General features: G+C 39.3%; 1 protein-coding gene across 4 annotated transcripts; it reads right to left on the reverse strand.

Annotated features, from left to right (window-relative positions):
• Positions 1-10,556: 10,556 nt before the first annotated feature.
• Positions 10,557-53,122, reverse strand: STX7 (syntaxin 7). Of its 4 annotated transcripts, none has more exons than XM_049654386.1 (10): positions 53,035-53,122; positions 46,255-46,389; positions 25,816-25,885; positions 23,559-23,652; positions 22,727-22,864; positions 21,896-21,948; positions 21,015-21,111; positions 19,780-19,852; positions 15,306-15,388; positions 10,557-12,676 (listed from the first exon to the last, which is right to left on the reverse strand). In XM_049654386.1, exons 2-10 carry the CDS (start codon positions 46,337-46,339, stop codon positions 12,584-12,586), a joined length of 786 nt encoding a protein of 261 aa, XP_049510343.1. In that variant the 5' UTR covers positions 46,340-46,389; positions 53,035-53,122; the 3' UTR covers positions 10,557-12,583. The 4 variants fall into 4 exon arrangements, with proteins under 4 accessions (XP_049510343.1, XP_049510345.1, XP_049510346.1 ...); XM_049654389.1 differs by lacking the exon at positions 10,557-12,676 and adding an exon at positions 12,685-13,329; XM_049654388.1 differs by lacking the exon at positions 53,035-53,122 and having other exon boundaries at positions 46,255-47,783.
• Positions 53,123-72,089: the final 18,967 nt, after the last annotated feature.

Consider the following 72,089-nt stretch of genomic DNA (forward strand, 5'->3'; position numbering starts at 1 on the left):
CATCCTACTTTACAAATCATCAGTAGCTTTGGAAATTAGGAAAGAGTAGACCTTTAAGCATCCTTCATTATTCAGTCAAAAATGAATGGCTAGACTTTATAGGTGTCTGAGGCACATTACTACCCAGTCTTAGAAAAGCAAGTCAGAAAACGCCTGACCCATGAATCTCAGTGACCCATATACATGTAACTGTCTCTCCCAATCATGTTTAATATAAGCCAAACGTTGTGTGGTACCAAGCTAAGATCTGCTTTGTTTTTCTGAAACCCACGTTACCTTGTCATTATGTAATATATAGTTGGGATTAAATGTTCCTTATTAGAACTATTCACGAAGAAAGTATGTCTGAAGGATCCATATCAAAGAATACCCTTTGCTGTGAATGACCAAATCCCTCTCTGATATAACATTCCTCCCTTCCATCTATATTTTAGAAATGACAGAAAGATTAATAGAGTTGTAATGTAATCAATGCTGAATTATTACCCAACAGGTTAAGGTAAGTGCTTAGGATACGAGCAAAGCAGACAGGTCAGAAATGCGTAAGAAAAGCTTAACTGTGATGAATTTATACAGCCCTTCAAAGTAAGAAAATCTAGAAGAAAATAACTTTAATTTCAGTATTTCTGTGAGTTTTTATGACCTTATGAAAAAATTAATTTTCTTTCCGATTACCTATGGGGTTGTCATCACAAATTTTTCAGTGTTTGGACTTCTAAAATTCTCTATCCAGCTCTGGATACAAAAACTCTAAACACAGAGGGTTAAGGCATCAAAGATGAAAGCTAGCACACTTACAACTATTTATATTGCAAAAGCTTTGCCCTTCTTCAAGAACATGCAGTTTCCCAAACACTAACCTCTCTTTACAAGGTTATGCTTATTAGCTGGGATTTGTAGCTCAATGGCAACACTGTTCATCCTTGGTTCAATTCAGATTGTAATTTCTTTTTAAACTACCTGACCCTTATAATCATATGGTGAGTAGGTCTGATCATTCATCTTCCCGAGGCCAAGTTTTTGGTCTGAACACAGAGTCACTTGTGTTTCTGAAGCCTCTCAGCATTATGATGATTGGGGTAAAAACTGTCAATTGAGAAAAGTATGAAAGAAACCTTTCATACAATGTTTTCATTGTCTTGTTCTTTTTCTGGAACTAAAATTCCTGATCAAAAAAACAAAAGTCTTCCTAGATACAAGGATGAAGTTTTAAGAGACGATCTTTGTTTCTAATTAAGTGTGGAAGTTATCAACTATTTCATCATCCCCAGTGCCAGAATGTGCTGAATAAGATTTTGCTTTTTCTCAGGGCCCAGCATTTATTAAGCACTCAGCAAATTGTTATTGAACGAATGAATGTACTAAACGCATGTCTTTATCCCGACATCCCTCATAGTATTAAAGCTGAATCATCCCTCAAAGTATTAAAATATTGCATGAGTGTCTGGCTTCCCATCCAGAGTACCACATTCCTGGTGTTGCTTAAATTGGATTATAGGCTGAAGGAGATTTAGTCCTGAGCTAAGTGCTTAGACTGGGTTTTTGCCCATCCCTGAACCATTCACTGAAAACAAAAGGAATGGAATCAGGCTGACTGATTTATGTAAAGTAGAGCCCACCATCTCTGGAGTCAGGATGGAGTCAATTCCACCCAAAGCACATGGCTGTTACCCAACAGAGGAGGAGAGAATATTCCAGAGTATGGGGCCATTAAGAACTGACAAGGGAAGCATGGATGCTGGAATGGTGACCAAGAAATACTGAACATGTCATTTCTATTTTTAATGTGACTCAATGAAAAACTGATGAGAATAACTTGTTAGAAATAATTGCTTATCTTTCAAGATTTAAAGAAAATCTCCTTTAAATTGGTTTAAAAAATGAAAAGATTTTTAGTTACTCTGCACACCATGCTCTTGTAGGAAGAGACCGCTTAGATAGGATGCCACCTATTGTGCCGTGGAGTTTGAGTCTGACTAGACATTGATTAGCTGATTGGCTTTGAGTGTTTCTTAAGTAGTTAATAATGCTATTTCCAGAGAGGTTTTAAATTAAAAGTGCTTGACTTTATGTAGATTATGGCTAATATCTCTTGCATATTTTCCAAGAAATATTTCACTAGAGGTCATACAAACATTCTTTTAACGTTTTTCCTCTAAATCTTGTATGCATGCTTGAGGAAAGTGTGCATTCTCTAGTTTTGGGGTGCATGATTTTTTATGTATTAATGAAACAATTTTGTTTAATGTGTTGTTCTAAATATTTATTTTTTTGCTGCTCAAGCTAAAAAATTAAAAGAGGTATATTAAATATAATAGGTTTCTCTATTTTTTCTCTATAGTTCCATTAATTTTGGATTTTCCTACTTTGTTTAGAACTACCCCATTAATTAAAGCTTTTATTATTTTTAGAGACTTTTTTATCCCTATTAGGGCTTTTCACCTTAGTATTTATAAGGGCTGATATTGATACAGCTACTCTAATGTGGTATATTTGCTTGTTATATAATTTTTCTTAATCCTACTTTTTGTCTTTATCTTGTGTTTTCTGTCTTTTGTAAACTGCATATATTGGGCAATGTAGCCTATTTTTATCTGACGGAGTAGGCCATTAATATTTATTGCGAATATTGAACTACTATGCTTTCCGTTTCTTTGCTTTTTTGAATATTTATCCTTTCTTTAAAGTTTATTATTTATTTTGAGAGAGAGAGAAAGAGAGAAGGGGAGGCTCAGAGAGAGAGAGAGGGAGAGAGATAATCCCAAGCAGGGTCTGCACCATCCAAGCAGAGCCTGACACAGGCATCGAACCCACAAACCATGAGATTATGACCTAAGCTGAAATCAAGAGTCAGATGTTTAACGGACTGAGTCACCCAGGTGCCCTGTATATGTTATCCTATTCTCTCCTGGCCTGAAAAGTTTCTGTGGAGAAATCCACCAACAGTCTTATGGGAGTTCCCTTGTATGTGACTTCTTTCTTTTCTCTTGGTGCCCTTAAAATTATTTTTCTGTCTTTGAACTTTGACAATTTAATTATAAGGTGTAGCCGTACTCAGGCTCAAGCTGTTGGGGTTCTTTGGGCCTTATGGATCTAGATGTTCATTACTTTCCATAGGTTTGGGAAGTTTTCAGCCATATTGCTTTAAATATATTTTTTGTCCCTTTCTTTTTTTTTCCTTCTGGAATTCCCATAATGAGAATATTTCTTTTTCTTTTTTTTTTTTTTTAGTGTTTATTTTTGAGAAAGAGAGAGACAGAGAGAGAGAGAGAGAGAGAGAGAGAGAGAGAGACCATGAGCAGGGGAGGGGCAGAGAGAGAGGGAGACGCAGAGTCTGAAGCAGGCTCCAGGCTCTGGGCTGTCAGCACAGAGCCCAATGCGGGGCCCAAACTCAGGAACCGTGAGATCATGACCTGAGCCAAAGTCAGCTGCTTAACCTGAGCCACCCAAGAACCCCGAGAATATTATTTCTATTCCTTATATTCCCTAATTCCCATAGGCTTTCTTCATGCTTTTTCACTGTTATTCTTTTTGCTCCTCTGGGTAATTTCCAATATCCTATCCTCCAGGGTGTTGATTCCTTCTCCTGCATAGCCGAGTCCACTTTGGAAACTCTATTGAATTCCTCAGTTCAGTTATTGTATTCTCAACTCTGGGATTTGTTTGGGTTTTTTTGCTCTTTGAGACTCCAGTTAGACATATGTCAGATATCTCAGTCTTTCAGTTTTCATAATCTATCGTTTATATTTTGTCTCTCCTCATCTGTCTTTGGTACGATATGTGTTATTTCCTCAGTTAATTAGTGATTCCTTTAGCTATAACTAATATGTTACTAAACTATTCATTGAGTTATGTATTTCAATAATGATATTTCATTATCTGTTTGGCTCTTTTTATTGTCTGCCTTTTCTTTTTACATATTTCTTATTACATATCACTTTAATTCACAGTTATTTAAGTATTTCATGGCATCCCATTCCTGCTAATTCTCATATCTAAATTGCTTTAGTATATAAATCTGTTTCTCAATCAAAATGGCTTATTTCCCTGTGTGCTTGATTAATTAATCCAGAAGCATTAATTAGAAAGGCTTTTCTTCAGAGATGATTTTCATTCACTTCTTAGAGTAACCATCAGAATTTACTGACCTGGAACTACTTTCACACATTAAAAGATTTCTGGTTTTATGTAGGAGCCTTCAGCTTCTTTACTTTATTTACCTGTAATCCATAACTTAGTCTCAGAATCATAGTCTTTTCCTGTTTCCCAACTACTCTGGGTTTAACTCACTTTCATTTGTATTATGATTACCTTGCTTCCTAATGAGCCAAAAAATGAACTACCTAGTATGTGTTTTATTTTATCCAATAACTTATTTTAACAGAGGGATCATTGAGCGTATCTCACCAACCATACTGCCAGAAGCAGAAATCATCTACTTCTGTTAGAAGTAGTCAATTTTGGTAATTTGCATTTTTCATATAAATTATTCATTTTATCTTTTTTGTAGCATATTGGTATAAAGTTGTTTATGGTACCCTCTTATTTTTTAAATCTCTCCTGTGTTTATTTCTTGATCTCTATTTTCATTCCTAACACATATATATTTTAAAGTTTATTTATTTTGAGAGAGTGCATGAGCAGAAGGACAGAGAGAGCGAGGGAGAGAGAATCCCAAGCAGGCTCCACACTGTCAGTGCAGAGCCTGATGTGAGGCTCAAACTCAGGAACTGTGAGATCATAACTTGAGCTAGAGTCGGACGCTTAACCAAGTAAGCCACCCAAGTGGCCCTCATTCCTAATATTTTTATGTCTCTGTTTTTTCTTCATCAGTTTCACCAGTTAATATATGTGTGTGTGTGTGTGTGTGTGTGTGTGTATGCTGAAAACTACACAATACTGACTAAACAAATCAAAGAAGATCTAAATAAATGAAGAGACATCTTGTGATCATGGACTGGAAGCCTCAGCATAGTAAAATGTCAAATTTCCCCAAATTGATATACAAATTTAACATAATTCTTATCAAAATCCCAGTAAGATATTGTGTGTGTATGTATTTTTAAGAAACTAACTTTTAGCTAAGTTTCACTGGACCCTCTCTATTATATCAGTTTTATTTTCCAGAGGTCAGCATGCGTTTTTTCTGGCAAAGGCCAGAAATTCTAGAACCATGACCAAGTGGGGTTTACTTCAGGGATGCAAGGCTAGTTCAACATTCAAAACTCAAATGTATCTACCATATTTACAGGCTAAAGGGAAAAAATCACTTTATCATATCAACTGATGCAGAAAAAAAAATCTGACAAAATTTAACACTAATTCATGAAAAGAAAAACTCTCAGAAAAACAGGAATAAAAGGGCACTTCCTCAACTTGATTAAGAGCACCTACAAGAAACGTACAGCTAACGTTATATTTAATAGTGAAACACTAAATCCTTTCCCGAGATTGGGAATAGGGCAACGATATCTCTCTTATTCAAAAATAGTGCTGGAAGTTCTAGGCACTGCATTAGGCAAAGAAAGGAAATAAAAGGCATACAGTTCAGAAAGAAGGAAATGAAACTATCACTATTTGCAGATGACATGACTGTCTATGTAAAATATCCCAAAGAATCTACAAAATCCTCCTCAAACTAATAAGCGAATTCAGCACAGTCTCGGGATACAAGATAAACATACAAAAATCAATTGTATATATACTTGCAATAAACATGTTAATATGGGGATCAAAAACACAGTAACACTTACAATCTCTCAAACAAATAAAATGCTTAGGTGTAAACCTAATAAAAGCATATATAGAATTGAATATGCTGAAAACTACACAATACTGACTAAAGAAATCAAAGAAGATCTAAATAAATGGACAGACATCTTGTGATCATGGATTGGAAAACAGCATAGTGAAATGTCAAATTTCCTAAATTGAAACACAGGTTTAACTTAATTCTTATCAAAATCCCAGTAAGATATTGTGGAGACATAGATAAGGTTATCCTACATTTTTATGGAAAGACAATAAAGTATCTAGACCAATTTTGAAAAAGAAAACTAAAGTAGAAGCAAGCTGTCTATTTGGTTTCAAGCCTTTTTAAGTAGAATAATCAATCCTGTCTGGCATTGGAGGTATAGACACATAGATTAATAGAATATAATATACAACCCAGATATAGACCCACACAAAATATGCCCATCTGATTTCTGTCCAGTTTGGTTTTGATAGAGCAAAAGCCATTCAGTGGAGGAAACACAGCCTTTACAACAAATATGGTGTTGGAATAACTGAATATCCAAAGGCAAAAAAAAAAAAAAAAAAGTCCTAAATGTTTCACATTTCATGCAAAATTAATTCTACATGGATCATGGACTTAAAAGTAAAATGTAAGACTACAGAACTTTTAGAGAAGAACACAAAAGAGAAAATCTTTGGGATCTAGGGCTAGAGTTCGTGATAACAAAAACATGATCCATAAAGAAAAAACTGATAAACTAGACTTCATCAAAATTAAAAACCTTTGCTCTGTGAAAGACCCCATTAAGAGGAAGACAAGCTGTAGAGTGAGAGGAAATATTTGCAAACCAATTTAGGTATTGGACAAAGGACTAGTATCTAGAATATATCTAAAAAAAATTTTTTAATGTTTATTTATTTTTGAGACAGAGAGAGAGACAGAGCATGAACGGGGGAAGGTCAACGAGAGAGGGAGACACAGAATCTGAAACAGGCTCTCAGCTGTCAGCACAGAGCCCGACGCAGGGCTCGAACTCACAGACCACGAGATCATGACCTGAGCCGAAGTCGGACGTCCAACCGACTGAGCCACCCAGGCGCCCCTAGAATATATTTTTAAAGAAAAACAGGGGCCCAGGGTGGCTTAGCTGGTTGAGTGCCCAACTCTTGATTTCGGCTCAAGTCATGATCCCAGGGTTGTGGGATCCAGCCCTACGCTGGGCTCTGTGCTAAGCATGGAGCCTGCTTAAAATTCTCTCTCCCTCTCTCTCCGCCCCTCTCCGCTCACTCTCTCTCAAAATAAATAAATAAACTTTAAAAAAAAGTATTAAAAAAACACTCAAAACTCAACAGTAAAAACAAAAAAATAACCCAATTAGAAAAAGAGTGAAGAAACACATCGCTGAAGAAGAAATACAGGCACCAAGGAGCACATGAAAAGATGTTCAATATGATCAGCCTTTGGTGAAGTATAAAATAAAACCACCAGATCACCACACACCTATCAGAATAGCTAAAATAAAAATTAGTGACATCACCAAATGCCCATGAGGAAGTGAGGAAACTGGGTCATTCAAACATTGCTGGTGGGAATGTAAACTGGTTACAGCCACTCTGGCAAACAGTTTGATAATTTCTTAAATACTAAACATTCAATTACCATATATGACTCAGCGATTTCACTGCTGGGCATTTATCCTAGGAAAATGAAGACTATGTTTATACAAAAACCTGTATACAAATGAACATAGCAACTTTATTCGTAACAGCTCAAACTGACCAGAGATCCTTCAGCTGGTAAACGGCTAAACACACCGTGATACATCCATACCATGGAACACTACTCAATACCAAAATAGGAAGGAACTATCAGATGCACTTGACCCACAAAATAAGCAGTGTGAATCTCCAAGAGAATTATGCTGAGTGAAAAAAGCTAATCCCAAAGTGTTACATACTGTAATATTCCAATTATATAATATTATTGAAATAACAGAATTATAAAGGTAGAGAACAGATTATGGTTGGAAGGAGCGGGTGGGGGCGGGAGCAAAGTAGGTGTGGCTGTAAAAGGGCAACAGGAGGCGTCTTTGTGTTTGAATGTTGTAAATGGAAATTTTCTACACATTGACTTTATCGATGCCATTATCCTGGGTGTGATAGTATAGTTTTGCACAGTTACCACGGGGTAAACTGGGTGGAGGGTACATGAGAGGGATCTCTGTACTGTTTTTTTTTTTCTTTTTTTTACAACTAGTTATCTCAAAACGAAAGCATGCTAATAAAATAGTAGCATTAAACATGTTTTACATTGTATAGAATGGCCTCTTCATTTTCAACGTCCATGCCATTCCAAAGCAACGTATTGGTCAGTTGCCTCCATTCCAGGCTTGAGGAGTTTAATGGAACATAGAAAACTTCTCAATTACTAAGAGCTATATTTGATCATAGATCAGGAAAAGACACAACTGGGAAGTCCAAATTTAGAATAAATGCTATCTTACTGCATCCAAGATAGAACGAATTTAAATGATATATGATGGTTACCTTATTGAATTGTGGCATCCTTCCCACCACAAAGTAGTAATTAAATCTTAAAAGGTTATGGTAACCTTTGGGGAGCTTATAACATTAAGTCTGGCACTGAAAATAGGTCAGATGTGGTCTGGTACACTGAGAACGCCTTTAAATGAATTTAAAATGACCACAGCACCTGGGTTTGGAAGAATGAAATAAAATACAATATTCTCCACTACATTAGACTTTGGCTGTTTATTTCTGGAATCTGCTTTGATTCGAAAGCTTTTCATGATCAGTGGTCTTCGGCTATGCAAGTTACTAAAAGCTTGTATCTTTGTCTTGGGTTAAATCTCTCATTTCTAGAGATGTAAACTTGGTTCTCTTTACCTGCTCTGGCTTCGGTATGTCAGACCTGCCATTACACAGTGGTATGCAACTTTCAGAAGGTGTCAGAAACTGAAACTCGTACCAGTAAATCCTCACTGAGGATAACCAGCTGCATTTCTAAGTTTTCCACTGATGCTAACAGGTTTTGGAGTTAGCTACTGTTTAGCAGTACTTACCGTAAACACTTAAAAATCTGTACTTTGGGTTTGCCAGAGTGGGAATTAGTGCCCTTTCAAGTTTATTTAAAGACTCAGTTCAGTTCTAGCAGACTCCCTCTCAAACAAGTAGGGGTGTTATGCACGTAACGACTGCACAGGAAATCTGGTTTTGCCTTCCACCACTTACATTTGAAGGAGAAATGCCATCGCTACACAAAACCTACAGGAATCCCACTCTGAGTAATTAAGTGACCAACCTCTTAAAAATCTGCCAGAAGCAGCGGTGTCTATAAAAATCTATCTAGTGGGTCAGTTATTTAGTTCTATTTCTGCACTTAAAATGAGGATTATTTGGAGAAAAAGATATCATGTAATTTTCTGTTAACTAAGTAAGTGCCAAAACGTAGGATTAAAATGGCCATTTTGATGCATTTGAATTATGAGAAAATGGGTTAACAGGAGAAAATATCGTTGCATTCTGTCAAAGAAGTGGTAGTGTAGCTCTTTTCGGGCTCCTGCTGGTGAAAATTTTGCTAAGTGTTTCCTTGCTTGAGACATTCAGGCTGTTCAAACCTTATGGTGGACGGAAGAGGTCTGGGATCCACAGGGCAGGGTTTCATTTTCTTTAGTGAATCATGAAAATACACAAACGATTTTTTTTTTTTTTTTTTTTCTGGGAAAGGAGGCTGCCTGATAATGTTCTTTACTGGTAATGAGAATTTTTCATTATCTTTAAACGAACCAAAAATGTCATTTAACTCATAACTTGCCCAAACAACTAAATCCCATTTTAATTTATTTTTTATTTTTTTGCAGCAACCTGGTAATGTATAAACAGTAGTCGTTTCTGACTTAAAAAAAAAAAAAAAAAGTAAATCCTGAATACATTGCCCTTGTAAATTGTTCTTTACTATTAAGGTGGACAAGGACTTTTTTCTTTATACAGGTTTTATCTTTTATTGTGTTCTTTTTTCTACATGAAGAAACAAAACATTACAGCAACTAGAAATATTATTCCACACTTTTCTTGCTAAACCACAGACTGATTTTGTGGAACAAAAGGTCTTCAAAAATCACGTTTCATTATAAATTTGTCCAAAAAGGTTGATATTCAAAATGCTGCTTTTGTGTGTACAAAATTCTACATTAAAAAAAAAAAAAAAAAAAAGCAGCAAAGACCGGGAAGGATCCAGGGGCAGCCTTCTTCCTAGTGCAGCGTTCTGTCGACGACGCAGATGCCGTTGCTGGGCCCGCGGGGTGCTCCGGGGGCCTGACTCCAGACGCTGCCTTCGTGGTTTGCTGTCTTCAGCCAAGCCCCATCTGTGCCCACATGTATACTTTTCTAGAGTTGATCCCATGCCTACTAAAGAGAAGCTGCTTTACGCTGCGATGGCACCCGTTATTCCTTTGCCAGCAATCACTGTGTAAAACCCAAACACGTTCCTACTTAATGGCCGGTACAACAAACACTTTATGCCACACTGTCGCTCAATGTAAGCACAGAGGCTGGTTAATCTCAATCTGCGTTGCTCGACAATGTCTTTGGAGGACGTTAAAATGAACAGTATGTGTCACCTGATGAGGAAGCTTCTTCAGTTTCAGACTCAGTTGGACTCAGATTCAAATAAGTAGACAGTCCTACCAACCACTCCCATTTTATTGTCCACAGTGTAAGCTTCACCTTCCAAAGCGATTCTAAAACTAACCTAAAGGAAACTTCAAGAACCTGAAAACCTTTGCTATTATTGTACTATGTTTTTCGTTTTATATTTTCAAATCGAGACTATTCTTTGTGTTACAAGCATTCCGGGGTAAAATTTTCCCTCAAAGTCAGTATTTCTCAAAAGAATGCAAGCCACTACAGTTCCTGTTTTTAATCACTGATCTGTGTCCCAGTTAAAATAATTTATAAAATATTACTTTAAATGAAGGTGCTAAAACCAGTCAAAAAATATTAAGTACTTTTGCTATCACTGGGAACTCACCATAGAGTGAACAGAATAAGTGAATGTGCTTATATGAGAATAAACATTTTATCAAGTACAACCCTGGCAAAAAATTGAGCTGACTTGTGGGAGCCACTGGGAGTTTTATGTAGCTGTAAGATACTGGCTTCTCACACGAAACAGCACACTTCTTTCATGTTCAAGCAGGTCTGGTGGGCTTGCGCTGACCTCAGATCAGGTAGTATTTGTACGAATTCCCCTGCATAGCCCATCTTGTTCACTAAAGCAAGCTGATTTGGGAAACAGAGTCTCAAAGCTTCCAATCACTCACTCACAAGAACGTTTTCTACAGTCTCCTGTAGGAAAACAATGGGAGTTTTGCTGACATGCAAGGCAGCTCCTACTAGTAGCAAAACTTTTAAAGGTTGCCAAAATAAAACACTTTGAGTAAACTGGTACTCCAGAAAGACAGAAGGGCTGCTGTGTGGTTATGTCAAGTGCTGGTCCCACCAAAGCAGAGTCCTCACAAAGTAGAACTATCCAGACACTTTTAAAATCATCTTTATTCTGGTTGCAAAGACACGCTTTTTACTTAATTATTTTATTTGTTCCCATTTGGAGTCTCATAGCTTGCCATGTAAAACACTGACTTCACTATCAAACTGCTATATAAGAACATTGTTATAAAATACAAACTATAAACTAAGACAAACTTCTTTACAGTATTCAGATTAGTGCATCAAAACAACATTGATTTAAAAAGGCAAGTGGTTAATTGGCAAACATCCAAATTGTTTTCTAATGGAGGATGGTACAAAATGGTATGCAAGGTAAACATTAAATTTTAAGTGTTAGTGCTCAAAAACAACAATTCTGGGAAAGTTGCTCCCCCAAAGTAATTCTGACCCAAGGATATACATGTAGCCATAATTCTGAAGGATTTCAGGGAAGGTAATTAATTTTCCATCCTAATAGCTGTGGAAGTACACAGCAGAATAACAAGTTGTGTCTCCAGATTTCTAACATAGTATGAACTGATTTTTCATACTCTTCCTCCAAATTACATTTAACATTTATAGTGACTACACAGACCCCAGCAAACATCAGACTTAAACAGGTCCTATGCAAAAACAATTATCCTTAGTATTTTACTAGGCAATCTACAGCAAATGTTTAATATATACACATCAGGAGGATGAGATATTCTAGGAAATTACTCACTGATTTCATTTAGAGTAAACGAAGGTCTTAAGAGAAAACCAACAATAAAAGTTAAATAGATAATTTGTGCTGTTATGAACCAGAAAACGAAAGAAAACAAACCACCACAAACAGGTGGGTTAATTTTCCCTACGTTACTGGGAATATTTCCTCTGCTGGCCCATATCAAAATTAAATTTGACATTTTTAATTGAAGTCACACAAATCTGGGCGCATGTCACTCTGTGACAGAGACAGATGCACACAGAACACACACACACACACACACACACACACACACACACACACACCTTTAAATTTACTGATTCCAAAAGCTAAGTCAACAGGGCAAATAAATTATAAATGAAAAGCATATACATCGTGGACAAAACCTCAGAGTTACTAGATTGAAAAGCACAGAAGTTACGCCAGCAGTGATACCAAGAAAACTTTCAGTATTAGAAAATATCAGATTGAATCTAAAAGAAACTTCCCCCTGCCAAATAAAAATAACAAAGTATGGGAGCCATCCTTTATGCAGTAGCTTTAGAATAATAATAATAATAAAAAAAATGATTACAGGAATCTTCGTACATAATTTAGAGAATGTAGTGCAACAGTGTGCTCCTTTATAATTCAGCCTTTCACTCTCCATATGATGAGACCGAGAATTACAAGTCCGATGACAATGATAAAAATGATGATGCACAGGGTTTTTCTGGATTTGCGCTACAGATGCAAAAACAAAAAAACATGTTTATATGTGTAGGGGAGCATCTCTATAGCAACTGAAAAATCATTTGGTTCATTTCTAGAGTAAAACCAATAGTAATTAACTGCCCTCAGATTTTTGGCTATACTTTTTTGCTTCTCCAAAATCTCTTCAAATACAAATGGCACTATTCTTTCAAAAAATAGTCTTCTTAAATTAGTGGTTTAATTCAGGGGCTAATCATTCAACCTTTATCGGTCATTTTTCTAAAAGGGCTTAAAAAAGAGACGCAAATAGGTTACTGACTTAAAAAGACTGAGGTTACCTATGCGTAAAAACTAAGAACAGCTTAAAAGCTTACACATTTTAAAATTTTTATCAAAGAGTTGCTCTTCAAAATGAGTTCTCTGAAAATATCAACAAACATGAATGCTTGGCAATTTTTCCTGAAGTATTAGTTTCCAAAATTCCCATTCTTCAATATCAACAGAAACTGCATGAAAAATCTCAACATACAAATAAAAACCAAACAGCTAAAAAGTTATAATACAGTCATTTAAAATACAAAGGTTAAAAGTTTTGTTCCGTTCTTCATTTCTGGCCCAGCTGTAGATTTCCAGATTTCTTTAATGGCTTGCGTATCTCACAGCAACATGCAGGAATCCTTTTTCTTACAAAGTAAAAAAATCTGTAAATTTTCTTTGTGTCGACTAGGAGTACCATAAAATTTCCAGAAAGATAGGTTTCTGTGAAATTCTCCTGAAAACTATAATGACTTTCCGTATACCACATAGTCAGCAACTTTTTCAACTGAATATTCCTCATAAATGAAGCACGATTTCTCTGAAGTTTCAGCAGCATCCTGCCTACGTATTTTCCCCAGACTCCATGTGAGTACCACAGACACAAGTATAATACACCTTTAAGAACAATCACAGGCTCCCCACTACAGGACATCTGCGCCCAGGGCACCCTCGCTAGCATGGGGTGGGGGGTAGGGTACTGCAGCGATAAGAGCCTCTATCAGCTGCCCTTCCACTCAGGGTTCACCCACACTATTGAGAAGTGCCGTATTTTGCAGAGACATGACTTTAATACCAAGGCCTCCAAGGAGAACTGGAGGAAGCTGCTTTTCTCCCCAGTGCTTGTGCTGCATGGCTCTTTCGTTCTCCCTCCAGGGCCTGTGGGGTTAAGTATGGGGCAGCTCCAGATACGGAGGTGAGAAGACTGGGAAGATGTGCTCCTTTTCCCCAGGGTGGAGGTAGGCTGGCCCTTCCCCAAGGGGAAAGTAAAACTTGGAGACATATCTACACCCCTCCAAAATCCAAAAGCAAAACAACATGGCAGGTAAGCCTAGTTACTGATACATCCTGCTAACCGCTATGTTTTGAGCAGTTGTAACCTAGCATCTGTGGCTATGCGGGTGTGTTCAACTATTTATGAATGATACCTCCAGTCTGTGACATTAATTCTGCTGAGCCACACACCTGAATCACTGGCCCACAGAAGGTAAAGGTGAGTGACAGTTACTGCATCACTGAATACAACGGGCTGTAACTCAGCAATTTCTATAGAGCTTCATTGTTCTCAATGTATCACCAAGGATGCAGTGGTTTGTCTAGTGAAAAACGGCACTGCAATGAAAGGAAACTTCTGGGGTTAGTAACAAAGGTGAAAAGCAACTGAAAATACCTAAGATGGTGACAATATCTTAGATATTTTATAAGAAGGCAATAAGGTCTGAGAAAATAATTATAAACAACGACAAAAAGGGGAGTTTTAAAAGGGCCTTATCCTTACTGTCTTCATATCATAAGCTATATGAATAGCTCATGGTCCTAATGTTGGTGGAGTACTTTCACATACTTTCTGTTTGTCACATATAGAGGGACTCCCTGTATTAACCTGATTCACATAAGAGATCAATTCATTCCTGAAGGGTCTGCTGAATGTGGACAGAATACCTAGTGATCAGGGGCACTCCAAGTGAATATATTGCCATAGGAATTAAGAGAACTCTCTAGAACAAAGATCTTTGCCTCCTTGGTGCAGAAAGTCACGGACCAAAAAAAAACAAAAAAAAACAAAAAAACAAGGCTGAAAGGAAAGAGTGAGAGAAACAAAGGGTAGGGCTGGCATCAGAGATCACCAGCTGTGAGAAATGCCTAGAGGTATCTCCTGCTCCCCTCAGGACTCTAAACACTGAATTTCCTATCCCTGTGGGCCACAATTCTGGTTCAACCCTGGGAACAGACAGGCTATTTTTTTTTTTTAATGTTTATTTATTTTTGAGACAGAGAGAGACAGAGCATGAACAGGGGAGGGGCAGAGAGAGGGAGACACAGAATCTGAAACAGGCTCCAGGCTCTGAGCTGTCAGCACAGAGCCCGACGCGGGGTTTCGAACTCATGGACCGTGAGATCATGACCTGAGCCGAAGTCGGCCGCTTAACCGACTGAGCCACCCAGGCGCCCCAAGACAGGCTATTTTTTATACTGACCAGGTATCTGACCTGTCTTCCATGGGATTTTAAACTTGAACATCTCCAGCTACTTTACACCCGACTGATCTCTCGATCTCTCTCTCTCTCACACACACAGAGCTGAAACTCAAAGTTATGAGTTAATTTACTGCAGTAAATATTACCTGATATTCTGCTGCTCTTGACAGCTGCTGGTTTGCTTGCTGAACGTGCACCTCCGCGTTTTCCACGTTGGCTTCTATGCTATCTTTAAAAGAAAAGAGACATACAGACATGCAAAACTGCTAGACGGGTGCTGATGCCCCAGTAAGAGAGCTGCACACGTCACAAGATTTCATTCAACGTAAGATCAACCATGTTCACTATTCAAATGTTAACATTAATAGTATGTGGGTGAAGTCAAAATTTTTGTTAAATTGGCTGTGACTCTTCCCTGCACTATTTCTCAAATGATCCAAATGACACACAAATATTTGAAAAGAAACTGGATCATCTTCACTACAACACAGCCCCAGGTCTACCTGGTTACCCCTGAAGTGTACTATTTAGTCTGCGGGCTCCAATGGCCAATGCGGTACTAAACATCTAACAACTGTTCCTGAGGGTAAACAGAGTATCGAAAACCAGCACTTGCTCTGTGGTCATCATCAAGCTACTTCTGTGCTGAAACCCAGCCCCCCTGGGGAACCCATGAGCCTTCGTAAGTTCTGCTTCCCTAGCTGCTCTGGCCTACAGGTGGAAATGGGGTCACCCTGCAGCACGAGATCACTGCCTCTCCCTCCTCCCTACCAACTCTCAAAAGGAGAGCTCATGCTTGCAAATGCATCCAACCCCCTTGTAGCAAACATGGTCTTTCCTTCATTCTTGGAATATTTTAGCTCTAGATTCACTTTGACGCTTCTCCTGTTATACAACTGGAGATTTCACCAGCCAATTGTTGACCTGCTAATACTCAGCCTTCTCAGTGCCCTGACCACACATTTTCAATGACTTTGCCTATTCTCCTTTTCCGGGCACCGACCTCCATGATTGTATCCCAAACCTTATCACGATCAATAACTGCAGTTTCTCTATAAACTCAGTTCCACACCTCAGTCTCTGAGCATCACGTGACCTTTACAGCACACTCTTTTGAAAACCATGACTTCACTGACCCTAGCACTATGTCACTGTCCCTCAACACACTGCCTGTCCTCACTTTCCTCCTTACCCAGCTGGGATCCCCAGGGCTACCACTTGCCCACACTTTCTTACATTCACCCTTGGCTCCCTTGCCACCTACTTTAGTCAGATTTATGTGACAAAACCCCAACCTGAACCCTTACAGCTGACCATGGGAGCAAAAAACCGAACTAACATTAATTTATTTCACCTCAAATTCCTGCCTGCCAAGCAAACCTACCTCATTTCAACATATCCAAAAATTGTTGATTCCTAGCCCTCTATACTAGCTGGAGTTACAGATTCCTACATCTTAGAAAATGGCAACATCATTGTTTTCCTGGGCTTGGCTAAAACCTTAAAGAAAGAGTTGTCCTTGAATTAATTCTGTCTCATATCCACATCTAGCCAGTCAGTAAATCCTTTTGGTTTTACATTTTAAAACTATCCAGAATTCCACTACCTCTCACCACTTTGCTACTTCCATCTTTTTTATTTTATTTTATTTTATTTTATTTTATTTTATTTTATTTTATTTTATGAGGAGAACATTAGCAGGGGAGAGGGACAGAAGGAGAGAGAAAGAGGGAGAACGACAGGGAGGGAGGGAGGGAGGGGGAAGGGGGGTGGAGAACCTTCAGACTCCATGCTCAGTGCGTGTATCATGCTCAATTTGTATCAAGTTGCTTGATTTGCGAATATTGAACCACCCTTGCAAACCGGGAATAAATCCCACTTAATCATGGTGAATGGCTTTTTTTTTTTTTTAAATCTACATCCAAATCAGTTAGCATATAGTGCAACGATTTCAGCAGTAGATTCCTTAGTGCCCCTTACCCATTTAGCCCATCCCCCTCCCACAACCCCTCCAGTAACCCTCAGTTTGTTCTCCATATTTATGAGTCTCTTCTGTTCCGTCCCTTCCTGTTTTTATAGTTTTTGTTTCCCTTCCCTTGTGTTCATCTGTTTCATCTCTTAAAGTCCTCATATGAGTGAAGTCATTTGATTTTTGTCTTTCTCTGACTAATTTCACTTAGCATAATACCCTCCAGTTCCATCTACGTAGTTGCAAATGGCAAGATTTCATTCTTTTTGATTGCTGAGTAATACTCCAATGTATATATAAACCACATCTTCTTTATCCATCCATCCATCGATGGACATTTGGGCTCTTTACATACTTTGGCTATTGTCGATGGTGCTGCTATAAACACAGGGGTGCATGTGTCCCTTCGAAACAGCACACCTGTATCCCTTGGATAAATGCCTAGTAGTGCAACTGCTGGGTTGTAGGGTAGTTCTATTTTTAGTTTTTGAGGAACCTCCATACTGTTTTCCAGACTGGCCGCACCAGCTTGCATTCCCATGCTGCTTCCATCTTGATCCAAGGCAACACACTGCCCACCCAGATTGCAGCGATCACCTTTTAAGTGGTCTCTTTGCTTTTAGTCTTGCCCTTTGATAGTCTGCTCTCAAACTAGTAGCCAGTGTGAGTGTTTTAAAACCTAAGTCAGGGCAGGTGCCTGGGTGGCTTGGTTGGTTGAGCATCCAATTCTTGATTTCAGCTCAGGTCACGATCCTAGGATTGTGGGATCAAGCCCCACATCGGGCTCCACACTGAGTATTGATCTGCTTAAGATTCTGCTTCTCCTTCTCTCTCCTTCTGCCCCTCTCCTCCATGTGCACTCACTCTTTCTCAAAATACAATACAATAAAAAAAAAAAAAAAAACAAGTCAGATGATAACACTCTGCTCAAATCCTCCTGTGGCTTTCCATCCATTAGTAATAATAAAAGTCCTCATAATGGCTCAGGATCTTATATGATGCTGAACTTTATGATTCCTGACATCATCTCCCACTCCCTCTTACTCATTTCACTCACCAAAAGCATCAGACATGCTTCTACCTGAAGGCCTTTGCAACTGTCCTTTGCTCTGCCTAGAAGATTTTCTTTCACTTACTCCCTTATTTTCATGAAGTCTTCACTAAAATGTCACTTACCAGTAAGGTCTTACCTGACTACCCTAGAAGAGCCGTAACATTCTCTACTGCAAGCAGCCCCATCCTCCTACTTTTGCTATTTTCCCCGATAGCACTAATCAGCATTTACTTACTTTTCTTTCCTTTTATAAAAATTCTCTCTCTCCTCCAATTAGATTATAAGATTCATGAAAGCAGGGTCTTTTACCATTTGTCTAATTTCAGCTAAATCCCCAATGCCTAGATTTGTGCTTGCATATACTAGGCACTCAATAAATATTGACTGGATGAATGAAAGAACTGGTTTTTGAAATTTTATCCTGTGATCTACTGTAACTACAGAGAAGGGTAAGAATGGACACAAAACACTTATTTGTAGCAAAGTATAGGTCCAAGTATTTAAACTGAACCAAATTCAGAAAATATACTGAATGTATCTTTAGATACATCCACTGGTATCTTCATATTTCCAAATGATAAAAATGATCAGGATTTTGATCAGTCCAGTTATACCTTAACTGAAAAGCTATCACATTTAAAACTTATAGGGAGTCTTAGTCACTGATTATTTTTTAAAAGAATCTATAAAAGAATGCTTACCATCTAATACAACTAAATTAATCTACCAAAAAGATAGCAGAATAAATGATTAGGCAAATAGCTACCTATTCCTTCCAATCTAAAAGATAAGATAGCATGCACAATTATAAATAGCACAAGTTTTGCAGAAAGTGCTTGGTGGGATGAGAATTAACGGGGGTTGAGATGGAAACCAGGGGTCCTGCAAATAAGTGGCAATGAGGCTATGTGGTGCCTTCCATGGTCTCTGCAGCAGCAGGTTCTTATTAGATTTAGAGACTCAAATAAATGAAGCTGGTTGATTTGATCAGTAGGAGCCAAAAAGAAGATCTGTTTTAGATAATGCCAAGGGTAATGCTTTGTCTGTTGCAGAGGCTGTGCTTTTAATACTAGGGGGTCTGAAAGAGAGAGGGGTTACTCTCGGTTGAGAAGTAACCACAGGTAGAGGCACCTGGGTGGCTCAGTCTGTTAAGCATCTGACTTTGGCTCAGCTCATGATTTTGGGGTTCACTGAGTTCGAGCCTGGTCGGACTCTGTGCTGACAGCTCAGAGCCTGGAGCCTGCTTCAGATTCCGTGCCTCCCTTTCCCTCTCGCCCTCCAGCTCATGCCCTGTCTCTTTCTTTCATAAATAAATTTTTTTTTAAAAAAGGTGGGGGGGCACTTGGGTGGCTCTGTCGGTTAAGCATCCGACTTCAGCTCAGGTCATGATCTTGTGGTTTGTGAGTTCGAGCCCTGCATTGGGCTCTGTGCTGACAGCTCAGAACCTGGAGCCTGCTTTGGATTCTTTGTCTCCCTCTCTCTCGGGCCCTCCCCTGCTCACACACTTTCTCTCTCTCTCTCAAAAATAAAAACAAAACAAAAAAGAAGTTATCACAGGTAAATTGCTATAGACTGTTCCTACTTCAGCAGGGCTTACCTATTACATCTCCTTGCTCGTGAATCATCATTCCCAAATCTTTAAATATTTCATTAATATCCATAATATCAGCCTGAGAGAAAAAAGCACATATTATTACAATCAGAAATTCAGCCCCCAACCCACAAAAGGCAAAAATTAAGTGAGAATGCATGTAGACTTAAACCATAAATTTTGGAAATATCAGGAAACTACTTTACTATAATTAATCCTAAGTAACATGACCTTGAACAACTGTAACCAGTTCTTTAAAAGTAAGTTTGTGACGTTAAAAATACCAAACGAGGCAGCATAGAAACCAGGAATCTATGAGAGAAGGGCCCTGGGTTACTGAGTTTATGTTCATGTAATCTGATAGTTTTGTTATCACTAGCAGTATTTCCTCACAAGAGTAAAACAAATTATTGTTAGGCTATATTTCTAGTAAAAACTTACACATCAATTTGACACTGTAAAAGTACAAAACATTAGGTATAATTTTAAAGTCTCACATTAATAAATTTGATTATGCAATGGAACAGTGATGAAGAAGTTATAAATTTACTTTTCTTTAATATCCAATAACTTTTATTTTGCCCTATTAAAGAATAAAGTTAAAATATTTTATGGGGGGGGGGCAATTTACATATTCATCCTGTGCCTTATTTCCCTGCCTATAAAATGGTGATGATGACAACATAGTTAACTACTTCAAGTTTTTAGGGGAACTAAATGAGATCATGCAAAAAATTGATCACATGGGGCTTGAAAACCCTTAATAAACTGTAGCTACTGTTAGCTATTATCAGCCCACCTTCTAGAGAATAGGTGGGTTCCACAAGAACTGAGGCTTACTAATCCCTTTAGAGCTCTTTGAGGTCAAGAACATGTTACAGAGAAATAAGATACGTGTCAAGCCCCTGTCCAGTCTCACTCAGGCGGGTCTGAGGTGTACCATGTGCTACAGAAGCCATCCAGGCTCCCTGAACACACATCTCTGAACTGAGATTTCCTCCATGTGAAGGACCTGCGGTGGTGACCTGACAGGATAAAAAACAAATCTGGAGACGAGGGAGGTCGGGTCTCTCATTTTAGCACAAATTCTAAAGGGATTTATTTTTTAAAAGGGAATTATTCTCATTGGTAAGAAATACCCCCACACTGATACATTTAGTTTTCTTCCCCAGCCCCTCCCCCAGAATTGTCACAAACACACTGAGAACACAGCTGCCACCCAATGGCCACACAAAGCTTACCTCAAGTTGCCTAATAGAAGATTCTCTCTCATGAATAAGGCGGAGGTCATCTTCTGTAATTTCTTCATCCTGCACCTGCACCTGAGGTTGAGCTTGGCTAACAGGCAGAATATGGAAAAAAGCAAAAAAAAAGACTGGTATTAAAATAGTAGGAATTCTTTTCCTATTTCAGAAATACGAAATAGAGTATCTTTTCTTCAAAGTCAGAGAACTGCTTAAATTTCTTAAATTTTAAGACTATAACAGAAGTATTAATCACATTTTCTCATGTTTCATTTCATTTACATTACTTTTCAGAGTTAATATTTAATTACTGGAAGCTATATTTAGCAACTGGGTATTTCTTCTTGGTTGACTTCAACCTCACATGAGGAAATAATCTACATCAAATAATAAGTCAATAACATTTATTTGGATATATCATTATTTACAAATTATTACTGCTATATTGAAATATTATATACATTATACATATATATATTTAATCTTTATTTTATTTATTTTGAGAGAGACAGAGAAAGTGAGCAGGGGAGGGGCAGAGAGAGAGGAGGAGAGAGAGGATGTAAAGCAGGCTCTTGCACTGTCAGTGCAGAGCCTGAGGTGGGGCTCGAACTCACGAACCATGAGATCATGACCTGAGTTGAAATCAAGAGTCGGACACTTAACCGACTGAGCCAGCAGGCACCCCAAGCATATTTTATATATTTATATATTTTATAAATAACTATTTTGAAAAAAAGTTCAAATTTATTGCTATTTATAAATAACTGAGGATATTTAAGATATAAGAAACTGAAAGCTTTCATTCTGTTCTAGAGACCATAATATATAGAGTGAATTTGGAAAATTATCTTTTGATCAGTATGTTTTGTATTTCTTACCTTTCCCAGGATACAAGATTCCTTTCCTTTGAGGTGTCCTCAGGAAAACCACCCTGAATAATTTAGTAATAGGACAGATTGAGAAAGGGCAAAGAAAAAACACACAACACTCACATTTTCTCTTATAATAATCTAAGCTGATTTATGTACGCATGTGCACACATGGGTAGAGAAAAGAGAAATGTTCTTGTTCTAATTTTTTAGGTCAAGTGCTTCAAGTAATATTAAAATTGTATCCTAAGCTGACAAGAAAGGAATTTATTAAATATTCCAAACGGCCAAATAATAAATATTATTTGATTAAAATATAATATAGTCCTGGAACCTCTACGTTAAGGAACAAGGAAACATCTTGCAATAGTTTCTAAGGGAATATAAAATTAGATTAACTAAAAATTCCACTTTAACTTATCCTTACATTTATTTTCTCTTATATTTATTTTCAATATTCACACAATAATTCACTCTGTTCATTTTCATCATTTTCATATAACCCGGGAGTAAAGTGTTCCCTGCATTAGTCCAGACAGAAAGTGACAACTTCTAGTACGAATCACTGTGGGACTGTCACTCAGGATCTGACCTCTCATCTTTTCTGACAAAATGTTCCCATATTCTTATACAGTCATCTGTAATTTTGGTTCTATATCATGGACAAAATAACTACAACATTACAGAACTACCATCCTTCTTAAAATTGAAAAACCTGAAAATAAATATTCAAATATTAATGTCCAGAATAGTCACAGATTGTTCTGACTTAAAAAAATGCCAGTGTAGTCTTTCAAGGGAATGACATGTTCACTTTATAACGCCCCATTAAATACTTACAGATACTCTGGAACTGGCTCTTACTCGAGCAACAAACTCTTTCTCTTTCTCAGCAGCTTCCCTCTGGACCTTTTGAAAGTTTGTCAGTGATGTCGTGAATTGAGCCACTAAGCGATCCTTCTGTATTTTCCTCTGACGCTAGATGAAAGGGGAGAAACGTACTAGAATCAAACTGTGAAGTTCTAGAGAATTCGTAGAAGTTGTTTCACCACTACTTGGCTCTTTATTTTATTCTGAAATTTTCACTCACTCCCCAATTATGGGGCCTCACTGATTAACCTTCAATTACATTTCGACAGTGTGTCCAAATACTATGTATATTTACCACCTTGAGACAAAAGGTCCAAAATGCTGGATTTCTCACCTCATATTTCCATCCTAAAGACTGGGCCATGATTTTGAGATTATTTTGAAGTAGCTCCTTTTGTTTTCTTTTTAGGAAAATAAAACCTTGTACTCTTACCTAAGTAGTCACTTCCACTAAGTAATAAGCAAGGAAACAAATATGTGCCCCTAGGAAACCTCACATCTTGAATGAGTGTGCACGTCGCAAGGAGTCAGCCCTGGAAAGCCAGGAAACAATTACTCAGGAAGCATTTTCTGAGCACTTGCTTAATTATGGGTCAGGGCAACTTCATGGAAATAATTCTTGCTTTATTGAACCACAGGATACTACCTGGGCAATTAAATATAGTTTTGTGTTCTGTGAACTAATCTCAAATACAATTTTTCCCCCTTGATTTCCTTTCTAGCATAACAGTTCAAAGACCCTACAATGCATGTGATTTCTTTCACATTCAATACATCAACAACGTGTCTTAAGGCTTGATACCTGTTCGCTGGGGGTGGTGGGCAGGGATCCAAACTCTTTAATGTACTTATCTGTCTCTTTGGCAAGTTGGTTAGTATACTGCTGCTTCTGTTGCCTACAGTGAGAAAACACACATTATTGCCAAAGAGCGAAGAGATTTAAGTTACAATGCTGCCAGTTGAATCAATCCTGATGAATACTTTGATAAAAATCCCCCCCCCCTTTTTTTATAGGCTGGCTCTAAATCTTCTCTATGAAAACAAAAATGTCCAGGTTCTATTTTTTGATAGATATTGAGCAAATATTACATGGAAAGTTCTTTACTCACACATGGCAACCAAGCTTTGAGAAATCAGTAGTCATTTAGAAAGGAAGATGACTGGAGCCAAAGGCAGACTGTGGGATGTGTGATGTTGCAGATAATTTGGGGGGTGGGGGGGAGCCTTTTGTCTGCATCCTGCAACTGGGAGGTTAGCTGAATAAATGACGAAGGTCTGTCGCCTGAGACTCTGTCCAGTTCTCAGAGCTGGAGGTACCTGTATCCTCTCCTCTTTCTCTATCTGGACATTTGTATCCTTCTACAGACTTTTAAAAAAAGAGGGGAGGAGGTAATAAATAATAATATACATTTACTATTTTTTAAGTTTGCTGTGGAAAAAATAATAGCATTTCTCTGTAAAGAGAAAGCCCGTAAGAAATAAGTTATATCAGTATCTGTATCTATCTTGCTAGCTAGCTTATCAAGTAAAAAAGTCAGATTTTTAAACTAAAGAACCTGACTAAAAACAAAATAAGCTTATACTAATGTGATGCTTTACAAATTACAACACTAGTACTTCTCATTTATATTATCTCTCATTTTAAACACCTATATGAGTCATACTTAGGATCCTGTAAAATAATGAGATACTATATAAGAGTATTTTAGAGCACAGATAACTGTATTTGATTGATAAGGAAGAATTACAAACTACTGTTATCTATTTACCAAGTCCACTGCCTTTAACAAGCCTTTAAAAATCTTTAGGAAATGAAATACAGCTACATTTCTGAAAAGAAGACCTTACTGATATCTACTTATTCACAGTCTCCACTACCAACCTTAGCAAATATTATAACTATTAAGAATTATGTGTTCCTATTCCCTTTTAGTTTAACAAATGATGGGTTATTATTTAAACTTGGGGCATTTTTACCACCCCAACATCTCTCCACTGCAGAAAACATCAGTATAAATTACACCTAACTATAAATTCTTCAAATTGTACTTCATAAAAAACATGATTTCCTACCATCTATCTTTGAATTTCTTGCTCTTTGCAATTTTTTCTTTTTTTTTTTTTTAAGTTTATTTATTTTGAGAGAGAGAAGAAGCACAAGAGGAGGAGGGCAGAGAGAGAGTGGTGACAGCGAGAATCCCAAGCAGGCTCCACACCACCAGTGCCGAGTCCGATGTGGGGCCCGAACTCCCATGAGCCACCCAGGTGTCCCTGCAATTTTTTCCTTCTATAGCTAATGTTGTTTGGGTCTCATTTACTGCATATTTATCACTTGCAATTGGGCTGTAACAACACTGAATTAAGATTTAAGATTCAGGTTCAGAATAATGTTAGGCAAATCATCAAACCCGCCGAGACATATTTTCCTTACAAGCGAAACGAAAATAATTATATTGATCTATGTATTTCACTCTAATTTTGTAAGATTCAGGTGAGAAACTGTGTAAAAATACTGTAAAATATGTAACACGACAAAATATCATTGCTGTTCTTCTAGCAGCATATTAATTTACTGAAACATGTACTGCATAACTTCATCAGAACTTTTAATTTTTTTTAAACAGAGGCTAATGCTTTCTGAAATTCAAAGATGTAGGTATAAGTGTTTAGAGGGCTAACAATTCATATTGAGTAAGTACTGGATCTAAACCAAATAAAAATCTAATCACTGAAGGAACTGTCAGCTATGGGAAGAAAATCACATAGAGAAGCTTAGAGTATCATTTTCCAAAAGCCATCAGAACAACCTATTCAGGAAGTATAAGAAAGGCAACTAAGGAAGTTCTGCTTTGCTGGAGTAAGCTAGCTCTTCAAAGAAAAACATCTGCTTACCCGGAACAAGGAAAAACCCACACAAAAGCTTGGTTCAAATAAGGTAGCTGAAAAATTTTATTAATTTTCCATTATTTCTCTGGTGAACATAACATGACATACCATCAAAGCAACCTAACAGTGTTTTTTTTTTTTTCCTTTCTTTCTTTTTTGTATTAAATACTTACAGTTGTTGCCTAAGTTCAGGTGAATCTTGAGGCGTTCCAAGTTGATTCAGGGTCCTCTGTATTTCCACAGCTATTATGATGGAAAATAAATGTATAATTGTTACAAATGTTAGAGCAATAGAAATTACCTTAGAAATTAATACAGGCAACTGGGCACTTAGAAAAAGAAAAATAAAGAGATGAATATAGAAAACGTTGAGAAAAAATTAAAAATGAGTGGTTTATTTAAATCTAATTAGAATAATGCATTAATTTTCAAGAGGAAATTGTGTGGGGGCATTAACATGTAAAACTGCACTTATGATCCAGAAGTATTTTCTTCCCTGCCCCTCAGAACATTTAGAACAATGGCACACTTAGCTCTAACAGGCATAAAAACTGTAAGGAAAATAACTGTAACAGTTACACAAGTTAGTAGAATATAAAATGAATGAATTATTGTTAATAAACAAGGGAGGAATAATAGAATTGAAATAATTAATTTGGAATTTTCTATGTAATAATGGAGGCAGGCAAGCATCATAAAGAATGCTGAAACCACAAAATAGTCACAGAATCTCAAATTATCCCCACACAGATGACATTAGTTATAAAAGCATTAACTTCATCTTAGATAGATTTGTTGCTTAAAACAAAATGATCAAATTTAGCAGCACCAATGAGACAACCCGGCAGGATAAGCTTCCTGATGGGATGCAATGAGAAGGTCATAATATGATCCACACAATGTTTAACCTGAAACTAATCATGAGGAGAAAAAAATCGGACCAATCTAGATTGCAAGATAATCTACAAAAAAACTGGTCTAGGCTTTTAAAAATGTCATTGTCACGAAAGGGAAAAAAAAAAGACAAGGCAGATGGGCTTTCCAAATTAAAGAACTAAAGCACCCATAAGGCAATGTTGGATTTTGGAGTGGAATCTAAATCGGAATAAAAAATATGCTATAAAAAAAAAAAATGTGGGGCAACTGAAGAATCTTGGGTTTCGATTTTGAAATTTGAATTTGGAGAGAGAGATACTAAACAAAAGTGTAAAAACGTCAACAACTGGTGAACCCAGGTAAAAGGTATAGTTCGCTGCCCTATACTTTTCTGTAGGTTTCAAACATTCAAAATTAGAAGTCAAGAGTTAAAATTCATGCTAAGCTCACAAAGTCTATAAACGCGCCAACTTTTTTTTTTAAAGGTTATTTCTCACAAAAGGGGAGGTCCTATAGCTTTATGCATGTGTGCTGGCAAATAAAATGTCAAGTAGAAGCTGAAAATCCATCTGAAAGTAAAGAATTCACACATTTCCAAAAACAGAAAAGAAAAGAAAAGAAAAGAAAAGTATGTTCACCATAGCAAACAAAAGAGACGAGCTATAATGCATATTTATTTTTGGTCACCTAATACCTAGAATTCTTAATTATATCCAGATCTTCTTGGTTATAATATCATGATCACTGAGAAGTATATCATCACAGATCCAGTCTTAGGGAGAAAAAAACCCTGATTGTTAAAGCAATAAAACTGTTTTCAGAGTCTCTGCATTTTGCTTACCTCCACCAAGAGTAATATGGGTAATTAATAATAAGAGACCTCGTAGCAGTCATAAAAAGAAAGGCAGACTCTTAAATGAGGTATTTGTAAACAAAAGCCAGATTTAGTCAGTGCTATTTAGATTTTATAGATACTGAAATTCCTTACAAGTCAAATGTTCTAGCTGATGACCTTCCTCTCGCTCTGAAACAATTCTTTTAATAACACAGTATCTTATAAAATGAAGTTAATTAGGAATGCTACCATGATGTTACTGCCTAACAGAATGCATTGAATTGAGTGCTAGATGCTTTTCATGAATGCTTTTTCATGAAGATATAAGTAAAATAAGGCCTCCTACTCTCTCGTCCAAAAAAGGGAAAGAAAGCACATCACGTAAACCCTGAGGGGAAGCAGGAGAGTAAATGCTTCAAATAAAGAGCTACAAAATTGGTCTGCTATGGGAGGGTAATCAAAAAGCCTAAATGGAGGTGGTACTGGTAACAGTTTCAAAGTGTAAGAAATGGGACACTTCAGTCCTGGAGACTGAAACCTCGGATGCCATACCTGCATATAAATTGAAATAATTTCATTACTTACTGTCTCCCTGACTTGAAAGTAAACTAGTCTTATTAGTTTTTGTATATCTAACACCCACCACATTGTTCACACTCAAGGAATATTTTATTTATTCATTCATTTTTTAAAAAGTTTACTTATTTATTTTTGAAAGAGAAAAAGATCATGAGCAGGGGAGGGGCAGAGAGAGAGGGAGACAGAGAATCCCAAGCAGACTCCATGCTGTCAGTGCAGAGCCTGAAGTGGGGCTTGAACTCACAAACCATGAGATGGTGGCCTGAGCCAAAATCAAGAGATGGACACTTAACCAACTGAGCCACAGAGGCACCCCAACACTCAATGAATATTTTAAAAGCTGACCACAAAAGGGCATTAGAAAGAACAAATCTTATGTAAGAAAGGATATGTATTTCTAACATAAAGCATCTGTAAGAAGGGAGTTAAGAAAAGGAAGGGTGCTCAACTAGTCATTTATTCAACATTTACTGAGTATTCACTATGTATCAGGCACAGTGGGAGGGGTTTAGTATGTCAACACTGATTCAAGGTGATCCTTTAATTTGTAGAGCTCTACACTTAAGGCTCAAAGGTATCATGTGATCTGACAAAAGGCCGATGGAAACATAGCTGAAATTACTGAATCAAGCTTAGGAGAAGTATTATGTGGCATTAGTTTAATCCTATTTTATAAACAAAAATGCTGAGAATCAGACGGAATAACTGACTTGTCCAAGAAATCAGTTATTTAGAAGAGCTAAGATTAAAAATGTAGATTTGGGGGTTTTCAAAACAATATTTTCAGTGTGCTACAAGGGCTAGAAGTAAAAGACTTTTTAAAAAAGATTACTGCATAATCTAGGTGTATGTATGCCAAAGCCAACAAGCAAGCAAACACAAAAATAAGTGTATGCTAACTTGGAATAAAGGATTGAGCTGTAAGTTTCATAGCCCTTTGGTGGATCACAAAGGCTGGTCAGCCTGGCTACAACTGATCAGGAAATAAATGCCTGTCCTTTCTTCAGATCTTATGAACTGGCAAGATTCCAGAGACCTCATTTTCAATGACTGGTGTTACCCTTTTACATCAGTGTCAGCAAATTATGGCCTGTTTTGTACTGCCTTCCAGCTCGGACTAGTTGTTACATTTTTAAAGAATTAAAAAAAAAATAGCAAAAACAAACAACAACAAAAAAGAAGAATATGCAGGAGACCAGATGTGGCCACAAAGCTGAAAATATTTACTCTTTGGCCCTTTAGAGAAAAGTTGGCCAATCCCTGTCCTAAATCAGTAAAAATTGCTGAAACTTTGTATTCACAAACTCTGAGTCAGTGTGTTACTTGAATGTACTAAGTACTCACTATGTTACTAAGCCTATGTGGTATAATATTTAACAATGTTGCAAATTTTTCACCAAGCAGGCATGTAAAGGCAGAGTTGAATTTCTGCAATTTTCAGAAAGAATAAGTAATCAGTACATCACAGGTGCTGGTTTGACAGATTATTTCAAGGGCTGCTCTTTTCTCATTAATTTAGAAAGAATTACAGTTACTTTGTTGCATACTGGAGGAAAATTTTTGCAGAGTACCCGCCAGAGTTTCATGAAACATGAAAATTAAGGAACAAATTCTTTACATAACCATAAACAGGGTCTCAAAGAAAAATTCACCTAATACACAGAGGTACGATTAAATCAAGATGCACCTCTATAAGAATGCAATGAACACATTATTTTTGCATTACCTGCACCATTACACTTCTAGAGAGGTGACTTTAAAGAATACATCCCACTTTTCTATAACATAAAGAGAATACTACTACCTACACATCCAGAAATGGTACATTATTATTTCCTCAAAAACAAAGCAGTCCCCTTTCTGGCTCTTACTTCAGTACAGAAGACCTATTCTATTCCACACGGGTCTGCTGCCATCTAGTGGAGTGCTTAAGAAAAATGCTCCATTGCAAAGAATAAAAATCTCTGCCATCGTAGGCAGCAGTTGGTATGAGGGGCTATGTAATGTCCCAACCTGTCAGAGGTCACTGGGGTGCGGGAGGATGCTGTCTGACCAGTGAGAGTGGCCGGCGTGAGGGAGCACCTAGGCCAGCCCTAACAGGCACATAGTGCATTCAAAGAACTATCTCCAAAAAACAGAATACGGCTATCTTCTCTTCTAAGAGTAAATATTCCCATTGCTCAACCCAAAAAACAACTCAGAATTGTAACAGCCAATCACAGAAAAAACAAAAACAAAAACAAAAAACCGTGGCTAGGAAAACCCTTGAGCAGGTGATGTTGAGACTGACTCAGTGTCAGCCACACCACACTCAGAAGTATAATGCTGACCAGCCAGCAGCCTCGGAGCCAGACAGCCTGATTTGGAAACCTGACCTCACTTCTTCCTAGCTGCTGACCTTCAGCCGTTTACCTAATCTCTCCAAGCTATCATTGCCTCAACAGTCAAACGGAGAGAAAATTACCTCTTTCTCAATTGCCATGAACTTCAACAGAAAACAATGCATGTAAGCACTTTGTACTGGATATTTTAAGAATGAACTCAATACATGGAGAACTAATGGTATGAAGGGATAGTTTATGTCTTTCTCCTGAAAGTCAGAAGTGAACAATAAGAAAATTCTCTTTTTTTAATGTTTATTTATTTATTCTGAGAGAGAGAGAGAGAGAGAGAATACAAGTGGGAGGGGGTGCGGGGCGGGGGGGGGGGGGGGAGAGAAAATCCCAAGCAGGCACCATGCTGATCAACTGACTCCATGATCAACGCAGGGCTTGATCTCACAACTGTGTGACCTTAGCCAAAATCAAGAGTCAGACACTCAGCCGCCCAAGCCACGCAGGCGCCCCAACAATAAGAATATTAACATATGTTAGCTAACTCATGTGAACCATGCCTTAGGAGGGTACTGAGACTTCATCATTTCTGATATAGTTATGAGAACTGCAGAGACGATGTATCAATGGACACAGAATAGTTATATCCTATAATTACAAGGGAAGAGTTGCCTGACAGTGAGAAGTACCTAGCAGTTATGTACAAATGATGTAGTTGAAACTGAACTAGAAAACAACTAAATGTTGAAAGAAATAAACTGTTTTCCTCCTCCACTCTTTTCTCATCTATCAATCAATCCCTCTACCTGTTTCAAAGGGTACTTTCGAGTACTACAGAAGATGATACATATGAAAACATTTTGGAACGGCACAGACCTCTGTAAGAACAAAAGATGCTATCACTGGTAAATTTACTACAATTCGAGTTAGAACCATTAGGTTAGGTTCATTACAGAGTACAAGGTGCACAGGGTAATATATCATAAAAAATCTTATCGGCTAGTTGGAAGAAGTATCAACACAAAAAGGCTTTAAGAAATAAAAATGGAGTGAAATGGGACTATTTCATATATCAAGAAAAACTAAGAAACGTGTACAGTATTATACTTCTAAAAAGTGTATCACAAGTGGGAAATCCCCCCCAGAGAATCTGAAAGACAGCTACTAAAATAATTATGGGCTTTTTTCCAATATCCTCTCTATCTCATGCTCTGTCTTGTGACCTGGATAGGCAGCTTATCTTCTTTGTCGGTGAAAGAATTGAAGCAAACTGTGGAGACAAAAAGGGGTAAGAGGAAGATAAGGATGAGTCTTGAGCTGAGAAGCCCGCTATGGAGTCTGCGCCTCCAGAGGCCAAGCCCACTGGTTTGCTGTGCTCTCCTTCCTGAAACTAACTAGCACACCTGCAAGCTATCTCAAATTCAGAACACTCCAAATACATTTAATTTTAAATCTCTCATTGGTTTTCTTCCCAGATATTTCAAACGTAGAAAGGCATGTAGATTGACAAAATGGAAATGTAGGGTATTTTAAAGCTACTATAGATTAATAAAGAGTTAAATCTGAGGGCACAGTGCCTGTTTTTTTTTTTTTTTTAATGTTTATTTTTTGAGAGAGAGAGAGTGCATGAGCGGGGGACGGAAGAGAGAGAGAGAGAGGGAGAGAAGAGAATCCTACGCATGTGGGGCTCTCTAACTCACCAACTGTGAGATCATGACCCGAGCGGAAATCAAGAGTCGAAAGCTCAACCAACTGAGCCACTCAGGTGCCCCTGAGGCATGGTTCTTAAAAATAAATTACAAAATCAAGCCACTTGAAAACTGTATGTAAACAAGACTCTGGATTTCTAAGATGGCTGGAACATTACAAACTCTTCTTAGCAAAGATATTCAGTGCTAACATTTTATCACATGGATCTGCTCAGCTTACCTACTCTGAGGGAGCCTAGAATCAGAAGGAAGGAAAGCCCGGAGGCGCGTGTGGTCCCTTGAGAAGGTGATTTGTGTAAGCAGCAAACCCAGGCAAGGACTCGCCAGTGGCCAAGCCCTACTCCTCCAGCTCTCCAGCCTTCCTGACCCTCCTTTTTGACAAGCTGCCTTTCGGTCATCCACCAAATGGCCCATTAATTCTCCTTCTGCTCCAAAAGCAGCCCAGTGTTGTTAGCCATGTCATGAATTCACCTCCAGTTTGTATGGCAGTGATTTCTGAACTGTTACCTCACTCCTAATTTCTGATCCATTTGCCAAGACATTGCTACTCAGATGTTGCTAAGATGGATTGAAAACGGGACATGGTATAAGTCTGTTCCTGAATCTTCCCTCTTCTTCCCTTCCGAAGCTACAGAGAACAAAAGGGGGGGGGGGCGGGGGAGGAAACCCACAAAAGTTTTGTTTTCAGAGAAATGAGGACAACAAAAACTTCTCAAAAATATATCCATGTGGCCCAAAGCAACAGAAAAGAGCAGATCCTGAGTGGGAAGCCACATGAGTGGGATCCCTAAGGAATAAAGGAGGCAGAGCTCCAAGATGTCACCAACAAGTATCCACTTCCAGAAAAGTACGCTCACATTCTGAGTGGGACCAGGAACAGGGCTGAGAAGGAACCAGACACCCTCCTGGCGGAGGAAGAAGGAGGAGCCTGGGCCCTGCTAGAGGCCGCAGGCTGCTGACCTCTGAAAGTTCTTTCCCGAAGAGCAGGCAGATGCTTTACAAAAAGGTAGCTGTGTGTTGTGGGGCCACCATGGTGATGGGGGGGGGGGGGCATCAGAACTGGAGGGGGAGGACCTGTCACACAAGAGGAGGTTTCAAGAGGCAGAGGGGGAAAGAAACGGTGCCTCAGGGCATGGCAGACAGTAATGAGCCCTTGAGCAGAGGGTCTCGGCTCCCTCTCCCTTCACAGGACCCCCCCTTGGAAAACCAAATTCATTCTGTTGAGTAAGAGGAAAAGAACAGATACAGCAATCACACAAAAAGACCATAACAATTGCGGAAAAGAACAGCAAAACTCCCTTTAAAGAAAACACAGCAGGAAAAAAGGCTGCCACAACCTAGCTGGGGTGAAAATTATAGCCCAAAATAACTCAATGAGGCCACTGCAATTTTAAAGTTAGATCCCAACTAGATGAAGTAGATGAAATGGCTAGGTACCAGGCACTGGTAAAACAGAAACTTGAGGAACTCAAAGAGAAAGGCAAGTTCAGAAGGCAAGACTAAATGAGAAGGAGCCTGAGACAGAATGGACACACAGACCCTGTCCCCACTCCCCATTACAGCTGTAATAACTGTTCTTCGGCCGTGCCACCTCACTGGCCCATGGTTTTAGCTCCTGGCTCATGGTCACTCTAGACTCCTGCCTCAGTTCTCCATGATTTCAGCATACACGTTGATGATCCTTCCGCCACCCTGGCTCAGTGCTTTGCATGCCCCACCCCAAGACCTTGTCCCCCATTCTACCTTAGGCACACACTCCAAGATCACATGGAATGCTGGCTCACTACCAGTAACTGTAACGCTTCTGTAATCCTACTGTCATGCACACTATTTACAAACCACCACCTCCTGTACGTCCTGCTCACTCCCACTGGTACCCTGGCTCTAACAACAAGCCTCTGCCCCACCAGGACCTTCCATCCTTTGGTCCTACCACTTTGCCAGTGTCCTCCCCATCCTCCCATGTCTTCACTTGCCTCCTGGCCCAACTTCAACCCCATGGTCAGTCATCTTATTCACTCTCTTGCATATATCCTCCTCCAGCCCCTCTCTCCATTTATCTTAACCGCTTGACAAATCCAGAACACTAGTAGAGCCCGAAACCGTGTCTCCCCTATTATACAAATGTGTCGTGCAGCATTAAAGCAAACCTCTGTTAACAGACATTTTATCCTAAGACTGTGTGTTTAAATGTTGGGGAACTTGGGGTGCCTGGGTGGCTCAGCTGGTTAAGCACCAGACTTTGGCTCAGGTCGTGACCTTATGGTTCGTGGGTTTGAGCCCCACATCAATCTCTGAGCTGGTGCTGTGGAGCCTGCTAGGGATTCTCTCTCCCTCTCTCTGCTAATTCCCCACTTGAGTTCTCTCTCAAAATAAATAAACTTAAAAAAAAAAAAAAAAAGGTGGGGAACTTAAAATTTAGGCTGCATGAATCCTTTTGAGTTTTATCTAGATCAAATAAAGTGTGATGCTGACTATATGATAAAATTCTCCTATCTATGTTTCCGCATTCCATTCATTCAAATGCTAAAAATGTTGTTCTACCTGAAATAAAAGCCTGAGTCTTTACAATGGCCTGCAAGGCCTCACCCAACCCCACCCCAGCTCCTATTCTTCCCTCTGAGCTCTGTGCACACTGGCCTCCTTTCCACTCCCCTAACACCCCAGTTCTGCTCCCACCTCAGGGCCCTTGTACTTGTTATCCCCTACTACAACATCCTTTCTCCAGATCCAGATCTACCTAAGATAGTTAATGAAGGTGGCTAAACTAAACAACAGATTTTTCATGTAAGATGAAACAGTCTTATATTGGAAGAAGATGCCATCTAGGACTTTCAGAGCTAGAGAGAAGTCCCTGCCTGGCTTCAAAGCTCCAAAGGACAGGCTGCCTCTCTTGTTAGAGGCTAAGGTAGCTGGTGACTTTCAGTTGAAGCCAGTGCTCATTCACCATTCCAAGAATCCTAGTGCCCTTAAGAATTATGCTAAATCTACTCTTCCTGTGTTCTATAGATGAACAACAAAACCTAGATGACAGCACATTTGTTTACAACAAGGTTTACTGAATATTTTAAGCCCACTGTTGAGACCTACTGCTCAGAAAAAAGATTCCTTCCAAAATATTACTGCTCATTGACAAATGTGCCTGGTCACCCAAGAGCTCTGATGGAGATTACAATGAGATTACTGTTGTTTTCGTTGCTGCTAACACAACATCCATTCTGTAGCCCATGGATCAAGGAGTCATGTCAACTTTCAAGTCTTATTATTTAAGAAACGCATTTCATAAGGCTATGGCTGCCACAGATAGCGATTTCTCTGATGGATATGGGCAAAGTAAATTGAAAACCTCTGGAAAGGATTCACCATTCTAGATGCCATGAAGAATATCTGTGATTCATGGGAAGAGGTCAAAACATCAGTATTCACAGGGGTTTGGAAGAAGTCAATTCCAACCCTTGTGAGTGACTGTGAAAGATTCAAGACCAGTGGAGGAAGTAACTGAAGGTGTGGTGGAAACAGCAAGAGAACTAGAATTAGAAGTGGAGCCTGAAGATGGGACCAAGTTGCTGCAATCTTATGGTCAAACTTGAATATAAAAGGAGTTGCTTCTTATGGATGAGCAAAGAAGGTGGTTTCTTGAGATGGAATCTACTCCTGGTGAAGATGCTGTGAAGACGGTTGAAATGACAGCAGAGGATCTAGAATATTACATACACTTAGTTGATAAAGTAGCAGCAGGGTTGGAGAGTGCTGACTCCCAATTTTAAAGAAGGTCTACTATAGGTAAATGCCACGAAACAGCATTGCACGCTACAGACAAACCGTTCGTGAAGGGGAGGGTCGAGTGACGCACTAAACTTCACTGTCATCTTATTTTAAAAAATTGCCACTGGCACCCTAACCTCCAGCAACCACCACTGCTCAGTCAGCAGGCATCAACTTTGAGGCAAGTCCCTCTTCCAGCAAAAAGATTCTGACTCCCTGAAAGCTCAGGTGATGGTCAGTATGGTTAACAATAAAGCATTTTTTTAGTCAAAGCATGTACATCGTTTCTTTAGATATTGTACATTTAATAGGCTATAGGATAGTATAAATATAACTTGATATGCACTGGGATATGGAAATTTAACTTACTTTATTGGTCTGCAACCAAATCCCCAGTATCTCCACAGGTATGCCTGTGGTTAAAAGATATTAACCTACATACCTTCTAGAGATTTTTGAACAAAGCAGGGTGTACAGGCAATAGTATACAACTAAAATCACTTGGGCCATCCTGCCCAGCTCTCCTCCCAAGCTTCAACAGCACAACAGCTCTGTGTATTCACAAATAAGCAGGGCTCAGTTGGATTTTTTAGCTAAAAGCTTTCACAGTCCTCAATGAGAAAATAATAGTCCACAGGCTAGGAGGGAATCTTATTGTCTGTGGGCATTCTCTTGGACTTTAAGTGGGATAAAGACCAAACTACCCCAGAGAAGTAGATGGCCATACTCCGTATCAGTAACACGCTCCTGCAACAATGGTTTCTTCAAATAATGACTAAGATAATGAATGACACTCCAACAAGAAGAAAGACTGGGAAAAATAAATGTACCAAGACTTACAGAACACTGTTTCGTAAGACTTTTAGGTTCTTCCAAATAAATGAATAGGCAAATCGATTAATAACAGCTTTGGAAAAAAGTCTAGAAGAGTATAAAAGGCAATTACTCTTTAATGGAAAATACTGCTCAGTAATTGGTAGAGAAATGACAAAAAAGAGTCCAAGAGATGAGGACAAGAAGTGTCAAAGCTATTGCAGGAAACCAAAACTAAACCACCTGGCCTACATCTGCTATCCAGCTCCCACACCAACACTGAGCTAACTAAATGCACAGACGGCTGTACCACAAGGCAGGTGAGAGGTTGCTACACAACCCATCACAAACTTGAATTTTAATAAAACAGAGGCTACTCTGTAATAAACAATTACTAGGCATATTGACTATATTTAGAGTTTAAAAAAAAGAATATTATAATGTTTTTAATAAGATGGGTGCGGAAAGATACATGAGAATTTAATCAGCATCACACTTTATCTATATAGACCTCAGAAGGATTCACGTGTGGAAGAAGCATATATGGTAAGTTCTCCAACATTTAAATATGTAATCTTAGGATAAAATGTCCATTAACACAGGTTTGGTTAAATGATGCATGGCACACTCATATAATGGAAAATTATTTGGCCATAATAGACAAAAACGTAAGCAGCAAATAAAATAAGCATACAGTGACCTCATTTTCATTAAAAAAAAAAAAAAAGAAAAGAAAGAATCTATGTGTAAATACTTCTGTAGCCATTAGATTCACATTCAGTCATAAACAGCACTCATGTTCAGTCATGTAGGAAAAGCCACCAGAGAAAAGAAAAGTTGTCACTCTCTGAAAATTCTCTTGGATAAGACATTAATTTCCACACCTAGTTCTCTATCCTGTGTCAACACCTTAGGCATGAAGAAAATTACAACAATGAAATCAAAGCTACTAAAGTTTTTCTCCTCAAGGGGAAAAAAAAAAATCCAACCAAACATTTTCAGATGTATGATGTTAAAAGTAGATATGTCAAGTAGCAAGTTAGGAGAGGGTCGGAGGGAGGGAAAAGGGAGGAGAGAGAGGGAGAGAGAATGAGGTTTCAACTCCTCCTCTATAAACTACCTTCCCATCCACCAATAGCCACCAACAGACCACCCCAGAAAAAAAAAAGAAAAAAAAAAGGAACATCCCCAATTCCTGGGTAAATCCACAGTTCCAGTAAATTTGTTAACTCCTCAGGACTGAGGTCTTTTGTAAAGACAAGTGTGCCCAGGCACCAAAAAAGAGAAGTTGATGATACTAGTTTCCCTTCTGTGCAGTCATGTGTTAGATGCAAAAACAAGTGCCTCTTTCACTAGACTCGAATCAAAATAGCTGTGTTCGCTCTCAAAAGTAACCAAAGGACTCACGCATTTATACAGACTTTATATGTCATCTCAAATCCTAAGAACCTTATGAGGACAAGAGCCAAGCACTGATTCTTTTTAATAAATAAGCAAAGTACCCACAGAGAATGAGAGCTAAGTACAACACAAAGAAAACCAATAATATTTTTGCAACTCTACACAGTCTGTGTAGAACTAATCAATAGGAGATAAATGATAAAAAATGAAACAATGAAGATTCAACATAAACATTTCCAGTCATCTTCCCTTAACCTTCACGACATGGGTTTAAGGTCACACATTTTACACCTCCCTAGAAGTTTCTGCTTTCCCAAATCTTCTGGAATGAACACACATGTACATATGACATATTATGCATATTTTAGCAGAAAACTCCTGTACTCATAAAATTCGACTCGGTATATTTTATGTTACCAATAGATCCAATTTGTTCATTTTCCACAGGCTTAACTTTTAGACTCTCTTTCAGATTATTCTTTTTTAAAAATACTCAAATGTCAGAATTCTCATTACCGCTGGTGAAAATTTTATTTCAATGGCTATGTTTCATGGTCAGCTGCCGATATATTCTATTTATCAATTTCTTTGAATTCATACCTTAATTAATATAGACACGATTCATACCAGAATCCCTTGTGACTACAACTCTCCCATCTTCTAATTCTTACAAGTAATATGTAAGTCTTAGTGGAACTCTAGCTAGTCTTGGCAAGGCTATTTCAATTATGGAATTTTATTTATTTTTTTTTAAATTTTTTTAATGTTTATTAATTTTTGACATAGAGAGAGAGAGAGAGAGATAGAGAGAGACAGAGCATGAGTGGGGGAGGGTCAGAGAGAGAGGGAGACACAGAATCCGAAGCAGGCTCCAGGCTCTGAGCTGTCAGCACAGAGCCCGACGCGGGACTTGAACTCACAGACCACGAGATCATGACCTGAGCCGAAGACGGACGCTCAACCGACTGAGCCACCCAGATGCCCCTATGGAATTTTAAAAGTATGTGTTATGGATCCAGATATGGCAATGTGTCTCTTAATAACAAAGAGAATAATCCTGCATATGTTAGAAGAGCTTTCAAGATTCTTTAAAGCGTTGGTTAGAGTTGTAGCCTATTAAATGTCAAGAGAGGCCATAAGCCAGCCCACAGAAAATATATATAAGAAAATCATGTCCTGGAAAGTGAAAGAGCTTACTCAAGGTCACACTGGCATTGGGATCCAATTTCAGGAAATGTGCATGCACTCACATAGAGCTTACTCAATTAGAAACCTTTCCCACTGTCTCATTCATTTTCCTAACTCAGTGACATTCTGAAAAGTCTGATTCTAATCAGGGAATTGCAATATAAATCACAATGAGACAGAACTATGGCTAGAATGGGTAAAAGTTAAGACTGTAAATGTCAAATGTTGGCAAGGATTTGGAGCAAAATGAATTCTGATACACTAGCTGGTGGGAGTATTACCTGGTACAACTACTTTATGTAACTACTATAGGTAAACACATACATACCCTATAACTCAGCAACCCAACTCTTAGGTACACACATGAGACAAAAGAACACGTAAGAATGTTCAGCATTGTTCATAATAGCAAAAAATAAAGACAAATAAAAAATCCAGACACTCCAAATGTCCATGAACAGTAGAAAGAATAGACTATGGTCTGTTTGGATATGGAATACTATATAACAATGAAAACAAATGACCTATAGCTACATGTAATACCATGGATGAACTGCTTAAACAGAATGGGAGAAAGAAGTCCAACATAAAACATAACACTTGACTCTATTAAAGTGAAGAAACTGGCAATATTAATCAGTGATGTTAGAAGTTATCTTCTTAGAGTATGGAGTGGGTGACACGTGAGAAGGGCTTCAGGGGGCTGGTAATGTTGTACTTGCATGTGTGGTATTGTAACAGATGATTCATGGAGCTATACCCTAATAGTTGGTGCACTACTCTATGCATTATAGTTCTATTTTTTAAAGATAAAAAAAAGTCTTTAATTATGTGATGGTTTTCAATATATTTATTCTGCTTCTTTCAAAAACATGAGTTATTTCTGTGTGTTCTGAATACACTTGTCTATATTGTTTGTTTGTGCAAGGATTAATGGCCCCAGGGAAACTATCCTACTCTGGTTTACCTTATATAAGAGACTCAGCCATTGCAACCCACAAAGGCTTGCTTATCCTTGTACTATGCATCGCTGGTAGGAGTTTGCTTCAAAAAAAAAAAAAAAAAAAAATACACAGGTGATAAAGGGTACATGGGTGTATACCTCATTTCCAGATACTACTAATAAAAATGTTACTTGTCAACGTCTCAATCCAAAGCTGAGAGTTTAATCTAAGCATTTCTTTGATGCACGATGATCTTCTAGACCTGGGATAACAAACTGTTTATTTACATGCCAACTCCAGTCTACTGGGAATGGTTGCCTGGAGCGCTGGGTTGAGAAAGACTGGATGTCATGGTAGGGCCATCGAAGGAGCATTGTCTATGCCACAGGCAAAGGATGGAGCAGCTGGGGCACAAATACCTAGCTGACTCTGTGACAGAGTCAACAGAACACCTTCTCTCATAGGATAAAAATATTTTCTTAATCAAGATCACATTGGGATCCAAATAACTTTCCTCACTGCTTCTACCTTCCCCCCAAACCCGTTGTCTTACATATGATCTATCAATAAAATTCCATATTCAGGAAGATTTTCAAATAGTTTCATTAAGACAAAAAGAATTTTTTTTTCTTATTTTAAATACTCCACAAATCCCCAATAAAATTCTAGTTTGTTATACCTATTACTCATTCTCAAAAAATTGTTATTTTAATGTAATCTATTTCTAATACATTTTATATTTAAGTATTTACCATATTTATATATGTTGTTTAATATAAATTAAATTATGGTAATATGGTTTAAATACTTTACTAGCCAAGCAAATTGATAAGACTACAGATTATTTTGAACAAAAACTACCTTAAGGCAAAAAAAAAAAAAAAAAAAAAAAGCTTAAAAACATCGTATTTCATCTATTCTACTCTTTGCAAAAGAGACCTGTCAGAATACACTAGTTAAAAAAAATTCTAATCTTAATATATGTTATTCTTAGATCCCTCCAAGAATCAAAAATTTTTGACTGCTATTTTTTTTGTTATAAACTCAACTATACAAGTTCATATTTTATAATTTTTCACTGATCTTAATCAAAATTAATATGAAAATAAACTTGCCCCACTGAAGTGTTTATGAAGACTTTAGCTCTGGTTGAACAGATGCACATATTCCAACGACAAGGGTATTACCCTTCTTACAGTATATTCTCCAGAGATTTCTTTTTTACAAGTAGAGAATTTGTACTGACACAAATTTACAAGACACAGATGTAAAGAGAAACACCTAAATGTGGTGCGAAGTACCATCTTATTTGATCACGGTATTATTAGCATTGCCAGATGGGAAAAAATGAACTGAAATTTCACACTTCTGCCTTTCACTTCCACGTGATTTCTTCATAGTCCTTATCGGTGATGTGCACTGGCTGGTAGGTTAGATCTTTACCAATAACTAACTCTACCTAATCTAAATTTCCCTTCATTCAGACAGTGAATCTCAGAATTAGAAACAATACATAGTGATGATTGTTTTCGCTAAATTCAAGACCCCAAGTCTCAAATGAGTACTCAACCTGCCCAACAACCCTTCGTTACCTCTGTGGTATGTCAATCCTCTCAACTGTCAAAACTACAACTCATCACTTTCTCTTCTTTCCATAAAGGTCCAACAGCCTTCCATCCCACCCCCTGTCTGATACCTCTGCCTCCTATTTCATTTAAGAACAGCTCACTCGGACAGGAACTCTCCCTTCTTTGCCCACCACACTTACCGTCCACCCCACACTCTGCCTGGACTTGTACAGTGGACGACAGGCAAACTGAACACTGGCGATCTGTTTCCCTCTCCCTCTCGCCTTCAGAGACCTTTCTTTTGCAATTATACTCTCACTGGATTCTCTCTTTCGTGGTGGAAAAATGCAACCACTTCTTTGGCCCTCTTTCTACTTCCATGGTGGAATCTGCCAGTTGCCCACTAAATACTGGTTTTTCCCTTCTTAAATGGAACAAGACCTAATTTTAGTGAGCACACTGTAATCCAGCTTCCTAGCAGCTAGGTGTAGCTATGTGACTGTATCTAAACTCTGATCAATAACACAAGCTGAGGTGAGTAGGATTCTAGGAAGTCTCTTTAATTGAAAAAGGGTCAGTCCTTCTCCCTCTTTTTTTTTTTTTCATTTACATTCAGAACACGAACAGAGGACCATTCTCTTCAAAGTCACCGGTTTGCCTCATCAAATTCAGTGCTAAAATTTTTAGTCTCTTGGCAGCATTAGACACAGATGATGCCTCTCTCAGTCTTGAAACATTTTTTTTTTTTTTTTTTTTTTGATTTCTGGAAATCCACCATATCCTGATTTTCTTCTTACCTCACTGGTCACTCTGATTCTTCACCCTTTCTCCCTCCCTTCCAGGCTTCTACATTTTTTAATGCTCCAGCTCTCTTCTCTTACTCCTTTGTGATTATTTTAGACCTACAGTTTCAAATACCATTTGTACTCCGATATCATTCTGATCTCCAAATTCATGTATCTAAACTAGATGTCTGGCATCTCCCCTTAGATGTTTATTTATTTTTTTTTTTAATTTTTTTTCAACGTTTTTTATTTATTTTTGGGACAGAGAGAGACAGAGCATGAACGGGGGAGGGGCAGAGAGAGAGGGAGACGCAGAATCGGAAACAGGCTCCAGGCTCCGAGCCATCAGCCCAGACAGAGCCTGACACGGGGCTCGAACTCACGGACCGCGAGATCATGACCTGGCTGAAGTCAGATGCTTAACCGACTGCGCCACCCAGGCGCCCCTCCCCTTAGATGTTTAAAAGACATCTCGAACTTCACGTAGCCAAAACAAAATTCTCCCCATTTCCGAACTGTAGTCCTTCTCACCTCAGTATATACTCACCACTATCCACTTGGTTGCTTAACACAAAAGCCATGCAGTCACCCTGGACTACCCTCTTTCACTCTTATCCACCCACACTCAGCAGCAAATCTTGCTGGCTCTGCCTCCAAAGAATATCCATCAGTTCTCTGTCCCCACTGCCACCACCCTGGTACAAGCCAACACCTCCCTCATCAGACCCAGAGATGGCCATCGTGTCCCCACCCCCAATTCTCCAAAGTCTATTTTCTAAGAGGCAGCAGCCAAAGCAATATGACTGTGTGTCTTCCTTCTTAGAATGAAAGCTAAACTCCCCAGACGGCCTCTGAGGCTCTGGGTGGCCTGCTCAGTCTCCTCTCTGATCTCCTCTCTAGCCACTCCTGCCTCAGGTGCTGTGTTCCAGCCACACTGGACTTCTCTTTCCTATTTTCTGAACAGCCCAAGCTGTGGACTGCTTCAGGAGTTTACTGCCAGCTCCCTGGCTCCATCTAAATGCTCTTGTCCTGTATCTTCTCACTACCAGCGCCTTCTCATTCTCACTCCCTCAGAGGACAAGCTCAGCTATGGCAGCTTCCCCACAGTCACCTGCTCTCACAGCATGCTCATTTTCATCACAGGAAACCATATTGTTCATTAATGTTTTTTTTAACCCTCTGCTTTTTCTTACACTATGACCCACATGAGAAAAGGGCCTTGTGGACTTTGCTTACTGCTGGATTCCCAAGGGTCTGGTACAATGACTGGCCAGTAGTAGGTGCTCAATAAATTATTTGCTGAATGAAGGCAGAATATCATAATTACAAGTCACTCAGTTGGAACCAATACTCCAGTGTTTAAACCTCTCAACACCAGACCTGAGAAATAGTATCTGACCACTATGTGCTGGTCGCTCCTCCTGAGGGTAGCCATTCCATCCCTGAATAACCAGGATTATTCAAAAGCCCTATTCCTCCTAGAGCTGACGTCTGGCTACTGTTGCTTTGTTCCTTTGCAAAGGCCTTCATGATCACGCAGCATGCATTTCTTGTATTTTACACAAGACCGTGCCTCAGTAGCTGAAGGTGGGGACTGTGGCTTCTCACGGCCAAACGGTCCCAGGCTTCTTGGCCCCTCTCCACAAGGCAGAGTTGTGGGTCTCACCACCACCCTCCCCCACACTCCAAAGCTGCCCTGAATCACAGTGCAGTCACATACTTAGCTATCAATTATGCCAGGAGTATGCAACTCTTGTTCAATTTATCACTTCCCATCTAGCAGATCAATCGATCTCTTTCTCGGGAACATGACTTAAGTGAACTCTTACCTCCTACCAGTTCAAGCTCACAAATAATATCCAATCCGTGTATCTTTCATACCACTAGGTGCTTACTGCCTCTATAATCTCAGAGCCTACAGTCACTCTTCCTCCTCTTCCTAGAATTCCTAATGCATTTATCTTTCCCAGCACAGAAGACCTGCACTGTCCTCTGGAGTAAGGGCTCCTGGCCTCCTTTCTTGCATAAAGGTCCTGACTTTTCCACACATGTAAATTAAAATGACAATCTCTCTTAATTTTCACACATTAGCCTGAGGCAAACCAGCAATATATATTTTTTTCTAACATCATTTATTTATTTTGAGCGAGAGAGAAAGAAAGGAGGGGAGGGGCACAGAGAGAGAGAGACAGAGACAGAGAGAGAATCCCAAGCAGGCTCCATGCTTAGCTTAGAGCCCGACATGGGGCTTGATCTCACAGCCACGAGATCATGACCTGAGCCAAAATCAAAAGTCGGACGCTTAACTGAATGAGCCACCCAGGTGCTGCAGACCAGCACTATTTCTAACAAAGAGAAAAATTCTTATTTTCTTTGGCTTTTATATCATATCGCTGTGCACAACAGCACTTTTCTAGTGCCATAATCTAATCCTTTTAATCCTTTGGCCTCCAAAACATGCTGACATTTCACTGAAATCACTTGGGTAGAGTAGGAACTTCTGGGAAGTTAATGATTAGATAAGAACACATGGTTTGGTCATCTGAAAACATTCTGTATTTTCACAGTGTGTTAACACATTCTGGTAAAGAAAGCAGTAAACTTTAAGCTAAAGAATAACACTGTATTAACACACTCCAAAAGAGAGTTCGGTTAATGCCCAAAGGGCCAGAATACTGACCACTACAAGGTGACTAGAATAGTCCTCATGTGATTAGCTATGATTCAGAAACAAATGTGAAACAAAAAAAACACAAAAACTATAGGCTCAAATCTGCTACAGTGATCTTTCAAGGAGTAATAATTTCCAATAAAATGCTACATGGGCTTAGTCTAGTAGCATTGTGTTTGATAGGTGTAGCACAGTTGTTTGTGGGAACCCTGAGTTATCTTCTAGATCTGCCTCAATGGATTAAAACGTCCCCTCATCAGTTAATCCCTGCTCCTTAAGGGCACGGTCCTTTAGACTATGTATATTCCCTTTCCCTTTCCCTGTTTTAAGTAAACGTAAACTCTTTGTAGGGCTCCCCAGTTCCAAACCTAGGGAATTTAGTCAACAAGTCTCTTTAGTCTCATCTAGAACCAGATGGTTTTAAAGCAAATGTAAGTCTCTATCCTTTTTTTTTTTTTTTAAGTTTATTTTTATTTATTTTGAGAGGGAGAGAGAGACAGAGAATTCCAAGCAGGCTCCGCACTGTCAGCACAGAGCCCAACAAGGGGCTTGATCCCACAAACCATGAGATTATGATCTAAGCTGCAATCAAGAGTAGGACGGGGGTACCTGGATGGCTCGATCAGTTGGGCACCCAACTTCAGCTCAGGTCACAATCTCATGGCTTGTGGGTTCGAGCCCTGTGTCAGGCTCTGTGCTGACAGCTCAGAGCCTGGAGCCTGCTTTGGATTCTGTCTTTGTTTCTCTCTGCCCCTCCCCCATTCATTCTCTCTCTCTCTCTCTCTCTCTCTCTCTCTCTCTCTTTTCAAAAATAAACATAAAAAAAAAAGGAGACTTAACCAACTGAGCCATCCAGGTCCCCCAAATATCTATCCTTTTAAAGTTTTATTTCATTAATGAAATAGTGTATTATGTGCCTGGCACTCTACAGAAAAATGCAATTAAGTGTTATCTCTTCTAATATAATTGTCTTTTGTATTCACTCTAAAGAGTTCTGGCCTTTTTCTTTTTTCTTTTTTTTTTTTTTCATTTTAAGAGTTCTAACCTTCTAAAATCTGTTCCTGCTCTCAGTCACTGGAGTTGTCCTGTTATGAACCCAATTTTAAGAATTAAAAACAGTGACGTCAACTTAAACTTCTACTTACAACATTGTGTGATCTTCTGGATATTGGAAGAGATACGCTGGGCCAGTAGGGCAGGGTCACCACCAACACCCGGAGTGTAAGACATAGCTGATTTACTTATTCACTAATTTCATCAGATGTCACCTAAGCAGTCACCTAAAAAACAGAAAGCACATAATTGTATTTTTAAAGCATTGGCCTAAATTTCAAAATTATCAATCTGGGAGGTTGATTAACCTAACAGGGTTGAAATATAGCAAAGGGACACATCAAATAGAAAAATTCTCATGGCTTTCAAAAATACTGGCTTTCAAAGGACACAGTCATGTTAAACAATTAAAATAAGGTTCAAACTGTACATTCCCTTTGAAAACTTTTAAGTAAAAGTAACCAAATCCCTTTTACGTGTATATTCTTAATTGTTTATATATTTTCTCCTTAACTGAACTGCAAGCAACTATAAAGCGGGGCCCACATGCTATTTATCTTTCTTTCTCCAACATTTAAAACAACTCCCGACACAGAACAGCTATTTACATATCTATTAAATGGTACACAAACTGCAGGGTGTCCCCAGAAATGTCACCATATCTAATTTAACACACACAGGAAGAGCTTAGGAATATATGACTAGCGGGTGTCCAATTTTAATAGGAAAGGTCCACTTTGAGAGAGGCACAGCTGACAAGTGAGGAAAAAAAAAAAAAAAAAAGGAATGTTCCATAAAATGCTCATCACACCTTCCAACAGAGCAAAGAGAACAGCTCTCCTCTTCCCGAGGCTGGCATCAGGACAGGAAGCAAAGCTGGGGCACCGCGACAGGAAGGAGGCAAGAAGGAATTTTCTTGTTCAGTCCACACACCACACACCTCTTGGGGTTTGGAAAAAAGGATGGAAAGGGTGTCCCTGCATACAGGACTGTGTCCAGCACAGACTCAACGCCACGCCCATCTTTCCACCGAGCACGCTGCAGGCTGCAAAGTTGCAGGCAGGCAATTTGTCCGGCAGCTCTCTGCTGAGAGTCAGCTACATGCCTGGCATCAAACGGGCACTAGGGAGTCGCAAGCGAACAAAACAACAAACATAAAGAATCTGCCTAATTCAAGTGTGTCATTTAGAAGACTGGATAAAGTAAAACAGCAAAAGCAACGTAAATCAGCAAAAGGTCATGTGCAGGCAAAAGTGAGAGGCTGGGAAAAGGAAATTTCACTATGGCTCCTATCTAGAAAGAATTAACAAAACACAAGCAGAAGATCTGGATACTGGGCATCCAGAGAGTGACTAAGGCAAAGACATGAAGCCTGGGATGGGTAGACAGAACATACGCAAAGGGCAAACTCAGTGTGTCATTTCTCAAAGAAAGGGGTGGGTGCCAGTCAACCCTGGATCAGATGATTCATGGTGGGGACAAGTGGGAGACAGCATAGAAAGAGAGGAATGACCCAACGTGTATTGCATATCTGTGAAATGAAAAGCATTTCACGTAGATTGTCTAATTTAATTTTCAAAATCTCCTCTTTAAAGTAGATAGTAGCAAATAAACCTTGTTTTAACAATGAGCAAACTGAGGTTAACAAAGATTAAGTAACGATAAAGGTAATTGAACCCACCTACCAGCTGGACGTGGGGTTCAGCCCCAGGGTTTTGGTTCCAAAGCTACCCATGACAGCTACCACACAAAACTAAAGTCACGAAAGAGGGCGCTGGAAACTAGGGTTAGATTGAATATATCGCAATAAGAAAGCACTGGAGATTTCTGGCAGGGGAGAAGAGGGCACAAGGAAATGTGTGTCTTGTTCTTAGGGTCGGTGCCGGCAGGAAGTGCATGGGTAGAACTTTTGGGATAAGTAGATCAGTACTGGCTCCATGTCGGAAAGTGGTGCATCGTGGAACGTGCCTGGCCACCCTGGAATTCCTGGAGCTTTTAGGTACTCTTCATTCTCCTTCATTGATCCACAGGTCCTATTTATCTATTCCGGCCCTTCGGATCTCACCAAGTCATCCAGAGAGACCCAAATCTCAACTCAGGTGGTAGAACTGCTTCGGCAGGTGGCAGATAGCTTGGCACTTAGGCCTGCAGCCACCTAAAGAGCTGGGGCCCAGAGAGGAGAAGACCGGACCTGGGGATTCAATGAAACCAACACTATCACAAGCATCCCACAAACCACCAATTAGATCTCTAAATTCTGCATGGTTTTTTTTTTTTTTTTTTTTTTTTTTTTATTTACAGTAAGAGCCTGAGATAGAATTCAAAACCACAGGATTCACCCATTTAAAGTGTACAATCCCATACACCTGAATCTAATATAACACTGTATGTTAACTACACTGGAATTAAAATTTAAAAAAAAAAAGCAATTCTATTGGTGTTTTATTTTATGAAAAAAAAATTTTAATGCTTATTTTTGAGAGAGAGAGAGAGAGAGAGCACAAGCAGGGGAGGGCAGAGAGACAGGGAGACACAGAATCTGAAGTAGAATCCAGACTCTGTGCTGTCAGCACAGAGCCCAACGCTGGGCTCAAACTCACAAACTGTGAGATCATGACCTGAGCCAAAGTTGGATGCTCAACTGACTGAGCCACCCAGGCGTCCCAAGCCTACTGGTGTTTTTAGAACATGCATAAACTTGTGTAGCCATCACATCACTTTTAGAACATTTCATTACCCTCAAACAAAGCCCACACCTACTAGCAGTCACTTTTCATTTCTCTGCAACCTCTCCAGCTGTAGGCAACCACTAATCTATGTTTTCATAGGTTTGTCTATTCTGTACATTTCCTATGAATAGAATCATATAATGAGCTCTCTCGTGACTGGCTTCATTCTCTTAGCATGTTGCCAAGGTCCATCCATATTTTGGCATGGATCAATACATCATTCCTTTTCACTGCCAAATAATACTTCACTGCACAGATAGGAGCAATTCTCTCCTGGCTCAATGACATCTTTCTTTTTCCTTTTCCTCTATCAACTAGATCTCTAGAAAAACTGTCTCACAGCCAACACAGACATAATGAATGAGGAAATGTTTCTCATTGACTCTCTTCGGGAGGCTCCTTCCTAAACATACATAGATTTATAGCATTCCCCTTAAGCCTCAAAACTCATGCAAGCCTAACCTAAGCCTTCTCTGTGTTTTTTTCAAGGCCCCTCTTTTTCCTCTTCAGAGAATTAACCAATTATTTACAAACACTACCAGTTTTCCTCATCTCTTTACTCAAGCAACTAAATTAGTGAAAGTTCCTACAGGTGAGATAACTGGGCTCCATTCATCCAAAGAGCTGTTGCTGCTGCTGGATTGGCTGGAATTTCTTTAAAGAAAGGGCACAGTGACTGTTAACTCAGCTCTGTGTTGAGTGAAGAATGAAAAGAAATTTGCAAATGATGGAAGAGAAAGATACACAAAAATTCAACAAGATTAACCATGGCTAACTGGTATTTCCAAAGCATTGTTTTACATTTATTTTCTCAGTTGATTCTTACAACAAATCTCTGAGGTAGGTTCACTTGTAATTCTGATATTTCACATGAAAAAATTGAGGCATAACAAGAATAAGTAACCTGCTTAATCTAAGAGCTAAAATTTGAAACTACATCTTACAGCCCATATTTTTAAAACACTAAACCATATTGCTTCATTGTGTAACAAAAACTCAGGGCAGGTGAGCCCAATCCATTAACTTTTTTGCAGACTCTACTCTTAGGATGAAGAAACAGACCTGGGATGACTATATGAGTAGATCAAGGTAACAACAGATGAATAGCTCAGTCCTTTTCTCTCTTATTCTGCCAATAGTGATATCTAAGAGACAACAATGGTTGGTCTTTCTGATGACAAAACATGAGAAATAAAGGAGCCAAATGACTTTACTGCAAAAACATATATACAGATAGATGGACTATAATTATAGCTAACTATAAATTGACATCAAAAGCTTATGATCATTGCATTTTGGCCTGGAATCAACCACGTTATTCTGATAGCTGGTGTCTACTTCAGTCTCCAGCACCTGGCTGGAGTTAACAAGCACTAAAGCACTGTTGATGAATATTTTTGAAAGAACAATCAGAATTCCCAGTTTTATTGCTCAGAATAACAATAACTCATTATCTATACCGGCTCTATCAAGTCCTCAAGTATAACATGTGAGGCTAGTAGTTTATAACAGCCACTATAGAAATATAGAACATTCTACCACAGCATAAAGTTCTATTGAATAGTGATCATGTAGACATCTCAGCAATTACTTTTCTATGAAAACATATAAACACTATAAAGGGAAAGAAGGAAAGAGAGTATCAAAGTGCAATACTCATAATGAGGATATTCTCAAGACTTTCTGGAGAGCACAAATTAAAGAACAAAGGGAATTGTGAAATTGTAATTGTCAAACACTTCCCCCAGGTAATACCGGACACGTTGCAGAATCCTAGATTCCCATTAAGCATACATCTCATGCTCTGTAAATCGAACACAAACGGAGCTATAGAAATAGTTTCACTTTTTGAAGTGGGAGTACGAGCATAAAACACTGGACTTCCCTCCACCCCTTGCGCCCAAAATATACGTTCCCAGAGGGGCAAGGCTGTGTATTTTTTGTGAGCTACTCTAGTCTCACTACCTGGTTATGTAAGAGGTGCTTAATAAATATCTGTAGACTGAATGAATAAATGTACCTATTTCCTAAAAGAACACATACCTAGTCTGAGGATAAATAATACCAATTCTAAGATGTTAAATTCCAGTGTCTTCTTTTAGATCCTAAATGTACAGGCTTACTACTGCCTTAGGGCCTTTGAGGAGTGCCGTTTTCTATCCCTAGAAGGCTCTTCCCGTGATCTCCACATGACTGGCTCCTTTACTCCAGCAAAGTCTCATCGCATGCTAGAGAAGTCTTTGCTGACTATTCGGATCTGAAGTGAGAAGTCACCACTCTTGCCACTTTCTGTTGATCTAATTTCCTTTATCATGGTGCTAATCGTCATTTAAAACGATCTAGTTAGGGGCGCCTGGGTGGCTCAGTCGGTTAAGCATCCGACTTCGGCTCAGGTCATGATCTCACCGTCTGTGGGTTTGAGCCCCGCGTCGGGCTCTGTGCGGACAGCTCAGAGCCTGGAGCCTGCTTCAGATTCTGTGTCTCCCTCTCTCTCTGACCCTCCCCCATTCATGCTCTGTCTCTCTCTGTCTCAAAAATAAATAAACACTTAAAAAAATTAAAAAAAAAAACCTTTAAAAAAAAATAAAATGATCTAGTTAGTGTGTTGTTTATTATCTGTCCCTACCTTGGGGATATAAGCACAAGACAACCTTGTCACCTTGTGGAATTTGCAGTATCAGGTGCATAGACGTTCCATGAACATGAAGGTGATCACTCTATGGCCGTGAGCATTCTCTATCTAAACCAAATTAACCCAATACTTTAGCTCAGCATCTCTGTCCGTTGCACTATTATACTATTCGGTTTCATTCACAATACCAAGGATTACTTTTCACCCTTCTCATACACTAAACTTTCAAATGAAATGGAATCATGGCAAACTTTACTCAGACTCCCTGCAGATGTTTCATATAATTTATTTTTCCACCCCCAGCACTGAACTAAAGTTTGGTATCCTAACCAAAACTATATATAACTGTTTTATCGGGAGCAGCACAAACCAAAAGTTGATACAACTGCGTTATCGGGAGTAGCACAAGTAAAAAGCTTAAGAAAAACGATGCAATCATTAATGGGTTACAATGGTATTATATTAACTTCTACAGAAAGTTTGAAACTAGAGCATAATTCTTAATTAGTCACAGTCTGAGACGAACTTCTCAAGGCGGCCTGAAAAGCAGAGGGCGTCCACATCACAAGACACTGCTGAACACCTGCTAGAAGTCTCTGCCCGCGTGAGGCTGAGGCTGCCCCCAGAAGAAACGTCCACCTGCAACATTACTCAACAGCACACCACTTCATAATCATTTTCTTCCAGATTCTGTTCGAGTTTTAAATTATATACAGTTACAGCTAAAATACAATTATCTGAATTAAACAAAATATGTATAGAAGAGCCAAACAAATACAAGAAACTTGAGAGGAAAAACAAACAAATAAAGCATTTGACCAGAAAGGTAATGTTATTTTTTCCTCTGTGTCTGAATTTTTACAAAGTAACGACCTAAAAAACAAGAAGCCGGGGTTCCGGGGAGGACCTTGAAATATTTTACGTGTTTTTAAAGGTCTTCACGTAAACCAATTAATGACGCGTACGGGGAAGATCAAAGAAAGTTAGCTCGTCTTCAGGCCAAACAAAACCAACTACAAGCTGCCCCCGAATAAATGCATATGGTTCCTTTACTGCAGCATCTATTTTCAGTTCCTCTGTATTCGGGAAGAGAACTTTAAACTGTGTCTTCTAACTCTGTAAGTTGCAAAGAGGAAGAGGTCACTCGAAGTCCTGCTCGCTCCAGGCAGAAGCAGGATTCCGGAGCTCCGCCCCAGCGGGCCCCGGCGCCGGCCCCGCCCGAGGGTGCGCGGGAGCCAGCGCGGCCGGGGAGGCGGCGGGGATGCGGCGCTGCGGGCGCAGGGCTCGCGGAGCCGGCAAGGCCGGCGGGACCCGCTTGACCGGGGGCGTGAGCAGCGGTGGCGCTCCGGGGCTGGGGCAGCGCCCGCCTTCCGCCTCCCGACCACAGCCGCAAAGCGCAGGGCGGCGGCCACCTGACCATGCTCACAAACAAGGAGGCGCGGCAGCCGCCGGGAGTTCGCGCCTCTGGGGCTCCGGGCCAGGGACCACCCCCCTCCCCAGGTTCCTCTTACCCCAACCTCCTCGGCTTTCTCCTCCTCCTCTGCCGGCCCCAGGCACCCACCGGCCCCAGAGCCCCCAGCTAGATTCTCAGCTGATGGGCGGTGGCGCTGGGACGCCCAGTGCGCATGCCCGCAGTACTGCGCTAGGAAGGAGGAGGGCCTCGCTCCCTTCCCGTTGGCCAGCGGGATTGAGTGACAGCCGTTCTGCTACGCCCCCTGGGTCTCTAAGCTGGGAATGGGGGTACTAAGAAAATTGAAAGGGAGGTTGTTTTTTGTGTTTTTTTGTGGGTTTTTTTTTTTTTTGAGGCCTTGAATTATGGAAGGCTAACGCCTTAGCCAACCTGCATTAAACAAGGTGAGGGAATGAAGCAGCCGTCTTTATCGGGTGATGGCGGCCTCCCTACACTCGGGTCTTGAGCCCGCCCCATCAGGTCCTGCCCATCTTGTCCTTAGTCTGCAAGTAGAACGTTTTCACAGATCCATTAAAAAATGCTAACGCAAATATGCAATCCTGGCAGGAACAATGACAGAATAAGTGAAGAGTCACCTCCGTGTGCCCACTTAGTAGACAAGTTTTCATAGCATGTACAGGCCATTCTAAGAATTTCTGAAGGATAGAGAGTAGTTTTAACGAGGTTTGAAAAGAGCAGAGAATGTTCTGATGATAAATATTCAAACGTAATGTAATTGTTAGGTAAAAGCATCGATTGCTTTTGGTGAAAGACATATTCGGCAAATTAATTAGAAGATGAAAAGACTTGGCCTTTGCCTGTATTAAGGCCTCACTATTTTCTGAAAAGATCTTAAGGACATGAAAGGTCTAGATGCACTAACGCGATAAAAACCACAACCAGGATATTTTGAATTGGTACCCCCTGAGAAAATTCTAGGTTGTTTAGCATTATACATACATATATACGTAAGGGAGTGAGGTCAGACAGCAATAAGAAACACAAGGGTCTCTCGGGTTATTTTTAATTGTTCTACGTTTAACAGAAAAATGGGAACAAGAGATATTTCCTATTTCACATCTTTCCTGAAGAAAACTACAGTGCAAGTGTTCTAATAAACGACAACTAATATTCTGCCTCTGAAAAAGGGACAATAGAGTGAGAATACTGCCCAAACAGAAGGCACTCATCCCACCTAAAGACAGCACAATTCAGCTAGCACCAAGTGTGGACTTCTAGGAAATTCAGATTTTTATGTGAAGTGCCCTTTTTCAATATTTTAAAAATTTTATAAAACATTCTGAAATCAGATGAAGTAGGTATTTCAACTTCTATAACAGGCAATAGTTTCAACCATAGAGTATTAAAAAAAAAAAAAAAAAGCCGAGGGGGCCTTATAGAAAATCTAGCTTTACTTCCTCATTTAGGAAGAAGATTATAGAAACTGAAAGCCAAAGAAACTTCATCAAAACACACAAATAATTATGAGCGGCACAGGTCCAGATGACTTCATTCAGAATCCCCAATTCTTCCCACCATTATCTTCCACTCAACAAATATTCATTGAGAACCTGTCGTGTGCCAGGGACTGTTGCCAGAGCAGCACATATCCAGGTGAGTAAGGTGTATAGTATTTTCCCTCAAGGAACTTAAGGAGTGAGATTCTTCCCAGGATAGTGGAAGAGGTGCTGTGATAAAGATTTAGTAGGCAAGTGCAAACTTTTAGGGATCTCTGTATAATTTTATTTAGATGAAGCATAGGAGATGGGCTGGAGGGACATAAGATTGGAAAGGCAGGTGGAGTTTATACAATGAAAAGCCTCTACATCGTGTTAGATGAGTATTTATGAGGAGTTAAACTATTAAAGGATTTTAAGCCAAAAGTGTGATGTGCTCATAATTCTATTTTATGAAGAAAACTCTGGAGGGATGGGGGAAATTTAAAGGAAATAACATTGAGAATGGAGAGGAAGGGAGAGAGAGAGAGAGAGAGAGTCAGAGAGACTGCAGCCTTTTAGAAGGCTACTGGAATAGTAGCACATCCCCAATTTAGAATGTCTCCAATAGCAGAGATGTTGAAGGACTTCCTAAGGCAAATGCATTGGGAAAGAAACAGTAAGGCCTGCTTTGCAAAATATTTAGGGAGACTTGGAAATTAGATACGAAAAATGGAAGAGAGGGCTACTATTTTCAGGACTTGCAAAACTGAGTTGAATATGATGTAGTTATCTGAGATCTAACATTGCTAATAAAGTAATTGCAGTTTGAGGACGAAGGTGGTGGAATGGGGGAGCGAAGCTACCTACGTTTAGCTTTGGACGGGTTGTAGTTAAGATCCTGGGGAAGTGATATCCACTTTTGAGATGTGCCTCCCTTCAAGCACCCCCCGGGTACTTGAAAAACGTGAACTGGAGTTCAAAGTAGAGTTCTGGCTGGAGCTGTGGGAGGAGATGAGGTCACTAACTTTAAGTATGGACTGTTACGGACTCCTGGGTTTAAGGGGAGCTGAGAAAGAAAAACTCTGAAAAGGAGTGATCAGAGAGTTAGGAAGTAAACCAGGAAAAGGTGAAGTAGAGAATGAAGGAAAACATTTCAAAAAGAGGAAATGCTCTATGATATCACATGTTACAGAAAGTTCAAGTAAATTAAGAGCCAAAAGTTGTGCATTGGACTTGAGAATTAGGAAATGGTTGGTGAACAGGAAAAGGAATTTCAATCATTCAAGGAACTATCATGAAAAGAACTCATAAGGCCTGATGCATATTTCAAACTTCCTGTTTCCTTTGAGAGAACCCAGGGCTTTGGGAAGGAAGAAATGCAACAGAAAACCTGAGGCTAGGTGGCCTCCTTAGGTTATGCTTCTGCTTACTGATTGAACCAGGACAGAGGGTCAGCTGTCTGAATCCTCCTCCTGGGCTCTTTCCAATTCCTCATGTTTTAAAATATGTTATGAATGGACTCCTTTCGGGTCTTTTGAAAACCTATGAGACGTCACCCCTTTGTATTCAAATGAAAAAAGTACATAGGGTGTGGGTAACCCTGTGAAATTTAGAGGCACAGAGGGAAAATGAATTCCCAAAGCATTCCTGACATTTGGAGTGTCCCATCTGAATATCTACCTGCTACTGAGACAAATTCAGCCAGCGTCCTTGAACCCAGTAGGGCTCAAAAATTCTGCCTATTTAATTGGCAGTCATTTCACTTCTCAAGCGAATCTTTTACGCTTGCAGGAGTTACTTACATGTGAAGCCTTGTAATTGGATTTTTGAGAGCTAGTAATTTTGGGAATTTGGGTCTTATTGGAAAGATTTTAAAGGGCATTAGAAGTCCTTGAGTGGGAATTGTATCAGTGTATTTGTTGTGTCCTTATTAATATAAATACCCCCTCTGCTAGGTAGGATAGGGAACTCTCCCCTGTTCTATCTCTAGCCTTTGGAAGAAAAATTGTAGTGAATGGAAGGGAATAATTACCTGTTCATTCAATAGACCATGAACTAAAAATAATTTTTAAAAAACCACCATGTGATCTTGGGGGAGAGCCAGAGAAGTAAAAGATACAAAAAGAAAAATCTAGCAAGACAAGGAATTTATTGGCAAATGAGAGGTACAAGTTGAGTTGTAAAAGTGTGTTTTTGATTGATAATAAAATGGAAAAACCACAGCTGTTCTAAGAAATCTATGCTAGATTAAAAGGCAGTTTAGGGCGCCTGAGTGGCTCAGTCAGTTAGAGTCTGACTCTTGATTTCAGCTCAGGTCATGATCTCACATTTCATGAGATTGAGCCCCACATTGGGCTCTGAGCTGATAGCAAGGAGCCTGTTTGGGATTTTCTCTCTCTCCCTCTTTCTCTCCCCCCACCCCCAAAAAAATAAATAAACGTAAAAAAAAAAGCAGCTTAAATTAATATCTAATAAATAAGAGTTTGTTTCATTATTCCTTATTTTTAAGCACCTCCATCCATATTCCTCTGCTGTTTGCTAAAACCATCCATGTTCCTCTGCTGTTTTCTAAAACCACACAAGTGCCTAGTGATATGCCAAGTACAGAACAGATTTTTCTGACTTTTAAACACAGGTGTAATAGACATCCCATAGAAATCTTACATGAACAATTATAATATGATGATCTGTATGTTCAATCCTAATTTTGCCTCTAAATTTTGTTGATATGTCCCTCTGTCTGTGTCTCAGTCTACTGCAGCAGCCTCCTCATTGGTGTCTCTATATACGGTTTTACTCAACCTTATTATCCTCAAGGCCACCACTGACCATTGGAAGGAGGGATCTCCATCACTCAGGCTTCATGCTTTCCCCATGCCCCCAAATGTACCCTTAAAAATAAAAGTGGTTGAACTGAGCAGAGGTGGGATGTTGTATAGGTTGGAGGAAGGAATCAGAGAGGGGCATCTATGGAGAACCATCTGGGAAGCCATATTGTGATACATTCTTTATTTCAAAAAAAAATTTTTAATGTTTACTTATTTTTGAGAGAGAGAGAGACAGAGCCTGAGCAAGAGAGGGGCAGAGAGAGAAGGAGACACAGAATCTGAAGCAGGCTCCAGGCTCTGAGCTGTCAGCACAGAGCCCAATGCGGGGCTGGAACTCAAGAACTGGGAGATCATGACCTGAGCTGAATGAAGTCAGATACTTAACAGACTGAGCCGAGCCACCCAGGCGCCCCATATTGTGATACATTCTTGAAGATTCACACAACACATTTGTAAATTAAAGGCTCTGAGATGTGGTTCAGCAAAGTAACAAGGATAACTTTCTTTCTTTGTTTTTTAAGCTTATTTATTTATTTTTAGAGAAAGAGAGCATGGGCAGAGATAGAGGGAGGGAGAGAGTCCCAGGCAGGCCCCATACCATCAGCGCAGAGTTGGATGTGGGGCTTCAATTCACAAACTGTGAGACCATGACTTGAGGTGAAATCAAGAGTCGGACGCTTAACTAACTGAGCTACCCATGCGCCCCAAGGATAACTTTCTTTAACTTAGTTTTTTCTGAATTTTTATTTAATGGCTGTAAGGACCTTCAAAATACGCGTTACAGAAAACATTGCTCTCGGGGCGCTTGGGTGGCTCAGTCGGTTAAGCGTCCGGCTTCGGCTCAGGTGACGATCTCGCGGTTCGTGAGTTCAAGCCCCGCGTCGGGCTCTGTGCTGACAGCTCAGAGCCCGGAGCCTGTTTCAGATTCTGTGTCTCCCTCTCTCTCTGACCCTCCCCCATTCATGCTCTGTCTCTCTCTGTCTCAAAAATAAATAAACATTAAGAAAACATTGCTCTCAAAATCAGGTCCAAACCCCTTCTCATGGTGCATTAATAGGGTGACTGGTCATATGTCCTAGTTTGCCTAGGACAGTCCTAGTTTATGCTTGTTGTCCCAGTCTCTTGTCTGCTGAGCACCCCATTTCATTCTCAAAAGTGTCCCCGTTAGATAATAAATTACATGGGTCACTTTATATATAAGGACCTACCTGATTTGGACCCTGCCCTTCCCTGCATTGAAATTTATGTTTTGGAATATGCCAGCTTAAAGAACTCCATATTTTTCTGCTCCCACCGCCCTCCTACCAGCGCTAACCACATACCAGGGTTTTTCTTATTTTTGTGCTTTGTTCAGGCAGTTCCCTTGTAAAAGAATTTTTTAAGTTTATTTTGTTTACTTTGAGAGAGAAAGAGAGAACATAAGTGAGGGAGGCCAGAGAGAGAGGGAGAGAGAATCTTGGGGCTCTATCTCATGAACCTTGAGATCAGGACCTGAGCCAAAATGAACAGTTGGATGCTTAACCGACTGAACCATCTAGGTGCTCTTTAGGCAGCTCCCTTTAACCAGAATATGTTCTCTCCTCCTCCTCATTTTTTAAGTAAATTCTTTAGAATAATTGCAGACTTGCAGAAGACTGGCAAAGACAGTAGAGTTCCTTCATATACCCCACCCAGATTCTCCTAATGTGAACTTAATGATGGTGCGTTTGTCAAAACTAAGAAATTAACACTGGTATAATAGTAGCAACTAAACTATTGATTTATCTCATTAATGTCCATTTTCTGTTCCCAATCCAGGATACTACGTTTTACTTACACAGTATGTTTCCTTTGTCTTCTCCGATCTGTGACAGTTTTCTGTCTTTCCTTTTTTGTTGTGACGTTGTCAAATTTTTTTAGAATGCGCCTCAGTTTAGGTTTGTCTGATGATTAGACTGGACTGTAGATTTTTGGAAGGAATACCATGGAGGTGGAGTGTTCTTTTCATATCTTGTCATGGGATACGTGGTATCAGCAGGATCTATTACTGGTGATGTTAATCTCGATCACTTGGTTAAGGTGATGTTTGTGAGGTTTCTCCAAAGTGAAGTTGGTATTTTTTCCATTTCCATATTATATACTCAGTAGAAGAGAATCACCAAGTCCAGTTCACAAGTAAGAGGAGGAGGATTGAATTTCACCTCCAGAGGGGAGAAATGTTAAAAATTTATGCACATATGTTGAAACTATGACAGTACTTAATAAATATTTGAAGAAAGTTTCTTTGAGGCTGTGCATATATCTAGCTTTCCCTTAAAGTTTTGCCTACTGGTTTTCGCATTCATCAGTATATTTTGCCTACAACAGCTTTTACTGTTGTGTTCTAAAAGTGATTCTCTATTTCTTCTGTAAGGAATATTTGTCACTTCTCCCAAATTTATTTTTTTTCAAGAATTTATTTATATTGGGGAACGTGGGTGGCTCAGTTGGTTGAGCTTTGGACTTTGGCTCGGCTCATGATCTTACAGTTCATGGGCTCGAGCCCTGCGTCAGGCTCTAAGCTGACAGCTTAGAGCCTGGAGCCTGCTTCAGATTCTGTGTCTCCCTCTCTCTGCCCCTCCCTTGCTCGTGCTCTCTGTCTCTGCCTCTCTCTCTCAAAAATAAACATGAAAAATAATTTTTGTATCAATATAGATTTATATATATTTATTTTACTTTTTATGTTATAATTAAGTTACTTTCACCATTGGGGATATTTTTAGGTTAGTTCCTATGTCATTTTTTTTTTCCTAGCACTTCTTTACTTGTTACAACAAGTTGCTCCAAGCTCAGTCATTTTACTATGGAGCTATTGTCCCTTTCATCAGAAAATTATATTTAGAGACCAAGGTCTGGATGCTCGCCTTCTCATTGTACTGGGGTGTCATTACTTTTATGCCCTCTCAATGGACAGAGCTAGGAAATCTATGCATATTAACTCATGCATACACATGTATCCATAATTTTATCTGGTTCTATCTATCTATCTATCTATCTATCTATCTATCATCTATCTATCTATCAACATAAGTTCACATAGGTATTTCCAACTCTAATCTGACATCACAGCGTTATTTTTACCTTTCCCTGCTTCCCTAATTGTTAGCATATTTCTCTAACAGTGAGGAACCTGGCTCTCCTCATCTATAACTCAAGTACTTACTTGTGCAATGTAGCTTCAGAATTCTTGTTGTTTTAATTTATTTTAATGTTTAATTTTGAAGCAGAGAGAGAGAGACAGAGCGTGAGCGGGGGGACTAGCAGAGAGAGAGGGAGACACAGAATCTGAAGCAGGCTCCAGGCTCTGAGCTGTCAGCACAGGGCCCGATGCGGGGCTCAAACTCACAAACTGTGAGATCATGACCTGAGCCGAAGTCAGATGTTTAACCAACAGAGCTACCCAGGTGCCCCATTTCAGAATTCCTAATTCACAGTTCTGTGAATTAAAAACTGGAGGACAGTGTTTATGGGCAATTCTTTTTGTCGTTAGCCTTACAGTATGGAGTCAAAACAGTGTTTTCCCAAAATTACCAAGATCAGTTATTTTTCCTCACTCCCTTCATTGAAGTTGTTATATTTGTGTTGCAGTTAGATTCATTTGTCACACATCTGCATTCCACCTGAGAGTCACCAAGTTTTATTTATTTATTTATTTATTTATTTATTTATTTATTTATATTTTTTAGAGAGAGAGAGCATGAGCGGGGAAGAAGAGCAGAAGGAAGAGAAGAAGGGAGGGAGGGAGGGAGAGAGAGAGAGAGAGAGAGAATACTGATCCCATGAGCTTGATCCCATGACCCTGGGGTCATTACCTGAGCTGAAATCTAGTTGGACATTCAACCAACTGAGCCAACAAGGCACCCCAATTTTTTTAATTTTAAATTTGAGTGAAGCGTACACTTTGTGGTACATAGTTCTATGGATTTTTGAAAAAAAAATTTTAATGTTTATTTTTGAGAGACAGAGACAGAATGCGAGTGGGTTAGGGGCAGAGAGAGAGGGAGACACAGAATCCGAAGCAGGCTCCAGGCTCTGGACTCTCAGCACAGAGCCTGGTGCGGGGCTCAAACTCACAAGCCATGAGATCGTGACCTGAGCCGAAGTCGGGAGCTCAACCGACTGAGCCACCCAGGTGCCCCAGTTCTATGGATTTTTGACAAATGCATGGAGTGACCCCAGGACCATGCAGAACAGTTTTATCTCCCTAAAAATTCCCTTTTGCTGTAACTTTTAGTCAGTTTCTCCCCAGCCTTTGTCAACCACTTATGTTTTCTGTCCCTATAGTTTTGCCTTTTCCAAAACAGAAATTGATACAATATGAGGTCTTTTGGACCTGACTTATTTCATTTAGCAGCTTTTTTTTTTTTTTTTTTTTTTTTTTTTTTTTCCCCAGAAAGGCAGACTGCCGCAGGCAGCACTTCATTTGCATGTGTCTGGAGTCTTGGAACCTTGACTACCCTGCTTTCTCCCTACAAAAGGACCCTGAGAGCTTATTTAGAGACTCTAGCAGGGGAGCTCAGCTACCTGTACCTTGACCAAGACCGGCTCTCTCTATTCAGGAGGATCTGACTCTTCAACTGAGTCCGCTGCTTCCAAAGGGACCCACATGCAACGGTGAGGGAGGAAGGGAACATGCACCAATCCAGCCAGATCAGCCGAACCAATGCTGGTGATCAACGGGGTGACAGATGTCGCACAACCTACCAGCATTCTTTCAAATACATCCATGTTGTTATAAAAATCAATAGTTTGTTCTTTTCTAAGGCTGAGCGGTATTCCATTGTTTGCATGTAACGCTGTTTATTCATTCACTTCCTGGTCGTTTCTAAGTTAGCAATTATTATTTATTTTTTTAAAATTTTTTTTAAAATGTTTATTTATATTTGAGACAGACAGAGACAGAGCATGAACAGGGGAGGGGCAGAGAGAGGGGGAGACACAGAATCTGAAACAGGCTCCGGGCTCTGAGCCATCAGCACAGAGCCCGACGCGGGGCTCGAACTCACAGACCGTGAGATCATGACCTGAGCCGAAGTCGGACGCTCAACCGACTGAGCCACCCAGGCGCCCCTAAGTTAGCAATTATTAATAAAGCTTCTATAAATATCAGCAGACAGGTAAATTCAATTTACCCAAGTGAATTTACCCAATTCACTTGGGTAAATATCTGGAAGTAGGATTGTTGGGTTGTATATGTTTAATTTTGTAAGAAACTGCCAAATTGTTTTCCAAAGTTGTTTTGCCATTTCCAAATTGTTTTCTATTCCCACCAGCAACGAATGAGGATTTTTGTAGCTCTAAATCCTTGTCATCATTTGATATTGTTACATTTTCCTTTTATTTCTTTTTAAGTTTCAAATTTAATTTTAACTTGCATTCTATTAGGTATGTAGTGGCAACTTGTGGTTTTATTTTTGTTACTTTTTTTTTAATGTTTAATTATTTTTCGAGAGAGAATGAGAGACAGAATGCAAGTGGGGGAGGGGCAGAGAGAGAGGGAGACACAGTATCCGAAACAGGTTCCAGGCTCTGAGCTGTCATAACAGAGTCCGATGCGGGGATCAAACCCACGAACCACAAGATCACGACCTGAGCAGAAGTCAGATGCTTAACTGACTGAGCCACCCAGGCACCCCTTGTTTTAATTTCGTGTCCATAATGATATTGAATGTTCTTTTTAGAAGCATATTTGAAATCCGTATTTATTTTTTAGTGAGGTGTCTGTTCAGATCTTTTGCCTATTATTTTTATTGTTGAGTTGTCTTCCTATCATTGAGTTTGAAAAGTTCTTCATATATTTTGGTGCTTTATCAAATATGGCATTTGCAAATATTTCCTCCCATTTTACAGATTGTCTTTTTGTTTTCCTTACAGTGTCGTTCACAGAGCAAAACTTTTTAATTTTGATAAAGTCCGATTTGCCTCATTTTTCTTTTATGGATCAGGCTTTTAGTGTTGAATCTTTCATCACCAAACCCAGAATTACGTAGATTTTTCTCTTATATTTTTTTCTCTTTTTAAAAAAAAATATTTATTTATTTTTGGGAGATTGCAAGCAGGGGAGGGGCAGAGAGAGGAGTACAGAGGATCCCAAGTGGGCTTTGCACTGACAGGCTCACAGCAGCGAGCTGGACATAAGGTTGGAACTCACCAACTGGGAGATCATGACCCGCATCGGACACTTAACTGAGCCACCCAGGTGCCTCTCTTATATTTTCTTCTTAAAGTTGTATGGTTTTACATTTTACTATAACCCATATTGAATTAACTTTTGTATAATATATGAGGGACATATCAAGGTTCTTTTTTGTTTACTTTTTTTTTTTTTTTTTGCCTATGGATATGTAATTATTCTAGAACCATTTGTACAGAAGACTATCCTTTCTCCATTGAATTGCCTTTGCACTTTTGTCAAAAATCAGTTGCCTGCATTTATATGGATCTATTTCTGTTCCGTTCTGTTTCGTTGATCGATGTGTCTACTGTCTCACCAACATCATGCTGTTTTAGTCACTGAAGCTCTGGAATAAGTTTTGAAATTGGGTAACATGGAGCTCTGGTTTATTATTTTTTTTACCCAGTGTTATTTGGCCATTTCAGTTCCTTGGACTTTCTGCACAAATTTTAGAAGCACCTCATCAATATTTACAAAATCTTGCTGGAATTTTGGTGGGGATTGCTTTGAATTGACAGAATGCATTTAGAAGAATTGACAATATTGAGACTTTCAACTCATGAACATAGTATATCTCTTCATTTATTTGTATTTTATTTAATTTTGTATCAGTGTTTTATAATTTTCAGTATAAAGATCCTACACACGTTTTGCGAGTCAAACATTCATTTATTTTGGTGCTATAATGAACATATTTTTTTAAATTTCAAATTCCACCTGATCTTAACTGATATGTAGAGGTTATTCACATTTAAAGTTATTATTTGAGCTAAAACCTACCAGCTTTCCAAGCATTGTCTGTTCCATTTGTTGTTTCTTCTCCTTTTTCTCTCTTCCCTCGGTTTAATTAAGAATTTTTAAATAATTCTATTTTATCTCCTCTATTGACATTTTTCTAAAAGAAGTATACATACTTCTTTTAGAATTGATTTATACCTCTTTTAAAAATTAATCTGAATTTACCTTCAAGTAATGTATTTCTGAAGACATTGTAGCAGTGCATTACCAGGTCTTTTTTCTTTTTTCTTTTTTTTTCCATTTCTTTTGCTGTTGTTGCCATGCATTTCGCTTTTACGTAGTCTATAAAAACATAATATATTTTTCTACTTTTGATATAGTCATCCATCTTTTAGAGCAATTTAACACGAGAGAAAAAAATGACTTCATTTTGGTAAATTATATTTCTGCATCTCTTTATTTCTTTGCATAGATCCCAGTTTATAGCCTATATTATATTCTTTTTACCTGAATGATTTTTGTTTTCATCTTGGAGTGAAAAAGACAAGGAAAGCAGAAAACTTAAACAATGATTTATATTTATGACACATGTAGAGGAGGGGGAAAAAGCTTTTCCTCTACTCTCTTAATTCAATAACTGGGGCTTGTGGATTAAGCCAATAAAAGACAGATTCACAGGGCAAAAAGGTTGATTTTGCATGCATATAGGAGCCCACAAAGGAAGTGGCTAGCTTGTCAAATGGATAGAGCTGAAGGCTTATATACCTGACTCGGCAGGGGAAAGGTAGGGAAGAGAAAAGACTTATGAGGAAAAAAAAATAGGTTTAGTTAGGAAAAACAAATAGATTTTTAGGACAATAGACTGGAGATGAGAAAGCTTGTGGTGATGGTTATCTATACAGTTCTGAGCAGTTGTAAAACTCCCTTAGAGAAAGGATTTGGAGTAGCTTATATTCATGTTCTCCTGTCTGAGAGTATAACTGCTCTAAGGGAAATTTTATAGCAGCCTAATTTCTTAGAATGTGTTGCTTTTAGCCAGATAAGAGAAGCTTTGGAAAGGCCACCTCCCTCCCTTTTTTTTTTTCATTTGTTGAATCTCAAATACCTTCAGCTGAAAATCCCCTTCATGTCAAAGTGGTATATTTTGGAGTGGCATATTCTGATCCCCTTGACACAAAAATTCATAATTTCTTCATTAGAATCATCAACAAAGTGAAAGAATGACAAATGAAGAGAAAGTATTTACAGGTTCTAATACAAATGGTTTACATCCTGTTATCATTTGTAAGAAAGACAAATCTCATGTGGTAGAGGCTACTGATACCCCAACTAGATTCCTCTTCAAGGCCACTATAGGCTACTGATACCCCAACTAGATTCCTCTTCAAGGCCACTGTCACCAAACCACAGCTGCCATATGGGCTAAGAACAAATCATACCGGCCTTCTCTGCAGAATTGCCTGTGGCTCAAGGGTGTTGCAGGATTTTTGTTTACCACAATACCTGGGATTTGTTGTCTCGCCTCTTTGAAGAATGGAGAGGTGGCCACAAAATGAGCATAGGCAAAAGTTTATTAGAGTATAAGATCAGAAAGGAAAAATAGTAGGAAAGCTCTCTTTACAGAGAAGGGACGTTTGAAAGTGAATGGCCGAAGGCTATACGCAAGGGTCTTTGTTTTATAAGGTTCTGGCGAGCCCTCCCCCATCCCTTCCCCCAGTTTCTTCTCAGGTTCTGCCCTTATTGGCTTGATAGCTCTGGGTGCTGGGTTGTCCATTCCTGATGGGCTCTTTTCCATTGCACGAGGAGGGTCTATGGCTGTACTTAGGTCTTTTGTCAAATTCCTGAAGAGAAACCTGAGGGGGCAAAGGTGGGGTCTGTTACATTCTTAAGAGGAACCTCATGCCTGAGGGGCATTGCTGTGGTCAGACACTCCCAGCATTGTTCCCAAATAGGTGTTTTTCCCCACCCAGGGACCTCAGGCCCTAATCTTTCTCTGTCTGCTGAATCGTATTTTTTCCTATCATAAGGGAGCTGTCCCACTCAGGAGCAACATTCCCTGACTCAAGGACTCTGTTGGTGACTGATTGACATCAACTCCTGGGCTTGTGGTGGAACCAATTCTGTGGTTCTGTGGTGTGGTGTGGCTTGTGTTCCCGATCTTCCATTTGGGATGGACTGAAGCTCTCTGCAGAAGAGACCACATTCCCAGCTTGCCCTTTGCTCATCCAACTTTCCTAAGTCCCTCTCTCCTGTGAGTATTCTCCCTAACTTGTCTTGTTCCTCACTTCAGTTTCTGCACTGAGAGAAACAGCCTAAGACATCGCACTAGAAAAATTAACAAAAGTTCAGAATGGACAATTCACAGAAGTGTCTTAATCTGTTTCCTAAAAAATAGAGCCAAATTTTACATACTAAAGCTTTTTTTTTAATTGAAATATATTTGACATGTAACAGAGTAAGTTTAAGATGTACAACCTGTTGTTTTGATACATTTATATATTGCCATATATTGCCATTGTATTGTTAGCCAACACCTAGATTATGTCACATAATTGCCATTTCATTTTGTGGTGCCAATAATTAAGATCTTGTGTCTTAGCAATATTGAAATAAATTTCTAAGCCCAACATTAAGCCATTCCTACCCGGGATGCATGTGAGCAAACCAAAGCTTAGATTAACTTTTGTGTCCTTGTATATGCTCTGCTTGACCAGAGAAGCAGCATTTCCAGTCAGCCAATCCCCAAATGCCCATCCAACTGTGGGCCTCTTCACTCCAAACAAGGTTGGCTATGTGGCCCCAGTCAATCGGATATTTTTTTTCTCTTCATTGTTCTTTACTCTTCATCCTATAAAAGTTTTCTGCCTTCCACCCCATTTTGCAGCTCTCTGAAAGGAGACTGTCCACTACATGAAGTGTTTCTTTTTAATTTTTATTTTTTATTTGAGAGAGAGTGTGTGAGAAGGGAAGGGGCAGAGAAAGAGGGGGGGGGGAGAGGGAGAATCTTAAGCAGGCTCTATGCTTAACACGGAGCCCGATGCGGGGCTCAATCCCATGACCCTGGGATCATGACCTGAGCCGGGATCAAGAGTCAGACGTTCACCTGACTTGAGCCACCCAGGTGCCCCATGAAGTATTAAATAGCTTTTGTTTCTATCACTTAAACTGTCTTCTTTAATCATTTCTTAATAGCAAGTTTGATGTTTATAATGCAATATTGTTGTCTCTAATCACTACACTGTGCTCCAGGTTATTTGTCTACTGGTTGCAAGTTTGTATCTTTATGCAACATCTCCTTTCCTCCCCCATCCCCATAGTAAAGCTTTACAGTAATCCTAGGGGAGCAGGAGCAAGGGGAAAGGGGAAGCCAGGCAGGAGAGAGGGAGAGAAATATAAAGTGGCACATCACCAAGAAAGCATGGCTTAGGCAGTTGGGACCAGTGGCGTGGGACATCTTCCAGATCGGCCTTTCAGATACCCACAGTGATTTGGAACCAAATCTGGAGAAGCTTGAGGGAAAGGGGAGGAGGGAGGAGTATTTAAGTTTGCTTCCCTTTCGTCTTTTGATTTTCATGGACCAAAGGTCACCCCATGGGGCGTTTAAGTCCCTCTGCACTTTCGGGTTGTGTTACCTAAGTTCTAGAAAGTCAGATCCCAAACAGAACTGTACATTGTTTCAAGGAAAAAGTGAAACAGAGGCTGTGGCCTCTGTGGCTTGGCTTGGCTTGTGGCTGTGTCCTGTTGTTGCTGTGGCTCACTCAGGGCCCACAATGAAGGCTTTGCAGAAACCCATGTTCATGGTAAGCATGTTGAGAGACCCAGCACTGTTGAACCAGTGTTGACCCGGTGGCTGGATCTTCTGGGAACAAATGGCTGGAATCCACTGGGAGTGAGCGAATCTGGGAAGGTTTGTAAACTGAATGAGAGACACCAAAATAGCCAATAACCACACCTGGAAAGCAAACAAAATTACGCAAAGGAAAGTGAACCAAAACAAGCTGTTTTGCCGTCAACGTTTTGACGTGTCAAGTAAAAAACAAATCTGGACTTAGTAAGGAGAGACTTAACTTAAACGTTATTGCAATGGGGGGAAGAGGCTGTTGTGATGGGGAGAACCCTCTGACCATAAGATCTGCAAATGTCTCAGGAGTCAGGCCATACGACTTTTCTTTTATAGATGGGAGTAAACAGAACTAGAAAGAACTGGGTGTGAGCATTTGGAGTGGGTAGGAAAACAAGATTGGAAAATGTTTTACCCTGAGACGGGTCTATTCAGCTGGAGAGGCCAGCTGTGTGCTGGCTCAGGCTGAGGGTGGTGGACCAAAGTTCAGGTACCTGGGGAAGGAGCAAGTGTTAAGCAAAGTTTGGTTAACAAGCATTTTGTTCCAGCTGATCTGTAGAGACCAGAAGTTCAGCTAATCATTTATGAAGCAAAGAATGGGAACCTTTTCTTTCCGGCCTTGTCATAGGTAAATGTGGGGGGGGGGGGGGGGGGGGGGGGGGAGACATCTGTGAGTCTTATCTGTGTCATATAAGGAAGGGTGGTTATTTCAATAAGTCATTTCCCAGAACACCAAAGGTGCGAGGACCTTAACCATAGCTGTTTTCCAAGATCACGGAGCTCAGGTAAAATCCACCGTTGTTAGACCTAACAGACTGACAATACGAGAAAGAATAATAATAACACAGTACTGACAGGTGTAGGTGTATGGGGAGAATGGACACGCTTACAAAGTTGTAGCTCTACAGATTGACACAGACCCTGCAAACTTTTAAATGTGATGTACTAGCTCTTCAACCCATCCTTCTCACCTTTAGAAATCTATACTGAGGAAATGGTTGGGCAACTATAATGAAATGACCTATATTACAGTATTATTATATATGCAATAATATTATACACATATGCACAATATACATACATATATAAACAATAATATGTATAATAATATTATAAAATATTCCATTATATATATCCTTTGGTCTTTATAGTTGAAGAGAGAATGTTTTCCATAAATTCTATTTGTGGTGAGATTATTCTGGAACGCAGTCTTTGAAAGTTTAAATATCAAAGTATATTAGAAACCATAGTAATCAAAACAGTATGGCATTGTCATAAAAAGAGGTACATAGATCAATGGAACAGAATACAGAGCCCAGGGATAAACCTATGCATATCTGATTGGTTAATTTATGACAAAGGAGCCAAGAACATACAATAGGAAAAAATAATTTCTTTAACAAATTGTGTTAAGTAAACTGAAGAACCACATGCAAAATATTGAACATAAGACCTGAAACCATAGAACTTCTAGAAGAAAACATTGGGAGTAAGCTCTTAGGCATCAGTCTTGGATTTGACACCAAAGGCAACAAAAGCAAAAATAAACAAGTGGGACCACATCAAACTAAAAAGCTCCTGGACAGCAGGGGACATCATTGATAAAACAAAAAGGCAAACTATGGAATGGAAGAAGATATTTGCAAATCATGTATTTGACAAATGGTTTAATATCCAAAAATTACAAAGAACTCATATGACGATAGCAAAAAGATAATCCAACTTAAAAATTGGCAGAAGACCTGAATACACAGTTTTCCAAAGAAGACACATATATAAGTATATGAAGTGCAGATATTTTTAATCATCAGGGAAATGCAAATCAAAACCACAATGACCTATCTTCCTACTCCTGTTGGAATGGCTATTATCAAAAATCAAGAAATAGCAAATGTTAGTGAGGATATAGAGAAAGACAACCTTCATGCACTGTTGGTGGGAATGTAAATTGACGCAGCTACTATGGAAAATAGCATGGAGGGCCCTCAAAAAATTAAACAAAATTACCATATGATCCACTGATGCTACTTCTTGGTATTTATCTGAAAGAAACAAAGTCACTGGTTTGAAAAGATATCTACATCCTCATGTTCACTGCAGCATTATTTACAATAGTGAAGACAGGGAAATGACCTAATTGTTCACTGATAGATGAATGCATAAAAAAACTGGAATACACACACACACACACACACACACACACACACACATATGCACGTAGGCACACACACACGCACAGTGAAATATTATTTAACCATAAAAAGGAAGGAAATTCTGCCATTTGCAACATGGATGGAACTTGAGGGCACTATGACTATGCTAAATGAAATAGATCATATAGAGAAAGACAAAACCTGTATGTCACATACATAGAATTGAAAACAAACAAACAAACAAACAAACAAACTTGAAGGTACAAACAATAGGTTGGTAGTTGCCAGAGAACAGATTGGTGGTGGCCAGAGGGAGGGGAGGGGGTAGGGGGTGGGCAAAATGAGTAAAGGTGGTCGAAAGTTATAAACTTCTAGTTATAAAATGAATAAATCCAGGGAAGAGTGGTTACTATGATTAATAATACTGTATTGTATATTTGAAAGTTGCTAAGAGAGTACGTTAAAAGTCCTCATCACCATTATGTTGTATACCTAGAATTAACACCATCTTAATGTCAATTATATCTCAATTTAAAAAGCAATATGGTGTTAAAGATTGGAATAAAGATTATTGGAGATTGTAAAAAAAAGTGTAAATATTAAAAATAGTGAAGGACTTCCTACAATAGTCAGCTCATCTATAGTTTAGGAGATAATCAGCTGAGTCTTGGCTTTGAATTCTCCCGGTTATGAGTTCCAATGTCTCTTCTCAAAACTTGCTAAACCACTCTTTCTCCCAACTTCCTTTTTCCTTCCTGAAGTCATCAACATGATTTTCAGTGCCTCCCTTTTCACAAGCCACTGAAATGAGGAAGACGGAGATAAAAGGCCACTACCAAGTCCTTGTCCTCAGATAGCTTACGGAAAGAGTGGAAATCTAGGACAGGTTCATACAAATCCTACTTCTGCACCTTACTCTCTGAATCCTGGGAAGTGAGTCAAAGCCCCTACCTCCATTTTCATGCGTCAGGTAGAAATGAACATTGCCTCATAGAATTGTGATGATTAAACGAGTTAACAATGAAAAGATGCTTTTGTGAGAGTGCCTAGCACAGGGTAAATGTTAATTTTCACTATTGCAGGAATTGTGGGCCAGAAAAAACACTGTGCACGGCTGGTGACCTTGCTTTAGGAGGGACCTCATGAAGAGGTGTTTGTGGTGCTGGGCTGCGAAGGAGGGAGAATTACCATCCTTTCCTCTGTCTTCTTCTCCTTACCCCTTCCCTCCATCTCTGGTCCTTCCCATTTCCTCTCATCTTACATGGTCTCAGCCTGTTTTCCATTTAAACATTTCTTGGGTTTCACTGAAGTTCCACGATCAATGACAAGGCTACATATAAATGCATTACAGCTTTCCGTTTGGTAGATTATCGTGAAATTATTAAGGAGATTCAGTGAGCAGTTAGGATCTTACCTGTTTTAGTTGGAAGAGTAGCAGCTGTCCTTCATAAGGCATCTGCACCCTATGTGTAAATGGGACCATAAAACATTAGGGGGGTGAATCTATCTGGAGTCAGTGAACGACATCTTGGGGTGCTTTATTTCACCTGTCACAAACACTGCAATGACAGTAAACCCTAAGACACACTGTCAAGTAAAAGCGAAAAGCACCAGAAACAGCCACACAATTACAAATCCACAGGCATATAACCTGTCCTTTAGTTATGCAAGTGACCAGGTGAAGCTCAGAGAGTTTGGCGATGTGTGCAGGGTCACAGAAACGGGAAGCTTAAGTGCCACTCATCCATCCTTCCTAACTCAATTCAGAGTCTCTACCTGGAGAACTTTCTAAGGTAAATGCCATCAAACTGGCTCTCCCCAAGGCCCTCCCCTCCCCCCCTCTACATCTCTGGGAGTGCTCGTCTGAGTCTCTCTTTCCAGAGTTCTTATCTCAGAGCACTGTAATTGTTTACTTGGCCTCTCC

The sequence above is a fragment of the Panthera uncia genome (genome assembly GCF_023721935.1).
Source record: "Panthera uncia isolate 11264 chromosome B2 unlocalized genomic scaffold, Puncia_PCG_1.0 HiC_scaffold_24, whole genome shotgun sequence".
In the NCBI taxonomy this organism is placed as follows: Eukaryota; Metazoa; Chordata; class Mammalia; order Carnivora; family Felidae; genus Panthera; species Panthera uncia.

Coding starts and splice junctions, on each gene's coding strand:
- STX7 (XM_049654386.1), bottom strand. CDS start 46,339: ATGTCTTACACTCCGGGTGTTGGTGGTGACCCTGCCCTACTGGCCCAG. Junction 22,865..23,558: donor CCACCACCCCCAGCGAACAG/GTATCAAGCCTT, acceptor CCTTTCATCTAG/CGTCAGAGGAAAATACAGAA. Junction 21,949..22,726: donor GAGCCAGTTCCAGAGTATCT/GTAAGTATTTAA, acceptor TAAATTATTCAG/GGTGGTTTTCCTGAGGACAC.